The 72,089-nt window shown below is 36.1% G+C and overlaps 4 protein-coding genes and 1 pseudogene across 5 annotated transcripts; 1 reads left to right on the top strand and 4 right to left on the bottom strand.

The window, feature by feature from the left end:
* Positions 1-15,791: 15,791 nt before the first annotated feature.
* Positions 15,792-18,299, bottom strand: LOC143616204 (cyclic dof factor 1-like). The gene is made up of 2 exons (XM_077089100.1): positions 18,056-18,299; positions 15,792-17,314 (listed from the first exon to the last, which is right to left on the bottom strand). Exons 1-2 carry the CDS (start codon positions 18,284-18,286, stop codon positions 16,211-16,213), a joined length of 1,335 nt encoding a protein of 444 aa, XP_076945215.1. The 5' UTR covers positions 18,287-18,299; the 3' UTR covers positions 15,792-16,210.
* Positions 18,300-22,845: 4,546 nt separating this feature from the next.
* LOC143616206 (granule-bound starch synthase 2, chloroplastic/amyloplastic-like) lies at positions 22,846-25,829 on the bottom strand. Its single transcript, XM_077089102.1, has 7 exons — positions 25,513-25,829; positions 24,881-25,382; positions 24,704-24,768; positions 24,500-24,577; positions 24,298-24,408; positions 23,974-24,192; positions 22,846-23,897 (listed from the first exon to the last, which is right to left on the bottom strand). The coding sequence occupies exons 1-7, from the start codon at positions 25,753-25,755 to the stop codon at positions 22,941-22,943; spliced, it is 2,175 nt and encodes a 724-aa protein (XP_076945217.1). The 5' UTR covers positions 25,756-25,829; the 3' UTR covers positions 22,846-22,940.
* Positions 25,830-30,678: 4,849 nt separating this feature from the next.
* LOC143616207 (pleiotropic drug resistance protein 2-like) lies at positions 30,679-37,456 on the top strand (annotated as a pseudogene). The gene is made up of 18 exons (XR_013150619.1): positions 30,679-31,033; positions 31,114-31,234; positions 31,321-31,409; positions 32,522-32,897; positions 32,980-33,070; positions 33,157-34,056; positions 34,140-34,300; positions 34,385-34,488; positions 34,598-34,752; positions 34,844-35,016; positions 35,117-35,449; positions 35,560-35,850; positions 35,926-36,009; positions 36,091-36,224; positions 36,301-36,528; positions 36,600-36,771; positions 36,853-37,107; positions 37,187-37,456. The product of XR_013150619.1 is annotated as a pleiotropic drug resistance protein 2-like (transcript).
* A 1,616-nt stretch (positions 37,457-39,072) lies between these two features.
* On the bottom strand, positions 39,073-42,689 carry LOC143616201 (2-dehydro-3-deoxyphosphooctonate aldolase 1-like). Its single transcript, XM_077089098.1, has 14 exons — positions 42,641-42,689; positions 41,480-41,577; positions 41,047-41,143; positions 40,895-40,960; positions 40,754-40,813; positions 40,544-40,618; positions 40,394-40,478; positions 40,219-40,277; positions 40,086-40,130; positions 39,914-40,012; positions 39,776-39,823; positions 39,639-39,686; positions 39,425-39,526; positions 39,073-39,275 (listed from the first exon to the last, which is right to left on the bottom strand). Exons 1-13 carry the CDS (start codon positions 42,674-42,676, stop codon positions 39,470-39,472), a joined length of 873 nt encoding a protein of 290 aa, XP_076945213.1. The 5' UTR covers positions 42,677-42,689; the 3' UTR covers positions 39,073-39,275; positions 39,425-39,469.
* Positions 42,690-45,358: 2,669 nt separating this feature from the next.
* LOC143616205 (gibberellin-regulated protein 6-like) lies at positions 45,359-46,518 on the bottom strand. Its single transcript, XM_077089101.1, has 3 exons — positions 46,391-46,518; positions 46,042-46,099; positions 45,359-45,749 (listed from the first exon to the last, which is right to left on the bottom strand). Exons 1-3 carry the CDS (start codon positions 46,451-46,453, stop codon positions 45,568-45,570), a joined length of 303 nt encoding a protein of 100 aa, XP_076945216.1. The 5' UTR covers positions 46,454-46,518; the 3' UTR covers positions 45,359-45,567.
* Between the last annotated feature and the right edge of the window lie 25,571 nt (positions 46,519-72,089).

The following is a 72,089-nucleotide window of genomic DNA, read 5'->3' as shown; positions in this document are numbered from 1 at the left end:
GGATGAAACAGGACAAAAGAGTGATGTTTGGATCGTGTTAGGGTTTTATAGAAAAGGAAGTTGTTATGGCCAAGAACTCGTTTTATCAGTATATCGAGCATAACGGGGTGTAAGAAAGTGGTTAGAATGGTTAGACATGAATATTAGATTCGAATCGAGTTCCTGATAAACTCTATTTGTTTGGAGATAAAACGAATCAAATCGAATTGAAACGAATCAAATCGATTGAAACTCAATTTGATTAGAATGAAAACTCGATTCGATTAGAATGAAAACTCGATTAGAATGAATCTCGATTCGTTTGAAGATGCATTTTTATGATAAATTTTTAATGTAGCCTTATTAATGAATATAATTTTTTTAATGAAGATAGGGGCTACCGCCCCTAGAACCCTACTGCCCCCGGACCTCCGTTAGCTAGGGGTTTCACTAACATAGAAGTATGATATGGTTATAGGTAGTTAATTGATACTTATAATTATTACAAAGTTAGTCGTGCACAGTTAAGGAGGGGTATTACAGTTAACTCAGAGAGGAACATGAAACATGTGAGCTTCTAGCCCCATTTCCTTGTTTTGTTTTCAGGGTTGTGTGCGTACTCGATTTGATTAGTTAATACACTTACCTTAAATGGTAAACGTATGATACGTTAAATTTTTTATGAATGATAAGAAAAGTGTGTGTGTCTATATATATACATATATATATATATATATATAGGAGATTAGATTCATTTCAGAAGTATTTTTAGCGCGAGAAGTGTGAGAAGTGATTAGAACCAATCATATTTTTTCTTTTTATTTTTTAATTGTTTATTATAAGGGCATGTTAGTCAAGTAAACAATTTTCTTTTTATGGTAACTTTATTACTATTAGTAAGTTACAAAACAAAATATTATAACTTCAACTTTGTTTGTATATTAATCCATGGTTACTTTATTTTATTGATCAGATGATACATATATCTTACATGAATTTTTAATAAATATTATTAAATCACCGTGTATTTCAATACTAAGTACGTAGGTTTTTGGATTTGTATAGAAAAAAATAAGATATTCTATAATTTTCAATTAATTCCCATATTTACAATATCATAGTACAGTGAAGGAACTACACAATACTAAAAAACAATATTTTACACACACTAACACACAAATCCTTTTTTTTAATACACATACAAATAATTATTCCTTGATCGTCCAAACTATCATTCTGAACTAAAAACCTACATAATTTGTGATCTTTTCATTTTCATGTTTACGTCTGATAGCCGAATCTTGGTCTCGAACATTGTCTTTGCAGTAAAAATTCCGCATCATATTAGTTACATATTGTAGCCAAATTTTAACTTCAACCAAATTGGTGTTATGTATCCATATCATTTGCCCTCGAATGTCCAACGACCCTTAGGTAATTCATGAAAAAGTCCGCATGCACAATGTAAAGTAGATTTGAGACTGTTGACGTGCAAATTATTACATAGCTTCGTATCTTCAACATACAACATACTTCTCAAATAAATAATATAATACATAAAGATCGACTTCTAAAAATAAACCTATAGATATATCGAAATACCACGGTAACATGCTAATATTTAAATGGACAACTAAAACTAAAAAATCATTAACAATTGATATAACTTATATATAGTTTAGAAAAAATACACACATAATAACATGGTAAACAACTTACACAACTAAAACATACCTCTTGTTAAAAACTCCCAGTCTACACAGTTTCAAAATAATAACTACACAGTTGGTAAGCACATACACAAATAAACCATGATTCGCATTAAGAACTACCAATCCTACAAAGGATAAAAAAACCTCTAAATATCTATTAAACTACCACAAAAAAATGCAAAAAACAAAAATATATAAATGTTATATGGTAAAACCTAATATTCCAGACTATTATGTAATGCATAATGTTCATAAGTGTTTTTGATTATGGTACTTAGTTTATATTAAACAACACAACATGTTTACACACACCTGAGATTGAAGGATAACATTTTACCTACATAGACTAGTGGTTACCTTACAATTACAATTTCCATTTCAATCATGTATATTACATTTACATTTTTATTACCTACACATACGAGCAACATAGTTTGCATTACATTAAATACATTTGATTTACTTAAGATTTTTACCTACATACACCATTGTTGCCCTACATAGACTACACTTTACATTAGAATATTACATAGTGTTTGCCTACACATATTTTTTACTTACACAGACTAGTATGTCCACACAAAGATCACGGTTTGAGAATATAATACAATCTACACTTAACATATAGACGTAAGCATACACATAGTTATGTTTTATCAACTAAACACTACTAAAATTTGTTATACCAATAAACTTTTCAGAATAATTTATACTAATTAAACATGCAACATTACATTCACACTTTATTATACCTACACAAACGACCGACACAGTTTACATCACATTATCTACATTAGATTTACTTAATATTTTTACCTACATAGATTGTTGTTACCATACACAGACTACAATATAAATTAGAATTTCACAATGTTTACCTACACATATCTGTTTTTACTCACACAGACTAGTATTTTCATGCAAAGATCACACTTTTGTCGATATATATAATACCATCTGCACTTATCAAACGTATGAACGTACGCATACACATAGTTATATCTTAAACACTACTAAAATTTGTTATATCAATAAACTTCTTAGAATAATTTATACTAAACATGCTACATTACGTTTACATTTTTATTATCTACACATACAACCAACACAATTTGCATGTAAATTGTTTACATTAGATTTGCTTTATATTTTTACCTACATAGACTATTGCTGTCCTACACATACTACAGTTTAAATTAGAATTACATATTGTTTACATACACATATATGTTTTTAGTTACATAGACTAGTGTTTACATACAATGATCACACTTTTAAGAATATAATACCACCTACACTTATCAAACATATGAATGAACACATACACATAGTTATATTTTATCACCGAAACACTACTAAAATTTGTTATATCAATAAACTTCTCAGAAGAATATATACTAAACATACTACATTACATTTACATTTTTATTATCTACACATATGAGCAACACAATTTACATTATACATGACATAAAAACACTATAATACATAGTTTACATTCCCTAATGCACAGGAGTATTTGCAGACCTACACAAATCATACACAAATATAATAAACAGTGTAGTCAGCAATATATAGTTTATACAACTTGTATATGAATCTTATTTGGGGAACTAGCGTTGTGTAGGCATCACTTATTATAGTGTAGGGAACAACAAAATAGTGTGGATAACGGAATGAATATTGCTCATAATCTTCTTTAAAAAAAAAAGAAATAGACAGAATCAAACTGATACACAAAAAACCCTATCCCCCCCTCTAATGTATAAACTATTAGAATGAAAATTATGAAAAACAAAACATGAATGTAGGTATCTTTCAGAGAATTTCAATCAAAATAATTGACTAACCTTTATGTCGTAACTTTCAAAGACGAAAACCTAATATAAAATCCAATGTCGTTTAGAAAGAAAACAATATGAAAAGCAAAGAATTTGATTCACGTATCCTTGTGTAGAAACAATTTCCAAGTGAACGAAGATTTCAAAAATCAGAATCTGCGTATGAAGATTTTAATAGTTCTATCTTAAGAGAAAAATAAGGCATAATAAGGGGATTGGATTTGATGATTTACATACGTTTAAATTTATTAGGACTAATCAAAAGACAAAAGTAGCCTTTTTACTTAAAACCTGGTATTTTTGTACATTAGTAATTACAAGATTGCCATCATTAGTTTTAGCCGTTGATTACACATCATCAATGAACCAGATTTACTTCTCGCACTTCTCGCTATAATTTTACTTCTCGCATAATCCATCCCCTATATATATATATATATAGAGAGAGAGAGAGAGAGAGAAGTATGTATAGTTGTATGGTTGTATGGAAAGAAGAGACTAGACCCTACTAATATCTGAGATAGAAAAGAAGGGATCATGCCCTACTAATATCTAAGATAGAAAAGAAGACACCAGACCCCTATTAATATCTGAGATAGAATGACCCAGACCATACTAATGTCTAAGATAGAAGGGACCTGACCCTACTAATATATGAGATTGTAGAGATAGTTATACATGTAGTATGAAAGAATGTATGTATGAAAGAATAAATGTATGAAAGATATGTAACATATGTCTTCGGGTATGTGTATATAAGTATGCGGATGTGAGTTATGTTGCCTGATTAACTAGAACTAATTTAGTGTAGCTGACTTTTAGTATGCACACGGGTGAGTAGAATGAAACAGCTGGCTTGAGGAGGGACACATGATATGGAAATAAAGAAGTTGAAATATGAAGAATGAGAGATTTTGTTATGTTGAATTTAATGACATGATTGTGTTTATAAGAAAATCCAACACCAAAGTAGGGCACCCCGGTTCAGGGCCTTACATGATGGCTGAGATTTAAAATAGTGTGTTTCCTCGTTAATGATATATGCCCATAGGCATGTCAGATCTAGAGCGTCAAGTTTAATTTATAAAGTTAACATCTTAATCTCAGGATTGTTCACTCACATATTAAAGATAGTTTCAAACGCTATTAAAAAAATCTATATATTTTTGTAGTTAATTAATTACTTTAATAATGTATTCCAACATACTTATAACTCCCAAATAAATTAAAATTTTTAAGAACTTCACAACTAACAATTACCCCCCCCCCCCCCCCACCCCAATGAACTTTGAGGAAAGAAATTGTATGGGATTCATTATTCACAAATAAATGAGATGTTATAACTCAGTTCAAAAGTTATATATATATATACTAGTTTTTATCCCCCGTATTACGGGGGTTGTTTTATATTATTTGTTCTAATACTTATTTATTTTTTGCCTTTATATTTTTTTATTGTATAAAAGTTAATAATATACTTATGGTTTATGGTTTGATGATAAATTGTTTGACAAATAAATGAGATGTTATAACCCGATTTAAAAACTATATGGTTTTAATGAGACCCAAAACCGTCATAATTGAATAAAAAACTCATAAAACCTAAATAAAAAGAATAAGGAAGACTTTTTGGAGTTTTCTAGAATATGAAAGCGAGAACTCCTTTGTTTTTTCTTTTTTTCTTTATTTGACCTACTTTAGCCGGACGAAAGGAAACTTTCACGTCAGGGGAAGGGGGGGGAGGGATCCTATCCCAATTTTTATTTTGCTAGGCCCATATATTAAAAAACCCACTTTTTTACGATTACGGAGTTTATTTGAATATGAAATTCAACCCTGGAAATACAGGATCTCTATTTTTTTTACTACCCGGAGCTTCGATACATTTCGAAATCATCTTTTACTATAAAATTGGTTTTTTAATTATAAATAATATTTATGAAAATTAATAATATACATATGGTTTGATGAGACCCAAGACCCGTTTATTTTTTAACTATCAAATTGGTTTTTTAATTTAAATAATATATATATATATATATCTTTTTTAAAATAAATAAGATATTAATTTTTAGTATATCCTATTTTATAGGATTTTTACATCAATAATTTGGTGAGAATAATTTTTAATTTAATGAGATGTTATAACCCGTTTAAGTAATATCTGGGTTTGGTAAGACCCATACCAATGAATTCGAGTCAAATGCATGAGAAGCCTTCATTTAAAAATCAAGCAAATCTGGTGACTCCAAAAAAAGGGGGAGCGACCACATCGCGACACCTAAGATTTTTTGGTTTTCGTTTATATATATTATAGATATATATATATATATCTTTTTTTAAATAAATCATATATTAATTTTTAGTATATCCATACTTTATAAGATTTTTATATCAAATATTTGATAAATTAGTTTTTAATTTAATGAGATGTTATAACCCGTTTAAGAAATATCTAGGTTTGATAAGACCCATACCCGTGAATTCGGATCAAATGCATGACAAGCCTCCATTTAAAATTTAAACAAATTTGGTGACTTTAAAAAAAGAGGAAATGATCAAATCGCGACACGTATAATTTTTATATTTTCGTTTATATATATTAAAGATATTAAGAAGTAACTTGGTTAGTTATGTTTTTTGGAATTTTGCTATTAACATTTAATTTTGTCATATATTTCTCTTTTTTCGTCTCCTACACAGCTATACTTGTCTCATATTGTCTTTTTGTCATCATATAACATTGTAAGGCTATGGACGATAAAATGAGACGTTTTGTGTCATGTGACGTCCAGTAAGTAAATGATAAGTTTTTATTTTAGGGATGTTATGGTGTTATAGCCTAATACACACACGCGCACATATATATACCACACACAACACAATATAATAATAATATTCTTCAAAGCGATCTCCGGCGACAAAAAACCCTCCCCACCTCTTATCGTCTGGGGGACGGTGTTGACCCACAAAATCGCCCCAATTTGTGGGCATTTGTCGCCCAACGGCTGCCCTAAGTGGGTGGGGTGTTCCGAGTAATTGAAGTAGAAAATATTATTTACTTATTTAATTGAGAACGAGAGAGAAATTGTATTTTATTTTAACTTAATTTTGAATTCGAAGATAGGTGAAGGGATGTGAATGATCTAAGTCATGTTAACACTTTATATGCTATCAATTTTATAATTTTATAATAAAAATAACGAACAGTACCTATACCGAACCACGTACTTGCCGTCACGTACCTATCGCAACGCATGGAAGCTTTCAAATATTAATGAATTTAGCCTGCTCCACCGCAATGTCCGAGTAGAAATATTTTTCTATTACAAAAACAAGATGCTCATAATTAGTGTTTTCACATATCATGTTTTAGAAAACAAATGTAGTTTACGTCCTTCGTGTTTTCATAAGGTTCATGTCTTCATTAGTCAATTTTGTGTTATTCTAACACATATTACTACCATACAACATTTTGAACTAACACTACCTCATAAGAGTTACTACTCGTATAAACATTATGATTCATAGTTTAGTTTTCTTTTATTGATCTCAACCAATTCCTATAGACATATGTCTTTATCAATCATTTTCTTGTTTATGTGTTAGCCTAACGCATCACACTACCCATATAAATGTATGATTTGAAAGAACATCACCTCATACGACCCGTACAAACGTTATAACCCTTAATTAACTTTTCTATTATTGATCTCAGCCGATATTTATAGGAGTATGCCGAAAATGATTATCATACACTCATACATTTGAGCTTATAAAAATGTGATGAAACTATTGAATATTTTAACACTAAAAGTAAAAAATTATAAGAACAACAAAATTATGTGCACTAATCAACTTCATATATATGACATGACTAAACAGCTTTCAATTATTTCTTTCAACAAATCAGAACTAATACAAGTTTGATCTGTTTTTTAATTCATAGCTGAAAAACAAACAACATGAAACGGTAACATATGTTCTATACTCCATTACTTAGATTCCGCTCCAAAGCAGTCATACAACGATAGTCGAACATTTTTAGTAGCAAGTGGAGGAGGTAGCAACAGTCATTGAGTTCTCGTTATTTCCGGTAATTGCCAAGCTAAGGCTCAGATTGTTGGATTTTATGGACGTTTCGGGTCAAGTCAACGTGACCGACCCGAACGTGATCCGGATAGAGTTACACCGGGGGTAACGAGATAATGGCCTAATTAAAGGTTAATTAGGCCCGGCACATAAAATAATTATATAGACACGGTTATGGACTGGACTTTGTTTGGTTGGGCTCAAGCCCAAGATGATTAATTGTTAAACCCTAAATTAATTATCTATAAATACATACCCTTTATCTATTTATAGAAACTAATAAAATATCACAAAACCCTAGCTGCCACTTGATTCCGGCGCTGAAATCCGGCCACCCGATTTTCCGGCGAGCTATTCCGGCCGCCGTGGACATCACCCAGCCACCCTCGCACCTCCCATCTGCAACTACAAACATCACCGCAGCCCCCCCACGAGCTACAGTGATGTTTAAACTCTAGACCCGATTTTCCGGTGAGCTGTATCATCTTCTCCGGCGAGTTCTTCTCTCCGGCGAACTAGGTTTGTTTTTGTTTTGGTTGCTGCTGGGGTCGTGTTGATAAGGGAATCATCTAGTGATTGTTGCCGTCCATTACTGCTGCTCTTATACACACCGGAAACCGCCGACGCCGCTGCCCACAGCCGCCGCTGCTCACAGCCACCGTCGCCGCCGGACTTCCATTTGGGTGATTGTTCTTGTGTCATCATCTAGTGTTCTCGTTTTCTCCTTGGTGTCTTCCCGGTTCTAGTTAACCGAGGTATATCGATAACCCACTATGGTTGTTTATTATTTGCTAATTGTACTCGTATCGTATGTAATCGGATCCGGGTTCGGGTTTCGGTTTATGGTTCGTTTTAACTCGTTTATATCCGCTGCGTTTTTGATGTTCGTTTACATATACATATTAATATGGATTAAAATTAGTCAAAACGACACTTAATATATAAAACGGGTTTAAATAGTTTAAACCGTTTTTGTCTCGGACCACCGTTGAAACCCATCACAGATCAAGAGCAGGACCCACCGCAGATGTATCTCCAACTCCATTATCACCACCTGCAATATTCCAAAAATGTCTAGCATATGTACTTAAAAACTTTTGATGACGTAAATGACGATTGTAATACTATAACACGGTCATGCTATATCTACACCGTCCCAATGTGACTTCACGCCAACGGTCGTCCACAAAACACTCAGAATGTCGTTTGACCAAAAAAGCCAAAATCTAAAAAAGAATACCAGTTACTTAGAACGACCATCCAAACCATAGATGGTCAAACTTGGAAAACTTAAATACCTCTATCTGAGAGGCCGTTTGAAACGATGTGGGACCAGACATCAAATGGTGTGTATAGCTGACCTCTTATAATATATAACCAAAAGAAAGTGAAACCCTAAGGATTTCATGACTGAATTACCAACAGAAGGATCAATGATCATCGGGCCCGCATTCTCCACACATGATTTATTAAGAGGATGATTTGCAGATATGAGCGCATAATAGTCCGGTAAGTTTCGAGCTATCTTAACTCGCCACTCATTTATCGCATGATTGCCCACCCACGTCGCAATTTCCAACCATCGGTTGTCGATTGATGCATCTTGATCAGGCTTCAACAACTTAAGCCACCTTAATCTGCAACTGTTGCCTATATATTTGTACACACACATTAATAATTAAGCTGTTAACTGATTAGAAAATGACTTATATATAAAGAATGAACGTTTACCGCTTCCGTTTGGGAATTCTGCTGCTATTGTTCTCCATACAAGTTTCTCCCTGCGACTAGCAACCGCATCAACTAGCTGATAGTCCTCCGATAAAGTCCAGCGGAGGCGCAACGCACTTCGCCGCTTTTGTTTGCAGTCACATTCTTTTGGGCTTTTACAGTCCTCAGAGTCATCATCAGAAATAATAACCACTTCCTGACTGTACATATGTTATAAAAATATCATGGCCATTTTAAACATTTGAAAGTACAAACAATTTGTAGCATTTTTCCATACCTTATTGATTTTTCTTTATCATCAGGAACATGACTTGCTTGAGCACTGTAAGAAAGAAATTGTAAGCTTAATTCATCAGTTAAATAAGTAAATAAATAAATAAAATGAACTTGCTTAGAGAGAGGTTTGAATCACCTTTGAGGAAAGAAGTGAAGTACTCCATTGTGGTTGTTTACGATTTGCCACGAATCTATTTATAGCAAAATTAACCATGTTGAAACATGAGGCGGGATAGGGTGGAACATGCATGTTCCACATGAAAGACCTCATGTCAAAGATAATAGATATGTCACATGTAAAGAGCAGCTGATGATACTCACATGAGACACACACTGTGGAAGTCACAAGGTAAGAACAATACGGCTGCGAATTGATGTCGCGTATCAATTTATCAGGTGTATCCATAGTGATTTTGACGCTTCAGTCCCGAACCATTAAGAGTAAAACTCACCACACCACTGTGGCATGTGGGAAAACCCCTGTTAGTTAGGTTTCGAACATGATAATTAAAAGTTCAGTACTATTGTGGCCAAAAAAAATAAAATTATTAAAAATGAAAACTTAACTCATATCTTTTTTAAAATTTAAATATAATGGTAAAACGTTTAAAAATATGTAAAAAAGTTAATTCGTTTTTTTTTTCAATACGTAGAAACTTAAATATATTTAAACTTATTTTTTTTAATTATATATAACTTACAATCATTAAAACTTAATTTTGAATCTTTGTAATGATTATTTTTGTTTACCTTTAAAATATTCAAAATTATAAGAGTATGTTTTAAAACATAACTTTTATATATATATATATATATATATATATATATATGTTTAAGAACATAAAATTAAAACTGTTAAGGGTTTGGATCAAATACAAATGAAATTAACATGCTATTTGTGAGAAACAAGTAGAGTAATTATATATGTAAGTTATGATGTAATTACATAATTACTCTACTTGTGTATATAAATACTCTACTTGATTCTCACAATTAGCACGTTAATTTTATATTACGTTAACTTTCCTCGATTGTTAAGCTTAAATTTTTAGTTTTAAGAACATAAATATTAAAAGGTAGACGCTTGTGTTTGAAAACTTAAACTTTAGATAACATTTAAAACTTAATTTTGTAAAAAATATCTAAAAGCTTGACAATATAAAAACGTATGTTTTAAAAACTAAAAATTATTAAAACTTCACTTTTTTCGAAAGTATTCTCGAAAGTTAAAGTTAAGAAAAGTTATTTTTTTTTTCTATTCTTTATGAATATTTATTTGTAAAAATTTGTGCCAAACGAAGAAGTAGGCCTTTTGGGAAAAAACAAGTTAAATATTTTCTTTGGTTGCAACTGGCATTTGGTTTCATGTGAACGATGCTTAAGATTTGATATCTTGTAGTCTCAGGTTCGAAACCTGACGATCAAGGTGGCGTTTTCAAAGTAGTAGGTTTCCTTGTTAATAGCGTACGTTCATGGGCGTGTCAAGTCTGAAACGTATATAAAAATTTGATCAAATATATAAAAAAAATTCCATTGCTTTTCCTTGGTGAGTGGAAACTTGTATGGTGTTTATTATTTAGTTTCTTTACAAATCAATATAAAGAGACTTAAAATTTTATAACGAACGACGTATTTCCGTCATCTATTGAAACTATTATGCTATAAACTCTTTAGTGTTTTGTTTTCTTTTAACAACAAATTTCCACATTGCTGAGCATTTGTAAAGATTTGAATCCGTAACCTCACATTTGTAAGAAGGAATTAATGTCATACCAATAGACCATGAGTTACAAGCTCTTTAGTTAATTACATATCATACATGAAACCTTGAATGTAACATACAGATTTAAAGCAAGTAACATTTTATTAAACACTTAAAACAACTTAAATTAAAATGGTTTAATCTTGTTTTTCCCATCAAATTAACAGGGATGTTGAAGCTCGAATCAGTCTCGAGTTGACGGAGAAGGGAGAGGTTGAGTAAATCCAGATCTGTCGTTTTTGTTTGGCCCCGCATCATCATAATCCAACTCCATGATCTTCTTATATTCCTATACAGAGAATTTAAAAGAACTGAAAAACTGTATATGTGAAAATTATATGTACAGATAAAGATATCATAACATTCAGACCAAGACTGGCTCATGACTAACAAATAAATTTTAAAATAAATAATAAATATACATGCAGTTATGAAATTACAAACAAGAAATAATTAACTACAAAGTACAAACTTTAACAGGAGCAATTTCTAGAAAAAAAGATTAATAAAAATATAAAATAAACCTGAAAAGGATGAGAAGCAAAATGATGAATCTCCTTTGAAGATCTCATGATCAATTCCCTACATGATCCTATAATAATCAGATGATTAATTTAAGAATTGAAAACTAAAAACAAAACCAATTTGAGGGCGGGTTTTAAATACCAGTTTGGAAGAACATAAACACGAGAGCCACAACAATGAGCAAAGACAACAATCGAGCCATTTTTCAAGTTGTTCTTCGATTGGTGTTAAAGTTGATCATTGGTATTTATAAACCGAATCAGCCATGAAAAGCGGTGGTGAGCTAGCGTTGACATATAGAGACAATCTAGGATCAGGTTGGTTGCTTCCATGAACTGAAATTAGTAAACTAATGCATGATCCATCAACTTTAAGATCCAAACGTGAGAGTAGCTTTTATTTGAATCATCACACCTTTAAAATTAATGTAAGAAAAAGATAATAATAATAAGTTTCTTTTAATTTGTACGATTTGTCGATTGTATAAAACTACATTATCTCAAACTACCATGTCTTCTTTTCTAGCATTTTCACAAAACCGATGATTGATTTGTATAAAATATAACTACAAGCCCATAACTAAGGCTCTTCGAATTTTTTGAATTTGTAAGTGTTTCATGTAACAAGTATTTGTACGTACTCGCATACTTTTCAAAAGTTGTTCTACATACAAGCGCAGTTTACGCACTATAAGCGGTCCTAAGGGAAATCTTAGCAATGACAAACTCAAAAAAAGTTAAACCCGCGTTGGTTTTTTGATACTTGAATGTCTCTTTAACTTCTCGACCGAGTTTTAGTTTTGGTAGGCTCGGTTCAAACGAATAATGAAGTTTTTAAGACCTTCACTTTTGAGTGCATAATGAATGAAATGAACCCCCGGATGAGGAGCAAATCTCCCCTCCCTTTTACTAAACGATGGGGAGCCCCTAGTAGTTTACCGGACAAATTGAGTTGTCGTGACGAGACCTTTCTTAGTGGAAGATCGGAATTTTCTTCATCACGAGACTGATCGGATCAGACACCCGAGAGACCTCCACAATTGAGTAAGTAAGAGGACAACAAGCAAAGAGTTATGCTTTCATTTCTTTGTTGAGATTGAAATAAAGTTCTTTAAAAAGGGGGTAGGTATAATGAACGCAGGCCAAAGTCAAGAAAAGGACTTCCTTACTTTTAGTCTTAATTACTAGTAGTTTGAAGCGAAACCGGTTTTTGTTTTTTTGCACTCGGTTCCTTCGTCTTAAGTAAAGTGAAGTTTACTTTTTTTATTCGGAACTCTTAGTCGAGCTGATGCCGAGATCTTTTTTTGTAAACGAGTTATGTAAGTTGTTAAAATCATGAGGTAAAATACAGTTTTGAAGTCATAAAAAGGTAATACCTAAAACATTTATATATGGATTTTCTTAAGTAAGGTGGTTAAAATGTATCAAAGTTTCTCTAATATAAGGTGGTGAGAGAAATTGTTATTTTAAGGGTATAAAATAAAGAGGTTTGGTTAGGGGGGGGGGGGGGGGGGGGCGGGGGTGTTCACTGGAGTCTTGAACTTTGGCGTGCATGTTGATTGTGCGAGTGAGTAATTGCAAACAAACAATAGAACCGAATGTGGGTGAAGGGAGTGATGCTCTAAGCTAAGCACAGAGTTATCATCGCCTTCATCGAGGTCTCTTCGTGCATAAGGTGTAAGCACAAAGAGTGTATTGTATCAACCTGAGAGAGGAGATGCTTTAACGTTTTGATGAGAGCTCCTATTTATATTTTAATGTACATGCTAGTGGAGACCTATCATTTAACTACGTGACGAAGTCAGATTAGGCGGACCCTTGATGATTGTCAAAGTGGAGATCGTGGGTATCGTTTTGTGCGGGTCCCACCTCTTCGTGCTATTGTTCCTTGCACGGGTCTACATTGGTGGTTATGCGGATACCGTGTGCATAGCTGTCACTACCATGTTGTTGTGTCTCACTTAGTTTACTTGCAGGTGTCCTGCCTTGTACCCTTGGTCGCACATTCTTTTTGGACGTATTAGTCTAGGGGATGCGCCTAGCCGGAGTTTTGAACTTTGGCGTGCATGTTGATTGTGCGAGTGAGTAATTGCAAACAAACAATAGAACCGAATGTGGGTGAAGGGAGTGATGCTCTAAGCTAAGCACAGAGTTATCATCGCCTTCATCGAGGTCTCTTCGTGCATAAGGTGTAAGCACAAAGAGTGTATTGTATCAACCTGAGAGAGGAGATGCTTTAACGTTTTGATGAGAGCTCCTATTTATATTTTAATGTACATGCTAGTGGAGACCTATCATTTAACTACGTGACGAAGTCAGATTAGGCGGACCCTTGATGATTGTCAAAGTGGAGATCGTGGGTATCGTTTTGTGCGGGTCCCACCTCTTCGTGCTATTGTTCCTTGCACGGGTCTACATTGGTGGTTATGCGGATACCGTGTGCATAGCTGTCACTACCATGTTGTTGTGTCTCACTTAGTTTACTTGCAGGTGTCCTGCCTTGTACCCTTGGTCGCACATTCTTTTTGGACGTATTAGTCTAGGGGATGCGCCTAGCCGGAGTTTTCCCCTATTGTCCTTTTTCTCCTATGATACTTGGTTCGGGACCGGATTTGGCCCAGGTTTGATACCATACCTCATCACCCTTAATTATTAACGGATTCTCCGACAGTAGTGACTAGTGGGTTCCCATCAAACTAACAAAAAAATGGATTGTTGGCGGGAACTCGCTACTAGTGAAAAATTCAATTTCCCTTGTTAACTACCGACTAAAATTGTCTGTCGCAAATGAGCAGTGGGTGATACTCATTTGTTTAGTGTTTGATTCTGCCGTTCGATCTCACAAGAGCCAAGAAAGAAGAAGCTATAAATGTGAGATTACCAAGGAAACATATATTTGTTATCGTCTAAAAGCTCTCACGGGGTAATCACAAGTATGGAAGGCTGATGTCAAGTATATATTAGAAAAGGTAACATTTTATTAGAACATAAGAAATGTTTTTCTCCAACCAAAACACACGTTAGTACCATGTTCGTAACCTAATTAAGACCACAGAAACTCAGAAAGGGCATGAATCTTCTTCGTATTCGTAGGAACTGAAGTAATAAAGATTAAAATCTAGTAAATCCAGAATTTTTTTTTACTAAGTTTTAAAGATATATAGCTAAACAGTTATCACAATGAAACCATGATGGAAAACGAGTATATCGATAAACTACATTTGTCGAATTTGACAAGAAAACCTTATTAGAAAAACTAAATGTTTTACCAATTGCCCAACCGATCCTAATAAAATGTAGACATGAGTATAGTATGCCATTTTTTATGTCATTGCACTAATCACGAATACTCTCAACTGTATCTGGTCTTAGGGCAAAAAAAGAAATAAAGAAAACCAAGGCCATCCGAGTATTTGGTTGTGCTATCTATGTATCAACAAAACTACCACGACACACCAAAACGGGGATCACAAAGAGACTAGGTATTCACATTGGTTTTAACTTACAATCTATCGACGAGAGATGTATTTATAGCACGGTTTACCAGATGTCAGTTTAATGATAAAGTATCCTTCATGGCACATATGTATCTAAAAGTTATATTTACACGACCCAAACATATCAATTACTTTTGACAAGTCACACCCTATACCATCAATTGTTTTTAAAGCATTGCATATATTTATGTCAAAAACTAACTCCAACCTTCATACCTTCATAGGTGACATAAGAGAAACCCCTTAAAGATTATACTAACTTGTTTTAAAAACAGCACCTAAAGCTCATCTAGGAGCGAGGCGCAAGCCCATTACAGGAGGCGCATGCAAAAACAGCTTGAGATACAGGCATTAGATGCACACCTGCTATATATACATTGAGATTTCATGAATAGAATGTTAAATAAGACAAAAATAAATAAATTGTATGCATACCTAACGCCTCATACACGTGATATGGTGTGCCTTACGCTTTTTAAAACCAAGCAAGCAAATCAAAACCTATAACGACCAGGAATTGAAATTCATTCCATTTCTAGCATAAGATTAACGATTAACGTTTGTGAATTTTGTTATCTAAACTTATTTAACTACACATAAGCACTATGTTCTACCTTGTTCACTATTCCACATATATCATATAAATATGTACAACATACACAAAAATACTATAAAATTCAAAATACACACACACTGTCTTTTGAACAATGGATGGAATCAAGTTACCTTTCTTCCCATTCCTATTTGCATGTCACTGAAGCACATCTCCATGCAACACATACCCATTGCCACAAACTCATGAGCTCTCCTGGAAATTAAGGGACCGAGATAACGCTGCAGGGTTAGCTTGAAGTGCAGGAGACGCCTCTTTCATGTGCTCTTTATCTTCACCTTTAGACTGAAACGCCTTAAACATACCACCCCCATTCCCACCAACCGCTCTGTCTTGTTTTATCCCCAAGGTCGCCCATATCGAGCTTTTAGCAGCTTCATCTGGATCATCAATCCGCAACGTCTTCGGAACCCAAAGGTTCTTTTCGGTTTCATCTTCTTTTGTCATCTCCTCTTCTCCGTTCTCAGCCCGTGAATGTTTCCCCAAAGTCGGGGAAATGGGGCCAGAAGCTGACGCGGTGTAGGTAGACGGAGGGAGAGGATGGTAATTTGCCGGAGCGGGAACCCACTGCAAATTCCACGGGCCTGGGCCCGGCCCAGGCATAGCACAACCCCAATACGGTGCTGCAGGGTACATTGGCATAGGATAGCCCGGTGGAAAGAAAGCCGGGCCCATTTGTGGTGTCCACGGGTACGGCCATAGTGCACCAGGATAACAGGGCACCTGAGGTGACAGCCCGTTATTTGTGTTGTCATCACTACTTGAATTACCCAGGATTGTTAATTCTTCTGGCTTATGGAAACTATCCTGTCTCATTGTTTTATCTGCAATTTTCAAACCGGAAGCGATGGACTCACACAGAGGTGCGTCTGAACCGAATGTAAGGACCATGCCGTTCGGTTTAAGGACTGTGTGGTTCAGATCACCAGGGAGAGTTTCTGTAATAGTTATTTGACGGTACTGAGAGGATGAAGTTTTATTCTTACGGCGTCCTGCACCCACAGGAACATTCCTCATCGTCCCGCCAGCGGTCCAGTATCTCTGACAGTTCTTGCAGAAGTGACGCGGTTGATTAACGTTATAATTGTTGTAGTAACAGAATTTGGTGTCCATGCTGTTACAACGAGGACACGGAAGTATTTTGTCTGGTTTCTTTAAGGTCTTCTGCTGTTCACTTTGTTCGTCTTCTGATCTTGATGCTTCAGCCGAAGGTGTTTTCGAGTTTTCGTTTTCAGAAACTGCTGAATTGGTTCTGTCCTCTTCTTTATTAATGGATTTCTCTTCAGCCTGGTCCTTCATTCACCACAAGATTGAATTAGAATCTAACTTTTGATTAACCAAAACAATATAATCAATAAACATTGAATATAACGAAATTAACGAGACAAATCAATCAAACTCAATCAATATGATGATAAATTGATCCAAGAGTTTTTTTTTTTTTTGTTCAGTTTTATAATTTTTGTTCTTGTAAAGAAAATAAAATGATCCAATTACAACAGAGAGGCAGGTAAGCATACAACAAGCTATGCCGCCACCCCTTTTGAATGACAAATCCGATCCTACTAAAAACAAAGCTATCGTTCTTCAGCGTCAATGAGTTACTGTGCACGACCCACGACCCACTGAACCCTTTTCAGAAACGTAGCAGCATCGGGGGCAAGAGACCCAGATGCATCAAAAGCAAACGAAAAACAGCTCGATAGTGGAAAACATAGCCGAAAGGGCCTAAACTTAAAAATAGCATAACTCAGGCTACAAGCGGAATTAAGAGGCCCATAAGCATTCAACGAAAAGGTCTTGACAAGCCGAATCATGCGTTTTGTTCAGTTTTATAATTTTTGTTCTTAATAAACAATCCTCTTTATAAATGACTCTAATTTATATTCAATCATAGTTAAACCCTAACAAGTTATTTTTGTTGAAAGTCAAAATCATCAAACAATTTGTAAAACTAAGATCCATTAATAACATATTAATAAAACCGTACAAAATGTCAAAAACATAACAAAATGAATAATCAATTACCTTATTATTATTATTCGCATCTGAATCACGTTCTTCCTTATTTCCTTTAGATTCATCCTCAGACGACGAAGAAGAAGTAGACGAAGACAGCTGGTGTTCCACCTTAACGTCGTCAACTCCGCCGTCATCATTAGATTGAGCACCATGAATAACAACAACTGCGTCAGTCAAAATCTCCGATTCCGGCAGCTGAATGGTCTTACCAAAGAGCTTAATAGCAGGGTCAGACATTTGGCAGTTGGATTGGATTAACTCAGAGGTCGGGTGTTTGGGTTATGATCGTACAGAAGAGCCACGTTAGCAAAAGAAGAAGAAATGAGAGCCACAAGTTGTGTATGTGGCTGCTGATATCTTCTCTCTCTTCCTTCTTTTTGATACTCAGGTTTTCTGTTTTCTATTGCTGACTCAGCTTCTTTACTTTCTTTCCCCTCCTCTTCTCTCTTATTTCATTTTAGGATCGGTCATTCCGTTTGTCATGTTATTAATCCGTTGATCGGATTGGCTGTTAAAACTCACTCAATGCAAATACGTAAGATAATTAGTCTTAAATGATTTACTAAAATCATTTTTAAGTAATCTTAACACTGACGATTTATAAATACGAGCATCTTAAACGATTACAATATATAAGAGCATATTCATTCTCATCCAACCCCCTATTTTATGTGAGGCGTGTTTTTATAATTTAGATAGTGATTTAGGGTGTTGCGAGTGAATAATTTTTATATTTTAGAAAACACGGTGATTTTTCAGCATATTTGAAAAGCTATTGTTCATCCCATATAATTTTTTAATATAATTTTGAAAGTGGTTGTAAGTAAAAGAAAGAAAAATGGTAATGATAAATATATCAAAAAATATTATTTAATTGAAAAGAATAAAGTAAATGTAGTGTGTTTTAGTGTAATTTTAGATTTAAGGATATGAAATAGAATGTGAATGCTCTAACTCCATATTGGTAAACTTTTAATGGCATGTGTAGTTAGAAATGTTTTAGGGCATCATAGCCAAGCCACATTGGAGATGAGCAACAACCCACCCAAACGTCATGCTCGGAAACACACATCCACCTTACACGCCTCCATGCTCCCTTTCGTAGCGATGTAGCTTCGGCCAAATGCCTCCCACGGCTCAAAAGTGAGCCACGATGGTGTTCCTCCACGCGTTGGATGATTCTAACTACAAATGCTCTATGGATTTATAAAACCATACCGGGCGTTTAAAATATTTTTCTTTTTTCTGTATTCTTAATTTCTCATATAAACACTGAATTATAGCCATGTCGATGTTATAATAAATGTTCACAGTAAGTAGAAATATAATATCTTTTTATAATAGAAAGGGGTAACATGTCAATAAGCTAAAGTTAAGGGGGTAAAAGTAAGCACAATCGTTTTCATAAAAACTTTCTTGTTCCACCACCCACCCACCCACCCACCTTTGCTTTTCAATAAAGTAAGCGCACTTTTTATCTCCTTACAAATATTAACTATTTTTTTATGTTGCTGCCCTTGTTCTTTTTCCTTTTTCCAAATTTTACCCCGCCTTTTTATTTTGTATTTTTCTATGGTTTTAATATTTGTGGATGAAATTGCAAGTTTGCTTCACCATGAAGCCTTTTCTTCCACCTGTTCATCACTAGGGGTTTAAACTCGTCAAAGTCAACCTACATCTCTACTCATTAATCTATAACTTATAAGAGCTTAAATTCAACTATTAATAACTTTTGAAAACTCAAATTTAAGCTTAACTTGTTTAACCTATAGTATATGTATAGTGGGCGACAAGTTAGTGGTTTTTCGGGCGACAAAGGGGTTATAACACCGCCCCTCCCACCCTAGGCGATAAGTGTGTGTGTGTGGGGGGGGGGGGGCGATATAAATTTGTCGTTGGTGTGGGTTTGAAAAAAATTAAAAAGGGAGCGACAACACCACTACACGTTTAAAATGAAAATCGTCCATCTACTGATCCATCCCCCCCCAACCTCTCTTTCTATACACAGCCTAAAAGTTCAAGCTCAAATTTGACTTGTTTTGTGTTCTATATTTAAAGCTCAAGTTCAATTTATTTATTATTTATTATTATTTTTTATTTTTATTGTAGCTTCACATATATTAAAATAACTGTCATTTAAATGTAACTATAAAAATTAAACAAAATGATATAAATAATATAAACGTTTAGGCTCATAATTAACTCGAGTTTGATAAGTGAAACACAAACTTTTTTAATTCAACGATTTTATTGTTATGTTAGGCTATGTGTATTGGAGGGGCTACAAATTAGGGCGTTTTGCGCCGTGTGGCGCCCAGTCAGCAAGATGTGAGAATTTGTTTTGGGGTGTAATGATGTAGGGGCTACAAATAGTAATATATATATATATGTGTGTGTGTGTGTGTGTATAACACACACATATGCATACATGCCGGCCCCACACACACAATTCGTCCTTCTTCCAGGCGACAAAAGGCTCTCGCCCCCGCCCCAATTCACCCTAAAATCGGCCGGGGGGGGGGGGGTGTTCTAGCCCCTCGTCGCCCCTTATCGCCCTCAAATGACGCCCAATACGTTTGGCCTTATAGTTCATATAACTTCAACTCAATTCGAAAAGTGGATCTCAAACTAATCATGTATACAAACTTTACAGTTTGCAAACTCACAAGTCACATCAACATACGTGTTGAAATGGGTAATGTTTCCTAACCATGTCAAGCTTTTAAACATGATAATATAACATATCAAATCGGTTTAAATATGTACTCGCTAATTATTTTTCAATGCATTATTATATTGTTGATGGGGTCTATATGGTGGGCTCAAAGTTGTTGGTAAAGTTAGGGGCGTTTTGGCAATATACAAGAACTTGTTGGAGGATGTTTGTAAATCAAAACTAGGGGCAGTGAGATCTATGATCTATCTTTATACGGATTTGAAATCTAGAAAAAGTTGCAGGATGCCACGCATATTTGCCTTTCTTGGTCTCCCATAAAAGTACCTTTTGTACTTTGTAGTAATACTTTCCCAATAATCCGTACGATATCTGCTTGAGACTCCATATGCCCATTTTAGCAATCTGTATGTCTGCCTAAAACCGGAATCAATTTGTGTTGTTCAAAGCTGGCTCGAATCTCGGCTCATGTTTTCAAATGTGAAGCTCGATTAAACTGATCCGGGTGACCTAGAGAAATTTAAATAATATGTTAATAAGTAGTCACCCAACCGATTACAATCAGAATGCTCTAAGCTTTTTTCTTCTTAAACATCGTAATTTTCTTGCATGTACCTATAACTATAATAGTATAAATGTGTTAATAGATCGACTGAATATACGTTTTAAAATAAAAGACAAGTATTATAAATATACTAAACAGATATTTAGTTTTTATGATTTTCTAAAAAAAAAAGATATTTAGTTTTTATAAGAGTTGACTAAAATTTTGACAAACGCAAGTATGATGCTAGTGTCTTGTGTTTTTAAAGCTGGTTCGAATCACGGTTCATGTTTTCAAGTGTAAAGCTCAGTTAAACGGATTTGGGTCAAGGCCTAAAGAAATTTAATACGTTAAAACTTAAAAGTATTCATCTAACCGATTATAATATTTTGACAAACACAAATATGATGCTAGTGTCTTTTTCTTAAACACAATAATTTTCTCGCATGTACCTATAATAGTACAAATGTGTTATAGATGAACATTTTAATTTATTTTTTTAAAGCATTTTAAATATAGTAGATCGTTATAGTTATTTGGTTTTTACGTTGAAAAAAAGGATATTTAATTTTTATAAGAAGAGTTGACTAAAATTTTGGCAAATACAAGTATGACCGTATGATACTAGTTGTCTAGTTTATTAAAATAAAATTGATATTGATTTTTGTGAAAAACAAAAACGAATCGCTAGAAGGAGGGCTCCGACCTTGTGGTTAACAGCCACACGCTCCAACCAACTGACCTATTCCAGCTTGTTTGATTTTAATAAGGATTTATTTTATATTAACACGTATATTTAATTACTAGTATTTTTTATGTTCAATTAAAAAAAGGACTATTGGTTTTTATTGGTCCCAAGTATTTCATTTTTGCCGGCGCTGGTCCCAACTATCACTTTAACTGCCAACGGTCCCAACTTTCACACATGTGTCTGCCACCAGTCCACGACTAACCGAGTACTAACTCCGTTATGTTTTAGCTGACGTGTCCATCCTACGTGTTAAAAAACGTTGACGTGGCTGCCTGCGTGTATATTAATAACAAAAACCCGTCTCCTCCTGTATATTAATAACAAAAAACCCTAAACCCAAATCGATATCTCCAATCGATCGACGATCGCCGCAGCTGCTGCATCGCCGTCGAAATCGCCGCAGCCGGAATCGCCGTCATTACCTCCGCCTCTTGATTCGGTGGAAACTGCTGCAACGGCATCGCCGGAATCGGAGCCGATTCAACTCCGGGAAGCGATAGACTCAAAGACGTCGGCGGATCGTTCGCCGGAGATGAAACAGAAACAATGTCCACCGGCGGAGGAACGACAGCGAACGGGCGAGCAATCGGACGGTAGACATGCACACTCGAATCACTAGTGTCGGATCCCGTCGGACTACCCGGTTTCAACAAAAAACCCGGAACGGTAGACATGTGTGAAAGTTGGGACCGTTGGCAGTTAAAGTGATAGTTGGGACCAGCGCCGGCAAAAATGAAATACTTGGGACCAATAAAAACCAATAGTCCTTAAAAAAATTATAAATAATTAAAGTACTAAACAATGAAATTCCATTTTCTGAGATGCTATTAAAAAGAACAAAAAATATTATTGAAAGCATTGTAATATCATGTTTTATAATAACTACAGTTTTGAAGCATAAAACTATAAAAGCCTCAAAACTTCACCATTGATATTTAGCAGTAACAAGAACTTCTTCATACTGATGAGCTGCATTATCCCAGCTCAAATCCTGCATCATCCCCCTTCTCTGAATCCCCTCCCAGCTCGGTTTATACTCCCGGTAAGTCAACAAACAATTCCCGAGTGCGTGAATCAGCTGCCCGCTCTCCGCTCGATGAAACGTCCAACCTAACCCCGACTCATTATACGGATCAAACGGTTGAACTGTATCTTTCAACCCACCCACCGCATGCACAACCGGCACGGTCCCGTAGGACATCGCATACAGCTGGTTAAGCCCACACGGCTCGAACTTTGATGGCATTAGCAACACATCAGCTCCAGCCGTTATCCGGTGAGCCATTTTGACCGAAAACCCGACCCACCCTCTGACTTTTTCACGGTACCGATTCTCCATTTCTCTTAACATTTGTTCAAGCTCGGGTTGACCCGTTCCCAACATAACCAGTTGCACATCTTGGTCAACCATCCAAGGAATCGCCTCGCATATCAAATCAACACCTTTTTGGTTATCAAGTCTTCCAATGAACCCAAGTAACGGGACGTCAGCCCGAACTGGAAAGCCCAGTTCTTTCTGAAGTGCCGCTTTGCATTGCGGTTTTCCGGTGTTAAGCGTCTCTAAACTGTAATTAGTGTAACCGTCTGAGGTTAAGTGGATATCTAACATGGGATTCCATTCTTTTTTATCAATTCCATTGACGATACCCTTTAATTTCCAATCACTTTCTTGAATTATCCCATGTAGACCATAACCTCCCTCGGTGGTCTTCAGCTCCCATGCGTAACCATGGCTTACTGTAACTATTTGGTACGCAGTCTTAATTCCCGCTGCGAAGATGTTGAAATGTTCACCCCCTACCGGATCATACATTCTGAAAAGATCCAAGTAGTGTGGCGGTAGATCCACATAAGCAAAATCATCCAACGGACCACGACCCTGAAACCGAGTTGAAAATAAGAAACGTGTAATCAAAACGTAACTGTGAATATGCGCTACTGGAACACGGACGAACCTGATGAGCAATGTTATGAATCACAAGGATGGATCTTGTGTATTCCATTAATCCATGTTCGTGATAATATGCTTTAAGGTAAACAGGCAATAAAGCAGCATGCCAATCATTTGCTATGAAAACCAAATTTCCGTCTCCGTAAGGGTGCCCCCCACAAGGAACATGCCATGGAACCTCAATAGCTGCTTTGCAAAATAAAACCATGCGGCGTAGAATATCCTGCAAAATTGAGCGCAAGATTAAAAATTTAAAATCATTTGTCTTTTTATTGCAGTTTAGGAGCTCATTAGTGGTTGTATGATTATGACAGAGAAATAATCTTACCGTGCGGTTTCCTGTATATATGTTACTGCCCAAGTTATGGAATATGTGATTTTCAATGAAAACATAATCAACACCGTCTATATAGGCTTGAAAGTAATGTGCCTCCATATCCTGAAATTTTACATCGTATTATTATTATTACCAATTCACAGCATTATAAACTAAACTGAAGACAGATGTGGGGGCTAAAAATGTAATATACCTGTCCGTTTACCATATACCTTTTCCTAATTCCGGTATCTTGTGGTTCAGCATAATTTTCATAACGAGGTGCCACCACCTTAATGTTTATGCAAGCAAAGATATAAACACATTGGTATATACTATTAGAATATTAGTAATTTAGGAAGATAGATTTGATTAATATGTAAAACACTAAAACAGTCTTGTAATAGAGAAAACTAACCATTACTCGGTGCCCACGCTTTGCCAAAGCCTTCGGTAAAGCCCCTGCCACGTCACCAAGTCCACCTATAAAGAGAATGTTTAATGCTTTTTAACAGTTCAACCTAACTTAATTTTATTTACTAGGAATGAATAAATACGATATTATTGAACTTAAAAGGGTATATAGATTTAGTACCTGTTTTAGACCAAGGAGCACATTCTGCAGCAACCAATATAACATTCATCACATTGGGCCCAGCTAAGGGAGGCGATTTCACATCCTCGTCTATTTTAACATCTGCATCATCTGTCACACGCTGCAAAAGTGATTCAACCGTATCTATCGAACTTGTGCGTGCAGTAGCAATTTCAGAAACAAAAGGCGGTAACTCATATGTTGTAGCTTTCTCCGAAACCGTCCCATGAATCTTGCTCTTGGAATCACCATCCAAATAACTTTTTAAAGGCAACTTTACATCATCATCATTATACTTATTATCCGACACAAGCAGGTCGTCCGGTAAAGATGATCCAACCGGCTCAACAATGCTGCTAGATGGATCATCATCCACGTCATCAGGAAGATTAGTTTCCGGTTCCAACACGAATCTTTCGTCCTCTTCGGAATCTAGTTCCTCTTTATCTGAACTAATTGTGGCATTGTTTATAGATGTAATTATTTCCCTTCTTTCAGCTATCTACATTTCAATAAAACATATACACATTTAATTACAATAACAAAATCATATCTTTAACATTTATTTCTCCAAAATCCCAAATATTATTAAGCATTAAATTGGGAATAACAATTAATAATTAATAAATAACCTGTTGAAGTAAGGCTCTTTGTTTGGCTAAAAGCGATTTAGATTTCTCAATTACAGCTTCAAGCGCCTCATCCGCATCGCCACCGGTTGCTTTAACTCTCCATACTCTAGTAATATTATTATTATTGATACATACTGGTCGATAGTTTGTGACCAAAGGGATTTTGGAAGGAAGGTGATTGTTGAAAAGAAGAGTGTTGGTGTCAGTAGCAGTGTAATCGTTGGCGAATGTGAAAGCAATCATGGTTGCCTACAAGGTGTTCGACGAAATGCGTGAGAGGTAGAAAAGAAGAAAATTGGTTAAACAGGAGTTGATCTGGTTAAAATGGGTGGTGGTGCCAAAAGACTGGACCACCGCTGGGATGGGATGTGTACAAAGAAGGGGGTTGGTACAAAGTTTTATTACTTTTTCAGAAATTAAAAATCATAACTTTTATGTTCTTTTTTAAGATTTAAAAACCAATAAAACATTTATTTATTTATATATTTTTATGAAAGAGCTAGCAGAAGCTAGACACTTCAAAATTAGAGCCACAAGTTGTGACGTTTTGAGGCTAAAACGCCCGGGCACAACCCCCCCCCCCCCCACTCACCCGGCTTTTTGGCGATAGCGTTTTGTACACGACGCGTGAATAACACAAATTTTAAAGCGTTGGATCGTTTTTAACGGTCTTGTGACCGTTTTTTAAAAAACAATTTTTTTTCTATATAATTACCTTCATCCCCAATTAAAACTTACCAATTTATAAACCTTTCTTTCTTGAATTCTATATTTCCCTCATCAAATTCTCTACAAAACCTAATATATGGATTCTCCCACTTCTATATACAACCAATTTTCGGGCCCGACCAACAAGCCGATGACGACGCGGAGGAAGAGGCGGTTACGAGTGCGATTGTGCTCACTACAACTTATATGAATTCTATTAGCTCTCCTCCACCCCGGTTTCGAAAAAAGCATATATCGAACGATACCGTATTTGCGCCAATGATCGTTTGATGACATATTACTTCAACGAATCGCCAAGATACAAGAACCAACGGACTTTTAGGCGTCGCTTTTGGATATCTAAAAACTTATTTATGCGCATTACCAAATATTTGGAGCGTGAATTTGATTACTTTAAGCAAAAACCGGACGGTTTTCGTTACGTTTGTTACGGAAAGAAACTAAACAAACCAAAAGGACCAATACAGTGCCGCAAAGTTGCCCAATCGGGACTTTGCGGCAGCAAACTTTTTGTTTGTATCATATAATAATTAGTTATTTTATAAATTGTTTTTAATTTATTACTAAATATATGAATATTAAAACTATATGGACCACATTATTTAAGAGAGCCCAATCGAAACCATCTACAACGTCTTACAAGGCGCATGCAAGCATGTATGGTTCACCCGGCATGTTTGGGAGTGTAGATTAATGTATGCATTGGGAATGGGCTAATTGTCCAACTGCATGACAAAGTCAATACACACGAGGTGACCAAAAGGGATCAACGGTAAGCCTTCAAGCGATTGTTTTATACGACATTTTGATTTGGTCGGCGTTATTTGGTGTTCCCGATTCCAGCAATGACATAACCGTCTTCGAACAGTCGCATGTGATGGAGAGTTACATCTCTAGTACCATTCTCGTCGCTTCGTTTTGGGCTAATGATAACTTCTACGATCATGGGTACTATCCGGGCGATGGAATGTATCCGGATGCGATTATCGTGAAAACATTTAGAGACCCGTTGGATGAAAAAAATTTTAAGAAAGTACAAAAGTATTCAAGAAAGGATATCGATAGGTGTTTTAGGGTTCTTCAACAACGCTAGCATTTTGTTTAAAATCCTTGTCGTCTATGGTTGTTAGAAAGACTGAAAAGTGCCATATATGCATGTATCATAATGCATAACATGATCATCGAAGACCAGGGAAGAGCAATATGTCTAAATTTCATACAGGACTCGGATCCACCACGAACTCCAACAAGTATGGAGCAAAGAGAAATACTTAACGCACTTACAGGGGATTTGGTCCAACATCTTTGGATGAATCGGCGTTTGCCAGGTGAAAATGAAAACCAAAACGAGGGCAACAATGAATACGAAGACGAGATAGATGATGAAGACGAAGACGCCACCGACGAGGGTGACGATGGAGACGACTAGTTTTTGTTTTTGTTTTTATTTTAATATAATATTTATTTAATAAATATATATTCTATTATTTGTATAAATAAAAAAAATTAAAAAAAGTGTAAAAATGATTGGACGCCACATAACGCAAAATATATAATTAACAATCTTAGAGAAGAAATATGTAAATGCCCCTGTTAAATTTAATTACTTGTTAATTGGAAAATAAACTAGGGGAAGAACCAAAAGACATGTTTGAGCCATTGAACAAGCAGAGGGTTTTAAATAGGGAACGTGATGAAAGCAGGGCCGTCTCAAAGAATTTAAATACCTCAGCCGAACAAAAATAAAAAAGTCCGTATACCTTAACAAAATTCTTTTATTCGCTAGCGTACATGGATTAAACTTTTATCGATTGGTTTATTATAAGCAGAAACCATTCTGAGCATGTACTTATCTCACAAACCATTGCTTATAACCTTATTTTTAACACCAAAAAACATATATATGTAATATGTATAGAAAAAGTTTGTGCCCCCGAACATTATGTGTCCCGGCCAATGATGCGCCTCGCACACCCTCCGAGCCTCCCCTGGATGGAAGCACCATCAAACATAATCGAGTGTAACAACCAATCACTTGTTAAAAGCCAAAGAAGAGTAGGCGAACCTCGAACATGCATAAGCAAGAGCGATCATAGATTAAGACCATCAAACACTTAGAACGTGTAGATATGTATATGCGTGCCTCCAATAAAAGTGCTTAAAGACATGCAACTCATGTACCTTGTTTAATTGTCTTCGATGTAATTAAGCCCACAAGCCAACCTATGAGGTGTCAACGTATCTCAACCATGCTTTTTACATAATAGTAACATAGTCATCATAGAGTTCCAACATAGTCACTAGTATCGCATTTGTGGTCAACAAATCGTGTTAATTTATGCATGTAGGGATGGCAAGGGTTCGGGCCGGGCATTGACAATCCCATGTCCATACCCATTGTAAAACCGTCCCCCAAACCCGTCGGGTATCGGGCATACCCGCGAATATCGGGTATGCCTGTTAGTTTGCTAAAAAAATTTCTTTGGTGTCTTCAAGTATATTTTTTTACCATTATCAATTTTTATACCTTTTATTCATATAACTATAAAATATGAACTGCATAGCTATAAGCATAACAATACATAAATAATATCATTTAATTTATACACACACGCTTTACGAATGAGTATCATTACAAAACTCATAATTTATTTAAGATATTTAAGGAACTATTAATAAGTAACGTTTTTTTTAGTGTAGATTTATATTTACGATTACAATTATGAAAATTAGTTTTTACACATATCTATTTTTTTACACATGCAAATTTGTTATTACATAAATTTTACGCATGCATGTGTAAACTTGTGATGTATATACGTAATCAATTTTTTTTAAATATGATAAAACAAGTCTCAAATATTGTTAATATACAAAAAAAATATTTGGTTGTTATGAGTTCTTAAAAGTTATTAACTTTTTTTGAGTTATGAAAACCAAACCTGTACTTCACAACCTACAATATATAAAAAACACAATATATAAAAAAACATTATTTTTGTATCTCTAAACCTATTAAAAAGAAGTATAGGCAAGGGTTAAGGATAAATTAAAACTAAAACAAAAAAATATTCCGGTATATGTTTCGCGTAAACGGGTATGTGGTTTCCCGGACAGCTGGACCATACACTTGAAAATTTTTAAATCCCAATCCCATACCCGGCCCATACCTAACGGGTTTCGGGTATACCCGTCCCATTTATATCGAGTTTCAGGTACGCCGTCGTGCTCGGACATTTCTGCCATCCCTATATATACGACATTGGGGCATCCTATTTGTTTCGGTCAAAAATTGGCAGAGCAACTTTTGATCAAATTAGTGCCTGAGGTGAAGTGCTTGTTGATAATAAAATCGAACACAATGATATGATTACGAGGGAAAAAACCGTTAATCCCAATAATCTTACGTCGGTCAAGAATTAACAACGTAATCTTTGGTCGAATTTCTTCGGTCAAAGATTAAGAACGTAATTTTTGGTCGGGTTCGTATATGATTATTGTAATCTCCGGCACAAAAAACCCCCGGACGGTGAAAACTATCACCGTCGACTTTATTAATAACGAAAATCGGTAATTACAAGTGGTGGAGCTGATAAGTGATCGAATGCTAAGTGTTACAGAGTATGCTAGTAGCTAGGTAAGTGAATGTGTGTGTTATGGTGATATTATCAGCTCGTTTATATAAGATAAGGTTACAACTGTTATCCCGAAATAACCGGAAACCCTAGACTAATTCTTCTTTAATCCGTTAGTTGCCCACGTTTGAATTTGACGAAGTCCAGATAATATCCGTTGCAGTCCACGTTCTTATTATCACATTTACCACGTGTTCTTATCTGCAAAACAAACAAGAACAATATAGGACAATTGAATTAGTCAACGTACCTTCCTCAGAATAGCAGAGTAAGTCGTTATCCCTAAGTGAGGCTCAAACAAAAAAATTTTGGGTCGCGCTACACATTAACTTTTCTTCTAGATTCTTCTGGAATAATAATCAATTCAAAATCTTGAGTTATTCTTTCCATTTAATTATGATATATCAAGTATAGAATATTTTAATTTGTATCCTCTCGTTTAATTATAAAAGGAAGTTGACTATTGCCTAAAATAAAAAACAATAATAAAAAACCCACGTGCACAAGTCTTTGACTCGATAAAGTGAAAGGAATGTTCTATTTCCATAAGTACAATTCAACTGAAAGATACGTGAGATAAACACAAAAAAAGAAAATAAATGAAGTTTTAAATACAATTAAAATTTGATTCCAAATGAATGTGCTATAAATGAACTGTCTTATCTCTCAAGCAAGACCCACAAAAACCTAGACGCATAGTACTATTGACGTACGTTTCATTTGCTTCAAGACCCTCAGGTTGTTTTTTTTACTTGAATGATTAGTCATACGATACATATTACACACATAATATATATAGTTGTCTGTATATTTGATCATCGAACTTTATTTGATTTCTAGATTTGTTGATAGTCGAAATGGAGGGCGGAGATGATCCGATGAGGAGTTTGTCATCAGTGAGTATTGAAGATGAGATCAGGAGGGAGGATGATGAACAAGAACTTAAATGGGCAGCATTTGAAAAGCTTCCTACATATGATAGGTTGAAGAAAGGCATGTTGAAGCAGATTCTCGACAACGGACAAGTCGTTCACAAGGAAATCGATATTACTAGTCTTAGTCCTCGAGATAAAAAGCAGCTGCTCGATAACGTGCTTTAAGGTTATAGAACAAGATAATGAAAGGTTTCTTATTAGAGTCAGAGAAAGAACTGCTAGGTGATCATCATTTTATGGATTCGATCTTGGATTAATAATTTAATTTTATTTACTAATACGTGTTGTGTTGTGTTAAATAGAGTCGGGATTGAGATTCCAAAGATCGAAGTGCGCTACAAGAATTTGACAATGGAAGGTGATGTTCATGTTGGCTCAAGGGCTCTTCCTACTTTGCTAAATGTTACCCTAAACGCTATAGAGGTTTGATAATTCTAAAGTTTATATAGATTTCATAGTATAGAAGACACGTTATAATTAATTAAGCGTTTTTCTACCGATTTAATTAGGGACTTGCTCGATTCATCCGGCTTGTTCCATCTAAAAAGAGAGCTATCAAGATTTTGCATGATGCTAGTGGGATTGTGAGGCCATCAAGGTATATATGCTTTGTGTCATTTTCACTTATATATAGGGTTAGACATCATGTGTTAGTTTTCACAATTGGGCGAACTAAAAACCTATAGCATGTGGAAATGGCCAACTTCCACCTTGAATGCATAGTTGCATACTACTTGATCAGTCATTTTATTCAAGGTTTTTAGCGTAGTTATCAAACGTGTTAGGCGCACAGGCTTTTCCGAAGGCCTAGGCGTAAAAAAATCTGTGGGCATTGAAACAAAAAGCACGTACGCTTAAATAAAAATATTGAAAAAAATGCATCTTCTAATACTTATAATTAAAAAACATGAGAATCGGTCACTGTTATAACTTCAATGTTTTGAGTCCATTCAAGAAGTGCTTAACACTGTCAGTGTATTCATATTGCCAGTCTTAACTCTTTGATCTAGTTTATTTTAGACATCATGATCATTTGCCACAACAGCTTACAACTCAATATATCAGATTCAGACTTTTAGCTGCTAAGTAATAAGAAGTTCGGAACTAGCTATAAATTATTATTATATAAATGACCAAAACGTGATATCATAAAAATATGTTACTTCAATTCAGATAACATTAAAACAAATAACTCAAGTTAATTAGTTCATAATTAAAATTAAAAAAACCATAAAAACAAAGCATCTTCATCATAGTTAAAGAAGTACTTAACAACATAATGTAAACAACATTTTAAAAACCAATAAACATACAGTGTTCTTGCTTGGTGATATGCATAACCAACTGTCTTTCATTATAAAGTGAGAGATTGGAGTTAACTATGTCAATCCAATGAATTTTAGGTAAGTTGTTTAAATGGGTTAAGTGATGATAAATCAAAGAAAATTAGATAAAATCAAGCAAAAAAAATCAAGAAAATAATAAAGTGCCGATTTTTCTCCTAAAAATGTGCTTTAAGTCAAGGGAGGCGGTGCACCACCGACTCGCTCTAAAAACGCCTAGGAGCCAGGTCACAACGCTTTTAATAACTATGGTTTTTAGGACGGAATGTGACCCAGGAACACTGTGTATGGACTATGGACAGGCTGACGATTAAACTGGTAGCCCCGTATAATTAGTAGGAACACTGTAAAAACTTTTCTTTTTCAGGTTAACACTACTTCTTGGGCCACCTGGTTCCGGGAAGACTACACTGTTGAAAGCGTTTGGTGGAGTACTAGATTCAGATCTAAAGGTCTCTGGTGAAGTTACTTATTGTGGTCATGATATGTCAGAGTTCATTCCTCAAAGAACAGCTGTTTACATCAGCCAACATGATGTCCACTATGGTGAGATGACTGTTAGAGAGACCTTTGACTTTGCTGGCCGGTGCCTAGGTGTAGGAACCAGGTATGACCTCCTTGCAGAACTTTCACGACGTGAGAAACTCGCAGGGATAAAACCGGACCCAGAAATTGATGCTTTCATGAAAGCCATAGCGGTCGCTGGTCAAGAATCTAGTTTGGTTACAGACTATGTTCTTAAGGTTTTTTTATCTTGGTTTTTTATTTAAGGTTTTGTTTTACTTTCTAAAGTTAAATTGGATAAATGCAAATGTAAACATGCAGATTCTCGGGTTAGATATATGTGCTGATACCTTGGTCGGTGACGAAATGACAAGAGGAATATCCAGTGGACAGAAAAGGCATCTTACTACTGGTATTGTTTGTGTTCGTTTGAGTGTAAATGTAACGTGTCAAAATAGATTCGGTTATTAATAATTCTTTTCATTTATGCAACATCAGGAGAATTGCCAGTCGGGTCTGCAAAAGTGTTCTTCATGGATGAAATTTAAACTGGTTTGGACAGTTCAACTACTTTCCAAATAGTCAAATACATGAAACAAGGTGCTCGTATCATGGATTTAACGATGATCATCTCACTTCTTCAACCCACACCCGAAACATTCGAGTTATTTGACGATGTCATACTCCTCTCTGAGGGTCAAATTGTCTACCAGGGCCCACGTGAAGATATTCTCGCCTTCTTCGAAAGTGCAGGGTTTAAATGTCAGAGAGAAAAGGAGTTGCTGACTTTCTGCAAGAAGTCACTTCAAAGAAAGACCAACAACAATACTGGTTTAATAATAACGAACCATACCGTTACATCTCGGTCTCTGAATTTGGTCAACTATTCACACAGTTTCATGTTGGTCAACGCCTCTTTAACGATCTTTCTGTTCCATATGAAAAAATTAATGTTCATCCTGCTGCATTAGTCAAAGAAAAGTATGGTATATCACATTTGGAGCTGCTCAAAGCAAACATGGCCCGCGAGTGGTTAATGATGAAACGGAACAGCTTCTTATACATATTCAAGACCATGAAGATAACTATTATGTCGGTTATAACTTTCACAGTTTTCTTTCGAACTGAAATGAAAGTTGGCCGAATTGAAGATGGTGGGAAGTATTTCGGTGCTTTATTTTTCAGTCTCGTCAATATGATGTTTAACGGGACCGCTGAACTTGGACTCACGGTTAAGACGTTGCCGGTGTTTTTCAGACAGAGAGATTCATTTTTTTCCCCTGCATGGGGTTTTGCAATTCCCATGTGCATCATGAAGATTCCGATATTGATCATGGAGTCATTGATATGGATAATCTTAACCTACTATACGGTTGGATTTTCTCCTTCCGCTAGTAGGCAAGTACCTTATACTTAACTATGTAAGGATGTTAAATGGATTTGACTCCTAACATGTGTCTTTATTTCTAAAATCATATTAGGTTGTTCAAGCAACTTTTGGCATATACTGGCGTACATCAGATGGCTTTGTCTCTTTTTCGTTTAATTGCTGCACTTGGAAGAACACAGGTTGTAGCAAGTGTTCTTGGTTCATTTTCATTGCTACTAGTTTTTGTACTAGGTGGATTTATAGTTGCCAAAGGTTTGTAATCTTTATAATAACTCTCTGTAGCAAGTATATTTAAATTTGATTGAGCTTGTTTGTAACATATCTTGTTTCTTGCAGATGCCATTAAGCCATGGATGATATGGGGTTATTACATATCTCCCATGATGTATGCACAAAACGCCATCGCGATCAATGAGTTTTTAGATGATAGATGGAATACTGTAAGCTCAAATAATCCTCATTACTCACAAATTCCACAAATTCCATGTTTTAGCTTATCTCAAGTTTAATTTATTATTATTATTATTATTATTATTATTATTTTTGCAGCCAAACCCTGATACACGGATCAATGAACCGACAGTAGGAAAGGTTCTTTTGAAGTCTCGGGGAATGTTCACATCCGAGTATATGTTTTGGGTTTGTGTTGCGGTGCTTTTCGGGTTTTCACTTTTGTTTAATCTTCTATTTGTGTTACCTAAATCGTAAGATTACGAAATCTTAAAAACTTTTTGTGTTATTTTTATAATCTGCTGCACAATAGTATCTTAGTTTCTGTTTTGATCCAAACTCCAGCTTTCAAAGATTCTAAGACGGTTGTTCCGATAGAAGATGAACATAATCAGAAGCACACACAAACAGAAACAGAAATGACAAGACCTAAAAGCAAAAAGAAAGGAATGGTGCTTCCGTTTCAACCGTTATCACTAGCATTTGATCATGTCAATTACTACGTAGATATGCCAGCTGTAAGTCCCAAATCCCAATTCTACCGACATTAGGAACTTAGTTTTCTTGAATAATATGTGAAAGAATAGAATAAAAGAATTGCATATTGTTAATTATCAGGAAATGAAAGTCCAAGGAGTCGAAGACAATCGTTTACAACTGCTGCAAGATGTCAGTGGTGCCTTCAGGCCCGGTGTCCTAACAGCACTGGTCGGTGTAAGTGGGGCGGGAAAGACGACACTAATGGATGTTTTAGCTGGAAGAAAGACCGGTGGATACATTGATGGAAATGTCAGTATTTCGGGCTACCCTAAAAATCAAGAGACTTTTGCACGCGTAAGCGGATATTGTGAACAAAACGATATTCATTCTCCGTATGTCACTGTGTTTGAGTCGCTTGTGTACTCTGCATGGCTGCGTCTTTCTTCAGACATAACCTCAGAAGCACGCCATGTAAGATTTTCAGTTTCTAGTCAATTTGGTTTTTATTTCATTTTAACGGGTCAAATGACGCCTACTTGCCCATCTTGCTACCTTTAACTACACACCGTTTTCGGGTTTAGATGTTTGTGGAGGAAGTCATGGATTTGGTTGAATTGAGCCCGTTAAGGAATGCATTGGTGGGCCTTCTAGGAGTACATGGGCTCTCGACGGAACAAAGAAAAAGACTCACAATAGCAGTAGAACTTGTCGCCAATCCGTCAATTATCTTCATGGACGAGCCCACATCAGGACTTGATGCAAGAGCTGCTGCTATTGTCATGCGTGCAGTCAGAAACACGGTAGATACAGGTCGGACCGTTGTTTGCACAATTCACCAACCAAATATCGAGATCTTTGAAGCTTTTGATGAGGTAAGTTATCTTAAATACAAGTACTAAATTCCCACCCATTAAACTAACTTCAAAGTTTACTATTTACATTCGCAGTTATTGCTGATGAAGAGAGGCGGAAAGGTCACGTACACTGGACCTTCAGGAGACCGCTCTCACATGCTTATACAATATTTCCAAGTGAGTCATTACTATATCCTTATTAGTGCTCCCACTAAAACAATACAAAAGGCTAACATGAATAATATGAATTTTTTTCAGTCTATTCCAGGGGTTAAAAGAATAGAAGAAGGTCAAAATCCGGCCACGTGGATGCTTGATGTTACTTCTTCAGCAGTCGAAGCTCAACTCGGTGTTGATTTCGCAGAGATCTATGCCAACTCGGATCTACATAGGTATGTTTCCATAAGGTTCATTTTCTTTATGATTTAGATTTTATTAAGACCCTTGGTTTTGTGTTCTTTGTAACAGGAGGAACGAGGAGCTCATTACCGAACTAAGTGCACCATCACAAGGGTCCCAGGATCTTTACTTCCCGACGAAATACTCTCAATCGTTGTGGACACATTTCTTAGCTTGCTTATGGAAACAACATCGGTTATACTGGAGGAATCCACAGTATAATCTTGCAAGGTTCTTCATGACAGCAGTGGTCGGCGTTCTATTTGGAGTGATATTTTGGGATAAAGGCCAAAAAGTGTAAGAACCTCGCTAACACTGGTACACAACGTTCATCGTTGGATTGTAATTCTAAAAGCTTTTTTTATCAGGGACCGCCAACAAGATGTAATGAATCTGATGGGAGCCATGTATGCTGGTGTTATGCTTCTTGGCGGAATAAGTACATCAGCTGTCCAGACTGTGGTGTCTGTAGAAAGAACGGTTTTCTACCGAGAGAAAGCTGCTGGCATGTATTCTGCAGTACCTTATGCATTCGCGCAGGTATGCTAAAACTATTGAACTTTTTTTTAAGAATAAAGGAGTTGGAAAGAAAATGAAAGTGGATCATTATGTTGTGTGCAGGTGGCGATTGAGGTGGCTTATGTCGCCATTCAAACGTTCATATACAGTCTTTTAGTGTATTCGATGATTGGGTTCCACTGGTCTGGTGCCAGTTTCTTCTGGTTCTACTTCTTCGTATACACGTGCTTTCTCTATTTCACATTATATGGTATGATGCTGGTAGCTCTCACGCCGAACTACCAGATTGCAGCCATTTCGATGTCGTTCTTCCTTGGATTCTGGAACTTGTTTTCCGGCTTTGTGATTCCTAGAACGGTACGCTACACTTCACAGCATATAATTACTGATTCTTGAATGAAGTATGATATATAACAGAACTGTATGTAACTTGCAGCAAATCCCAATCTGGTGGAGGTGGTATTACTGGGGTTCACCGGTAGCATGGACTGTCTACTGCCTGATAGCCTCTCAGCTAGGACAAATTGAGAGATTGGTGGAGATTCCAGGCCAGAGTTCGGTGACAGTGAAGAAGTTTATCAAATATTTTTTAGGCTTCGAGTATGATTTTCTGCCTTATGTTGCCTTGGCCCATGTTGGTTGGGTGCTCCTTTTCGGCCTCGTCTTTGTCTGTGGCATCAAGTTTTTCAACTTCCAGCGGAGATAGAAGTTAAAACTTCGAATGCATTTGGAGAATGGATTTCATAAACATATATTCTATCATTTGATGTATGCACAAATTCAAAATGTGCTTTCTCTGACATATCAAACTTATATATATATATATATATATATCTGCATATGCCCATATCTATATACACAGGCATGTTTAGATCTTAATGGATATTATGACTTGACTGTTGAGGGTGGACCTGAGGTTTCGGCCTTGGCTCTTCAACGGGCTGTTGGCAAATCCACGACAGGCTTAGAAGCATAAAACGCACATCGGTCATCAAGAACATTGTCAACTTGGGTACCCTTGGATCTTGCATTGTTACTAGGAAATTAAGCTTAAGGTGGAGATTTTTGGTAGAAACAATAGTAATACAAGATAATAATAATAATAATAATAATAATAATAATAATAATAATAATAATATAACCTATTGAGAAATTTAGTTTATGAAACTCCCAACTAATGTATTAAGCAATATATCTTGTATATATTTTGAAAATCAACAAAAGATAATAACTAGAGTTGAGTAGAGGTGCACAAATCGGGTTTTTTCTAATACCCGGGTTCGGGTATGAACCGGTTTCGGGTATGATCGGGTATTGGGAAATCGGGTATTGAGAGAAATCGGGTAGGGTATTGAGGAGAAAAACTCAACCCTATGTACCCGGGTAGGGTATAATCGGGTTCGGGTATTGGAATCGGGTACGACCGGGTATTAATACCCTGTTTTGAATTTGTAAATTATTTATTCATTTTTAAATTTATTTATAATTTAAATTTGCTTTGTAATTTATAAAAATAATTAAACTATATTACAAAAACCATAAATCCACTTAAGTACAAATTCTTTACTTAATAATATGCATTTAAAAAAAAACTTAAACATAAAAGTTGTGAAGTAAACATAAAAATATACTATAAAAAGTCATGTATTATTTCGGGTATTAGAAAATTGTTATCGGGTATAACCGGGTATGGGTATGAGGTATGACCGGTTTCGGGTATTTACGGGTATAAATCGGGTACGGTTCCGGGTACGGGTATTGAGCTCAAAAAGCATACCCTATCCATACCCTACGGGTAGGGTCGGTTCCGGTTTCGGGTATAGAATACCTGGGTATAAAAAAACCGGTTCCGGGTACGGGTTTTTTGTGCACCTCTAGAGTTGAGCACTTAGATTTGCAGAATGGGCCAAGTTGAGTTAGGCTATTGCATAGCATGTTTGTTATGCGGTAAAGTTGCAACTAGAATGGGCCAAGTTGAGTTGACTAGGTTTTTGCAGCTTGCTTTAGTGTTCATGTGAGAGGATAAGAATAATTTGATTATTTGGCAGGAGGGTTCTATGATTCCTTGCTTTAAGATCTAACATGTCATATTTGATAGCTGTATCTTGCTCCAAGGGTATGTTTTGAAATTTAAATTTGTCATCGTGTTGCAAATTATCCTCGCCATAGTATCATGTGGGTTCCTACTAATACTATAATATGTTCAATTTTTGTATGGGATGCTAACTATGTTTTAACATTCATCTCAACTTTGTATCTGTAGATTTTAATAATTATTAACATATACTAAAAACATTGATGAAACATGGCCCTAACATACGAATGTCTTAATATTCAAACTGTTTTAACATCTTTTAAGATAACCGCCCCTAAAATGAAAGGAAACAAATAACTAATATTTGGATATTGATACACGCCATGAATCCAACAATAAAGTATTTCTCAAACAATACACTCTAAGACATCAACTAACAGATTACGATGCTGTGATCTTTCACATGTTTAGGCGCATCCCAAGATCCTGCCTGAAAGCAATCACCATGTAAGTGATGTGTAATCATAGTAAAATAACCCATAACATGTTTATTAAACATTTAGACCTATGCAATGGCAGCATACAAACTTAATAATAAACATCTTTTGTGCAAAAAATCGAGATCTTTAAGTCATGTACCTTTCTGCTTGATCACGCATGGAAAACCAGCCGGCATATGAGGTTTTACTCACGAAATGGAGTGAGATCGATTTTGTATTGCTTCTTCCCCTTAGTAACCCTCTGTAGAAATAAGAAACAAAACTTAAAAATTAAAATGATGCTCTAATAATTGTACAACTAATGTGTGTACCAATAGGTGTAAGCTTTGAAAAACATATCCGTAAGAACTTACAGCAATTGCCATTAGCTCTTCTAGCAGCTCCTCAAAATGGCGTAGAGGCTGTTTTCAAGAGCATTATATCAAAGTCAAAACAATGTTGAATAAAATAATATTAGTATTTTGACTATATTCAATGTCATGTAACTTACCCATTGTGTTGGACCATCAACTGGAGCATTTAACGGATCATCATGCACCTGATTACATAAATAAGCTTTTATAAGCAATAATTCTACAAAAATAAAGTAATAAAGATGTCCAATAAAACATATTTTTTTATTACATACCTCCATGAAAAGCCCGTCCACTCCAACAGCAACTGCTGTCCTTGCAATGCAAGGTATTAATTCCCGAAGACCTCCACTTGCAACACCACCACCTTCCAGCTGTTTAAAAAAATTAGCTAGAAGAAATATAAAGAAGATGCATCACAGATGTAATATATGTATGCATCTGCACCTTTTTCCCAGCAGGTTGCTGTAATGCATGTGTGACATCTGCTACCTGCATTGTAGAAATAGAAGTTAATATGTATAAAAATATTATTGTACTTAACCTGATGATGATAATATATGATTGTTATTGTACTTACAACAGGGCAATTAGCTTCTCGCAACCACTCGAAGTTGCGTGGATCAACAATTAAATCATCTGCATCATAGACAATATAAATAATACAATTAAGAATGCAGAAGGAAGACAAACATTTAAAAATCAAATCCATTATCAACTGTAGGTCAGAAATTTTAAAAACATTATAAGCTTACTGTATCCAAACATGGTCCCTCTCTCACAAACCATAACATTTTGATTTCCAGCCAATCTAACCTTTTCTGCAGAGTTGGTCATGACCTGCAAAGTCAACAGGTCAGAAATTTATCCACGGCCAATGAAGTCAGCTAAATCTGATGACTTACTGATGGAGCACAGAACTGGCCTTTCTTTATGTTTACAATTTTTCCAGTCTTGGCAGCTGCAACTAGGAGATCAGTCTGCCAGAAAAAATAAATAGATTAAATGTGTTGATCTCTGGAAAAAATGATTAAGGGGAAAAAGAAAAAAAAATAAGAAAACCTAAAATTAGACTAGATGAATTTCTTGATGATAATAAGTTGGATCAATCGTACCTGTCGGCACAGAAAAGCTGGAATTTGAATTATATCTGCAACCCTACCGACTGCTTCACACTGATAAAATGAAATAGCTATATTAAGTTATGCATGTTCTTATAATTGCAAATTAACCCTTCTCCAGATCAATATGATTACCTGGTCAGATTCATGTACATCGGTCACTATGGGCAGGTCATATGTTGTTTTCACTTTTTCAAGGATCTGCAATTGACCAACAAGTCAACTCAATACAGTTTAACAAGACGTATGTTGTTTTCACCATAAGAAAATTTAGGAAATTAAATTACCTTCAAACCCTCGGCTAATCCAGGCCCTCGAAAGGATTTTGATGAAGTTCTGTTAGCTTTGTCAAAGCTAGACTTGAAAACTAATGGCAATCCGAGTCTGCAAAAGCACAAGCAAGAGATGCGTTATATCAATTGGAGGACCTACACCTTTGGTGAAATTTTTTTTAAAGGCATATATATGTTAAAATCCCGATCGACCCCTACAAAATGGTAACACCGACCCTCTTCCGACCCCTATGAATTTTTTCCCTGGGTCCGCCACTTTATTTATATGAAGAACAAAACTCGAGAGAAATAAATCAAATAATTAAAGTATGAAACGACTGCATCCAGATGTGCAGTAGTTTATTTAAAAAGGGAAAATATGAACATCCACAAGATTTGTGTAATGTTGGACAAATGTATATGCTTATTTACATATAAATGAACGTACTTTGAAGTGACAGCCTTAATTTGTTTGGCCATATGCAAAATATGTTCCTCGGATTCAATCACATTGGGACCAGCCAACACAAAGAACGGCTGTGCGTCCTGTTACAAGTTTGACAGCAGGAGAGAAATAAGTTATCTATTGAAATTAGAAACATATGGTAACTAATCACTAACGTGAAACTTATGTCCAGTTCATAGTAAGAAAAGTACAGAGTAACAATGTTCAATAACTTACCAAAATATTTTAGCATGTATTCATTAAGCATAGGGCTGTCATATCGAACCGAACAGAACCGGACGAGACCTTGTTCGTGTTCGTCCGTTAAGTTTTTATCGGACAAACGGATGGTTTATGAACACTTTATCGAACGAATTTTCATGTCCGTGTTCGTTCGTTAAGGAATTGAGCTTGTTTTGTTCCTTCGGGTTCGTTCATTAATTTTGTAAACGGACACTAGCACAAACGAACGTGTCCGGGCACTAAAGGATACTAACAAACACAAATAAGCAAAAACAAACATTTATTAATTTGAGAATGATAATCACTAAATCAACACAAAATCGCCCAGAAATCCTGAATTACACCACATAATATCCAAAAAAGCTTAACACAAACATAATTATATTAAAACAGCAATAGTAAAAGGCAAATAAATAAATAAAATATACATAGTATAAAATCCTAATAAACGAACATATATATGTACACAAACGTAACCGCGCGTACGTAAATGAACGAATGTAAACAGACAAGAACGAACGTTAACGAAGGAACCTAAACAGACACATTACCGGACACAACTGAACGAATTTGGCCTACTTTAGTGTTCGTTCGCTAAGCTTACCATATGATACCCTATGTTCATGTTCATTCATTAATTAAACGGACAGAAATAATTGAACTTCCGACTGAATGGTTCACGAACGGTTCGTTTACAGCTCTATTTAAGCATAACTTTGGGAGCCCTAGTTTTTATTCTTACGAATGATGACATAAATTTTTACTTTACTAAGTGAGTGTAGAACATAACACAACACTTCCCTAGGGTTTGATGTCTAATTATTATATAGAACTTGCAGAATCCATACAACAGTAGCAATTTACAGATAAGAACAATGTACATAATTCCGTTAATGAGGAGTTATACAACAGAATGCATACCTTAAGCTGGTTGTATAGTGCGGTTGATGAGTTCATATTTGAACTAAATCTGAAAATTAAAAATAATCAGTGATGTTGTAAAAGAAAAATGAGAAAGTAAAGTAAATCTGAGATGTGAACAAGATCAGACTGCAATGCGACTATACATATGATTGACCTGGACTCGTTTCTGGATTGAACAACAGAGATCGGTGAAACTAATAATAATAATAATCACTGTCGGTGGAGTCGAGCCGGGTGGCTTCGAATTGACGCTTGTGTTTTTGCACGGATGGATGGATGAGAATATTGTGACGTGGTTATGCTTTTGTTACTTCTTTTGAAGATTAAGGGGGTGTTTTGACATTCCTTATTTTACCTATTTTACGTAATTAATTTATCCATTATAATATCAAACATTGCTTAAATTTTTTTTAAAAGTTAGTAAGTCATAAGTTTCTTAAAATAAGCAATCTCAAACATCCTCTAAATACATAAAATATCAAATAGATAGATGAGTATAGTTCAAAAGAAAATAAGAATAAACATTTACACGAGTTAAATATATGAAATACACAATTGTATGATCTTAAGTAAAACAAACCTACTCGAACATATGTCAAACAAAACCGCAATCAAGATAATTGAACAATAACTAAATCTTGAAATCGTGATACCACATGTCATTCCTTTTCGATTAGTCAACATACATGTGTTAAACGAAGATTTAGCTAGCTTCGAGGTTAAGCAACGAGTTGTCGGCCTGTAAGTGGCGGTCTGTCGCTCTTTTATTTTGTTAGCAGCCCGCCGGCTATTCTAGTTTGATGGGGGTTTAATTTCACCAATTTGCAATTTGGTCCTTGCTCTTTTAGATTTTGACATAAATGAACGAATCTTTTTGAGGTTTTACAGGGTGGGCTAGAGTGGTGGGGGTTAACGATGATTGTTGGTAATTAACCAAATCGGGGGCAAAATGGTAACTTAACTGACTAAGGGATGCAAAATGTATTGAAAATTTAGGGTCAAGGGCTCAAGGGGTCAAATATTCATAATAGAGTTGCAAGCTAATTTTGTCATTTCACCACAAGGACGTAAAAAATACTTTATTCGTTTTTCTAAACATTTAAGATGTGGTCTATTTTATAAGATTATAAATTTAACACATCATACCCTTAATTGTATTGATTTGGGTTGAAAGTGTGTGTGCATTATGTTAAATCATCTTAATGTCTGTTGGTTTTGAAATGTTTATATGACATAGGACTTCAAAAGACATTTGGGATGCCATTGATGAATTGATGATTAATGTGTCTCGATATCATCAAATCAGGCTATGATCTTGAAAACAACCTTCCATAATTTTAAAATGATAACCAAATCACAAGCTTTTGATAAAAAAAAATGAGCAGTTTTAGTAAGATTTATAATATGTATACCTTTACATTTTGTAGATATAAGACGCCATTTCAGAATTCCACTGCCTAGTTATACCATGGCCCAAATGAACTATTGCTTCCATCATCTCTTTGATGTTTCAATTTCTTCTTACCATTTCTCCCTATGCCCCCCCCCCCCCCCCCCCTTCTTGATAAATAAGTGAAGTACGTACACTAAAATAAATAATTGTCTCGATCTTCTACCATAGATTGGTGTAGATACACAATGCTTACTATGTGTGAGGCTTCATTTATTTACGATAAATAACAAAGAAAAATGCATTTCATGTAGGGATGAGCAAAATCGGTACTGCTACCGATACCGAAATCGGTACCGATTTGGTACTGTCGGTGCCGAATTGGTACCAAAGTTTTAAGTTTCGGGATCGGTACGTACCGGTATTTCCCGATTTTTTACCCTCGGTACCGAACCGAATATTTCGGTACCGGTCCCGTACCATCCCATGCTCATCGCTAATTCCATGTATAAGATATGTGGTAGAAATAACGTAAATGTGACTTGTTGAGTTGATGTTTGAAACAAGTTGTATAATTTGAGCTTGAACAATGAAAGTTGATTAGTTATAAAATGGACGAAACACGATCGATTCCGATTTGAGTTTTATTAGTTGCAAAAACTCTCGATAAACATGTTTACTCAGCCACACAAACATAAAGATAAAATGTTTCAATGATTAATCTTAGGCATTTTTGTGCAAAGCCACGCCAAATGCTCTTATTCTTAACTACAATAAAGTAGGGGGAGTGGATACACAAATCTCATGTTCTAAAATTTATACATGTACCGTGTGTGAAAATATCTGACAATCTATAAAAGTCCTTTAATGTCATAACAACTACAACTACAACTACAACTACGGTTGCATATAGCTTTGCATAACTGTTTTTTTTTTCAAATGTGGGAGACCACGCGTACGACAAATATATTATTTGTTTTACTTAATATATTGAATACTAACACCTTCACACTTTTGATAAGATGAAGATTACTACTACTACTACTACAGCAAACATTGTAGCTACCTCAAAGTATCAAATAGCCCGTCTTTATCAAGATACATTTTTGTCTACCTTATAATTTCATATTTATAACTAAATTTAACCATGTTTTTTCAACAATATTGGTTTATTTAAAATCAAATATTTTTTATACTACTATCTGGTACAGATTAGAATTTGATAGCAAAATTATGTAATAATTCACGACAAGAAATAAGTAAATATATTTATAACAGAATGAAACTATATTAATAATTGTGAAATACATGGGGGCCCAGTCACATGTGAAATGCAATAGTAGCATCCAATGGATTGCGGCACACTAACAAACAATAATAATCCGTTAGTCCATTTTCACTAGTACAACAATTAATATTGAAGATCGAAAAGGAAGTAGAACACACATAGTAGATCCATACAGCAACATTACTCCAGTAATTAGGACACAGGATACCGATGTTAATTATGTAAATATCGAAGAACTCGATCGCTCTACGGGCATTTAGGACCGCCTTCCTTTGTCTTCCAGTTGTTGTAGCATGGACAAACTTGCTTATTTCCGTAAAAACCAGGGGGGACACACAAGCATTTCGCGCAGCACTTTTGGCAGAAGAACATGCATGGCTTGTGGTACTGAGTCTTGCTGCATCTCCTTACGCATTGGCCAGGGCACTCTGTAATTCGTTCATTTCGCACAAATTAATACACAATTGCAACGATTAATGTTCAAATTTCAAAAACAGTAGATGGTAATGTTATGATCTTAAGATTTATGAATGTAGTGATGTAGCTTGTGTCTTGTTGTTGTCCGTTTGTCTTATGTCTTGACATAAACACTACCATTTTTTTGTTTGAAAAAAAAAAGTATACGGTTGCAACAATTAATGTTGAAATTTCAAAAATCGCAATTGCGTTAGTGGCGGATTAAAGAGAAATCTGAACGTTAGATCATATCGAGAAACTTACGAGAGCTTGTTAGACTTCCAGGTCCAAATCCTCCGCGATGTCCTCCATTGGCAGAAACCTAGTTCAACGAAATGAATTGAATAATGTGGGGTGAGATCCGGTATAAATAAAATTATAATACTAAATGTACAAATAATCAAAGTAATTATTGTTACTCAAGTTTTGTACTACAGTAATTACACAACAAAAAAGTAAGTAAAGTAGTAGTAGTAGTAATAATAATAATAATTAGTCTAGTCTAGTTATTTTTGTATGTCCCATGTTAAAAGTTGTTTGTATTGATCATAACAGTGTTATAAACATTGATCAAACATTTGAACGGTTGGCAGACGAAATAGACAAGACTTACGGTGGCTTGAAGCATGGAAATGGCGATGAGAGCCAAGAGGAAGACAGCGAAGAACTTAGCCATGGTGGTTGGGTTGTGAGAGATGGTTAATTAGTTTGATTTGATGGAAGAAAGATGGTGTTTGTTGCAGCTATTTATAGATGGAGTAGTGATATCGTTTTGGTAGCCTGCATGCTGGTCCACATTTAAACTGTAGGCGTACGGGTTAGGGAACAGTTAATTTGGATCACGGGTTTCAATTTGGTCCGACACAAGCCTAGTGGCCACATTCCTGCTAAACAATAATATTAATTGATTATCTATTAAAAATATAGTATTCTATTTTATATGTAAACTTATGTTTAAGAATAAATATATATTTTGGGGATAATGACCAAAATGACTCTTTTTATCAAACATTTCTTAAATAACCCATTCAATCAAAAATACTCAAAATGATCGATCCAACATATTAGAATCGACATTCGACAAATCAAATCTGATGCCCTTTTGTTTTTTAACAAACCATATCTAGATATGTATACACTTAAACGGTCGCCACAAATCTATTCCGCCAGACTTCATATCTATTCTTTCGGGCCTCATATCTTTTCTTTCGGGCTTCATATTTATTATGTCGAGACCGACGAAATAATATTACATACGAAAATAAGGCCCCACGGAATAGATACGGAAGCCCGACAGAATAGATTTGAAGCCCAACATAATAGATATGAAGCCCGGCGGAATAGATTTATGGCCGACCTGATATGTGTATACGTGTCTAGATGTGGTTGGTTTAAAAACTGGATGGTATCGAATAGATTTGTCGGATGTCAGTTCTACTATATTGGATCCGATAGTAGAAAGCATGCATTATAAGTATTTTTTGTTTAAGTTAGTCAAAAATGTTATCGGTAAAAAAAGGTCATTTTGGTCATTATCTTATTATTAAACTGTAAGGCCCCGTTGCCGGTAGCCCTACTTTGGTGTTGGATTTACTCATAAACGCAGTTCTAAAATCAGAGTTAATTAAAAACTTACGCGAAACATAAAACTTTCATAAACATCACATATAAATTCATAAACATGTCTTAAAACGTTCTTCTTGTCTTTCAAAATCAAAGCATAACTTATAAAACATGGCAGGTATTCAGATGCCAGACTTTTATTCTTCTGCCATGTGTCCCACTCACGCCAGCTGTCGCATCCTACTCACCTGCGTGCATACTAAAAGTCAGCTACGCTGAGTGAGTTCTAGTTAATCATACATCATACAATACATTCATTTACCTTCAATCATACATCCGAAGATACATGATAATTACTATACTAATTTACTTATATATCATACTTTCATACATACGTACATACTTTATTACTTTTATACTTTATATTTACTGTCCATTCTATCTCAGATAATATTAGGGTATGATCCCTTCATTTTCTATCTCATATATTATTAGGGTCTGATCCCTCTTTCCTTTGTCTATCTTAGATATTATTACTGATCCCTTTCTTGTCTATCTCAGATATTATTAGGGTCTGATCCCTTTTTTTTACTTCTCTATCTCAGATATTATTACGGTCTGATCCCGTCTTCTCTATCTCAGATATTATTAGGGTCTGATCCCTCTTTCTTCTTCTTCGTTCATACTATCTGTACATACTCATACATATACTTTCTTTAATCATTATTACATACTCACGTATCGTACATATAATTATATCATACACATTCATCTTTCATATACATATCTCCCTTGTCAACACGTGCAATATTCGAAGATCGTTCACGTATCGACAAGCTTTCATTCACAAACATAACATAATATCTATCACATAAATCATACATGGCATACACTTACCATTTAAGGTAAGTGTATTAACTATCACATCGAGTATGCACACAGCCCCGAAAACGTAACAAGGAAAAGGGGGCTAGAAACTCACCTGTATCCGGTTTCTTTCTCCGTTTATCGTGATTCCTCTCTTTAACCGTGCTCTGCTAACTGTATATAGGTTTCACGTATCAATACTCGTCTAATCTAGTCTACGGTCTAGCATTAGTTTTCTTTTACTTGGTCGTTAAGCGAACTTAAACAGTTAAGCGAACTTAAGTATTTACGCGAACTTAACTTAAGTGAACATATTAGTGGGCGAACTTAGCTGATGGCGAACTTAACAATGGCGAAATTAACTTGGCGAAGTTAAGCGTTAAGCGAACTTAGCTTACAGCGAAGTTGCCTACTGCGAAGTTGCTTACAGCGAAGTTTCTTAATGCGAAGTTATCCAGCGACGGCCACTGGTTTGGCTTTAACCCCACTAATCGGCTATGTTTCAATGTATAAACCTTTTAACCATCCTCGTAAACATTCCCATGGTCAAATTCGGATAAGACTTGACCCGGATAAGTGTAAAGTTTGGACCTTTAAGCTAAAACGTTCAAAACTAGATCTTAGGGTTCCATTTTAAACGAGCCGTTTATGTTCATTAGGTTCGTTTTATCATCAAGCGCGCTACTTTCCGTTCCACCCAGACCCGATCCACTATTATTTCACGTTTCAATACTAAACGTTTATAAAACGTTAACTTTAAGATTGGAACATACCTTTATACGTTCGATTGGTCGCGTTTCGCTTGGTTATCTTGTATCTAGCTTGTATATGAGAGATTTATTGCTATTCGATGTTCGTTGGCGTTTCATCCTCTTCCTCTCTCTCTCGGCCGTAAATAATAATAAGGAAGTGTGTGTTTTTGAGTGTGTAGATATTTATGAAAGATGGAAATGATGGTTAGGGTTTTAGGATGGTTTAAGGGGTATTTATATCCCTTAAAGCCTATGGACCTAAGGCCCATTATGTGACATCTGCCCTGATCCGACCCGACCCAGGTACCCGTTTCCCTTATCCGATCTCTTTCTTTTATGATTTAATATTTATTTATACTTATATTTTACTTTTAATAATAATATATAATTTCCTTCCCGCCTCTTTCTCTCTCTTTCTTTCCGCCGTCCCCTCCCTCTTCCCTCTCTCATTCCGCCTTCTTTTCGCCGTCCCGCCCTTAAGCCTTGTTTCCCTCAACTCTATGCTTGTCCTTTGGTTCTTTCCGCCTAAGGATGTCTGCAGCTCCACGCGCCAGACTCCTTACATGGAAGCCTGCGTGAAGACATCTTGTTCCTGCGATGCGTGAAGAGAACTCTTCTCGCAGCGCGCTAAGAATGCATGTTCTTCCCGCAATGCGCTAAGAATGTATGTTCTTCCCGCGATGCGCTTAGAATTCTAGTTCACACAGCACGCTAAGGATGTGATTCTTCCCGCAGTGCGCTAAGGATTGTTGTGCCAGCCTTCGCGCTCGCGCACTCAGCCTTCTCGCGCTTAACCCTTGTATCTTCTGTTTAAATCTAGCCGTTTGCTTTTGTGTTGTCTTATCTTTTGAGCCGTTGACCTAACCTATCTAATGTCTGAATAGTTACTTTCGGCGCAGCATGCGTACCAACCCCCATTGGTTGGTAGAAAAAGTGACTGACATTATCTTTTGAGATCTGCTTTTGCCATGCTTGACCAGTACCTTTATCTGATCCGCCCATGCTTTTTACTGTTTCCCTGACAGCTTTATCTTGCCCCCTGCAGCTGCCATATCTTTTGATATCTTTACTTTTCAGAACTTTTTACCGTTGATATCTTTTCTTTTACTTTTTGAGATCTTTTCCCCTTTTTCTAGGGTTTGTGTCTCCTAGGGTTTTCCTATATATAATAATAATATTTTCATAACACATCACACACAAACACTTAATCTCTCCTGTTCTCTTGCTCCTTGCTCTCTCTGTCGTCTTCCTCTCTGCCTCCGTCTTCCTCCCTGTTCTGCCCTGCTTTTCCGGTAATATATATATATTATATATAATAATTTACTTATTTAATTATGCTAACTTATAATCAAGACTTAAAACAAATCATTAAAACAATAATCTTAATTATAGGTTAACTTGTGCTTGTTTAAAGTTGGTTCTTGCTTTACCTTACACCGCACCGATTATCAAGTGAGTTATCTCGTATCTAATCCCTTTTTATTTTAAATGCTTTGGGATGTTCATGTGTTCATACAAAACTTGAGTCTTAAACTGTTTATGAACTTTAGTCGCGCAGTATCCCATGTGTTGAGGACGTAGACTTGGCTGTTTATTTGTATGTGTGGATCATTAACCGTCTTGTCGGTCTATTCCGCAGTTTTCATGGTACCATTAGATGAACACGGGAGAACATTCGTTTATGATTTTCTCTTTTGTTTACACATGCACAGTTAGTCTTGTTTGTGAGCTCAATTGTGAGCACTGGCAGTCTTGTCTCTTAGAGTTGGTCCCGATCAGATTACACCCTTGTTGAAAACCAGACATACACATGTTGCGCGCAGATTTATTGTTATCTATGTATTGTATTAAACTTGATTCCTCACCAACACGCAAGTGTTTGACGTTTATTTTAACACATGTTCAGGTTTGCAGTAGCTGTTTTGGAGCTTGTGGACACATAGGACGTTTTTACTTTTGGACCTAGATTAAAATGTATCAAGACAAGTTAATGTTGTTTGAATGTTATAATTTAAAATATATTGATTTATGTTTGATTTATGTTCTATATTTTCCCCGCTGCGCGTGCGCGATAAAATGTGTATTAATAAATATTGACACCAATAGTGTCGCGAGTAATGAAGCAATATGTGGCGCCCCGATGTATAATCCGCCTTTGGTCGGGGTGTTACAGATTGGTATCAGAGCTCGTTGACTTTAGGATAGGTGGTTAGACGTAACGGCCTAGAATACCTAAGAGTCCCTTCTCGCGCATGAGAGAAATCTCATGTTTGCGCGCTTATTGTTAATTACTCGTTATTTATGAATATGCTCGCACTTGCGCAGTATATGATTTTATGTTTTATTTCGCGATATTTCGATTTTTGTTGAATTTCGATTTTTATTGATTTTTCTTACATATTCGTTTGTTGGGATTGAAAATCCGAAAAGTCATGGTGATACACGAATAGTTGATTTTCAATTTCCATTTGCGATTATGTTCTGAGGTTGGAGACTTGAAAAGTCATGGTGATACATGAATTGTCAACCTCCAATACTCATTTTCTTGTATATTTTATATTGAGGATTGAAAAGTCATGGTGATACATGAATCGTCAATCTCCAATACTCGTTTGCTCGTATATTTTAAATTGGGAATTCGGAAAGTCATGGTGATACATGAATTGTCGATTCTTGATTCGAATTTGTTACCTTTATTAAGTCTGCATTTAGGATCATTTATTTTACTTTAACTTTTGATAGTATCTAACTCTGCGAAACCAAGCTTTATAAAGTTAAACTTTGCGATAAAAACCAAGATATTAACTAAAATTTAAAACTTTTATAGAATGCCTCCGCTATCTCGCCGATTTCAGAGAAGAGAAGCCTCGCGCATGCGTAGACAGCAACGTTCCCAGGAAATGGCCGCCGCAATAGCCCAAGCTTTGAGCCAAAACAATGCTAATACATCCAGTTATAACATTAAGTCCTTTAATGCGGGTAACCCTCCGAAGTTCACAGGTCTTGAAGGAGCCACCGTGATGCTCCAATGGCTTGAGAAGATTGAAAACACTTTCCTCCATACCCAATGCCCCTCAGACAGACGAACCCTATATGCTTCCAGTGTCCTGGAATCCAGAGCGCTTACATGGTGGAATGGAGTAGCTCATGCGCGTGGCGCAGAGGCTGCTTCTAGCATGACATGGGAGGAATTCAAGGAAATTCTTACGCGAGAATTCTGCCCTCCCAACGAAGTTAAGCGCCTGGAGGAAGAATTTTGGAATCTTAAGCAGTACAGCGGAGAAGCGCGCGAATACGCGACGCGCTTCCACGAGCTAAGCTTACTGGTCCCTCACCTTGTTACCCCTTCACGCCGAGCAATCGAGAAATTCCTTGGGGGTCTCCCCATGGAAATTCAAGATTCTGTATGGGCCAGAAACCCAGTTACCCTCTCTGACGCCATCGAGTTGGCCGCTGTGCTTAGCGACAACCATGTCAGAGCAGGAACCCTGTTCCTGCGGGGGACTGAGAAGACCAAACTCACCAAGACTGCCCCTGAACCAACAGAAACCAAACCAGAACCCTCAAACCGTAACAACCTCAAGCGCAGGCGCAAGGCCTATGCGCTTACCAACCCGCCCATTGTCCAGCAACCCGCTTACCAACCTCCAGTTTACGCGCCTAACCCACTATCAGCCTACCCAACTCCTCCTGTAGTCCACAACTATGCCTTAACCAACCCAGCACTCCCTGCCCCACCAACTAAGAAACCTTACACAGGAAACCATCCCTTTTGCCCAACCTGTAGATTTCACCACCCAACCCAAACCCCGTGTCGACTTTGTAACCGATGTGGCCGTACTGGTCACACTGCTGAAAACTGTAGAATCCTTCCCGCAAATCCAATTGCGCCAACACCACCAGTCTACCCGCAGAACCCACAATCAATCTACCAAAACCCACGACCCAGATCGTGCTTTAACTGCGGTGATCCCAGTCATTTCCGGAACGCGTGCCCGAGACTGCAAGTGCAAATCACACAAGCGAATCCGGTGAACCAGATTTCGAACCAAGTGACGCGCGGACGAGCTTTTAACATAACCGCGCACCAAGCGCAAGCGAATAATGACGTAGTTAATGGTACATTTTTGCTTAACGAATTTTATGCTTCTGTACTTTTTGATACTGGCGCCGATCGAAGTTTTATTTCTCGCGCCTTCGAGCAGAAGCTTGCGCGACCGCGCAACGATTTAAAAGAAGATTTTTCAGTTGAATTGGCTAACGGTGAAACTGTTTTAATTAACTCGGTGATTAAAGATTGTACGCTTAACCTTAACGAAAACGATTTTCTGATTGACCTCATCCCTATGCCTCTTGGAAGCTTTGATGTTATCATTGGTATGGACTGGCTCTCGCATAATCGCGCCGAAGTTATTTGCGCCAAGAAATTGATTCGCCTACCTCGAGAAAATGGTGATCTTTACATTTACGGCGAAAAACCCTCCCGCGGTCTTAAACTTATGTCTTGCGCCGAAGCCCAAAGACTCATGCGGAAGAAGTGTGTTGCATTCTTAGCCCATGTGGTTAAACCTGCTGAAGAAAAGAAGCTTCGCGGTATCCCTGTTGTGCGTGATTTCCCTGAAGTTTTTCCTGATGATCTTCCTGGTATCCCTCCCGCTCGTGAAGTCGAGTTCCGTATTGATCTTGTCCCTGGTGCTTCCCCCGTAGCTAAATCTCCTTACCGTCTTGCACCCGCTGAGATGCAAGAATTGGCCAGCCAACTCCAAGAGTTGACTGCTAAAGGATTCATTCGCCCTAGCTCTTCGCCCTGGGGTGCTCCGGTGTTGTTCGTTAAAAAGAAAGATGGATCGTTTCGCATGTGTATTGATTACCGCGAGTTGAACAAACTCACCATTAAAAACCGGTATCCCTTACCACGTATTGACGACCTTTTTGATCAACTCCAAGGTGCCTCTTGTTTCTCGAAGATCGATCTCCGTTCTGGTTATCATCAGTTGCGTATCCGCGATGAAGATGTTCCGAAGACTGCTTTTCGAACTCGTTATGGCCATTTTGAATTCTTGGTCATGTCCTCCGGTCTAACCAACGCACCCGCCGTTTTCATGGATCTTATGAATCGGGTGTGTAGGCCTTTCTTGGATAAATTCGTGATCGTGTTTATCGATGATGTTCTGGTGTATTCTAAGACCAAGGCCGAGCATGAGCAACATCTTCGGTTGGTGTTGCAGAAGCTTAGAACTGAGCAACTCTATGCTAAGCTTTCCAAGTGTGAATTTTGGTCTGATGAAGTACAGTTTCTTGGTCATGTTGTAAACAAAATGGGTATTCATGTCGACCCATCCAAGATTGAAGCAATCAAGAACTGGATTACGCCATCCTCTCCTTCTGAGATCCGTTCCTTTCTGGGCTTAGCTGGTTATTACCGGCGTTTCATTTCGAACTTCTCAAAGATCGCTTTGCCTTTAACAGCTCTTACGCACAAAGGTAAACCATATATTTGGGGCTCGAAGCAAGAAGAAGCCTTTCTAACGCTCAAGCGTTTGTTGTGTGAAGCTCCTGTTCTTGCGCTACCTGAGGGTAATGATGATTTTGTCGTGTATTGCGATGCATCCAACCAAGGTCTCGGTTGTGTTCTTATGCAACGAGGCAAGGTTATCGCTTACGCATCAAGGCAACTTAAGGTTCATGAAAAGAATTATACAACTCACGACCTCGAGCTTGGTGCAGTTGTTTTTGCCTTGAAGATCTGGAGACACTACCTTTATAGTACTAAGTGCATCCTCTACACTGACCATAAAAGCCTTCAGCATATCTTTGATCAAAAGGAACTTAACATGAGGCAACGCCGATGGAACGAACTCATCAGCGATTACGATTGTGAGATCCGGTATCATCCTGGTAAGGCTAATGTGGTAGCCGATGCGCTCAGCCGAAAACCCTGCCAACTTAACTGTATCTTGCCGCGCACCCAGCTTCACTTCGCGCCGATTCAAAGCAACCTTGAATCGCGTATTCGTGACGCGCAGCGCGCATCCATCAGTAATGGTAACCTTCGCGCCGAGTTAGCGTGTGGCGCGGAAGCACTCTTTGTCCCTAATCTGAGTGGAATTCTCTGCTATCTCAGTCGCATCTGGATCCCTTGTGATGAGAATCTTCGCGCTGATATCCTGAGTGAAGCGCACAAATCTCGGTATTCTATTCATCCCGGCGCTGATAAGATGTACAAGGATTTGCGCATAACTTATTGGTGGCCCGGTATGAAAAAGGATATTGCTGTGTTCGTAGCTAAGTGCCTGACTTGTTCTAAAGTTAAAGCTGAACACCAACGTCCATCTGGTTTGCTCGAACAACCAGAAATTCCTACGTGGAAATGGGAAGGTATAGCGATGGACTTTATTACCAAGTTACCTTTGACAGCAAGCAAACATGATAGCATTTGGGTAATAGTGGATCGATTGACTAAATCTGCTCACTTTCTGCCCATTCGTGAAAACTACCGTGTTGAGCAACTCGCGCAGCTTTATGTCAAGGAAATTGTCTGCCGCCATGGTACTCCTTTGAGCATCATATCCGATCGCGATGGCCGTTTTATATCTCGCTTTTGGAAATCTCTCCAATCTGCGCTAGGAACTCGCTTGGACATGAGTACGGCATATCATCCTCAGACTGACGGTCAGTCTGAGCGAACTATTCAAACTCTTGAGGATATGCTCCGATCTTGTGTTCTTGATTTTGGAGGTAATTGGGATTCGCACCTGCCTTTGATCGAGTTCTCTTATAATAACAGCTATCATTCCAGTATTGGTATGGCCCCATTTGAAGCACTTTACGGTCGTAAGTGCCGCTCCCCGATTTGTTGGAGCGAAGTGGGTGAAACTCAAATCACAGGACCCGAACTTGTTCAAGAGACAACTGATAAAATCGCCAAGATCCGTGATCATCTGCTGACTGCCAGGAGCCGACAGAAGAGTTACGCAGATCGTAGGCGAAAGCCTCTCGAATTTCAAGTTGGTGATCTTGTTCTCCTCAAAGTGTCGCCCTGGAAAGGTGTTGTCCGCTTTGGGAAGAAGGGTAAGCTTGCTCCTCGTTATGTTGGTCCATTCAAGATTCTCGCGCGTGTGGGAAAAGTTGCCTACAGACTTGACCTGCCGTCCGCGCTCAGTAATGTGCATCCAACGTTCCATGTATCCAATCTCAAGAAGTGTTTAGCTGACGAGAACCTTCACATTTCACTCGATGAAGTTCAAGTTGATGAATCTATGCATTTCGTTGAGAAGCCTGTTGAGATTATGGATCGCGAGGTTAAGCAAACCAAGCGCAGTCGTATCCCTATCGTGAAAGTTCGTTGGGAGTCCAAGCGCGGAGCCGAGTTTACATGGGAAAGGGAAGATCAAATGAAGATCAAGTACCCGCACCTGTTCTCTGCGCAACCTACTTCGAGATAAATTTCGGGACGAAATTTCTTAAAGTAGGGGAGACTGTGACATCTGCCCTGATCCGACCCGACCCAGGTACCCGTTTCCCTTATCCGATCTCTTTCTTTTATGATTTAATATTTATTTATACTTATATTTTACTTTTAATAATAATATATAATTTCCTTCCCGCCTCTTTCTCTCTCTTTCTTTCCGCCGTCCCCTCCCTCTTCCCTCTCTCATTCCGCCTTCTTTTCGCCGTCCCGCCCTTAAGCCTTGTTTCCCTCAACTCTATGCTTGTCCTTTGGTTCTTTCCGCCTAAGGATGTCTGCAGCTCCACGCGCCAGACTCCTTACATGGAAGCCTGCGTGAAGACATCTTGTTCCTGCGATGCGTGAAGAGAACTCTTCTCGCAGCGCGCTAAGAATGCATGTTCTTCCCGCAATGCGCTAAGAATGTATGTTCTTCCCGCGATGCGCTTAGAATTCTAGTTCACACAGCACGCTAAGGATGTGATTCTTCCCGCAGTGCGCTAAGGATTGTTGTGCCAGCCTTCGCGCTCGCGCACTCAGCCTTCTCGCGCTTAACCCTTGTATCTTCTGTTTAAATCTAGCCGTTTGCTTTTGTGTTGTCTTATCTTTTGAGCCGTTGACCTAACCTATCTAATGTCTGAATAGTTACTTTCGGCGCAGCATGCGTACCAACCCCCATTGGTTGGTAGAAAAAGTGACTGACATTATCTTTTGAGATCTGCTTTTGCCATGCTTGACCAGTACCTTTATCTGATCCGCCCATGCTTTTTACTGTTTCCCTGACAGCTTTATCTTGCCCCCTGCAGCTGCCATATCTTTTGATATCTTTACTTTTCAGAACTTTTTACCGTTGATATCTTTTCTTTTACTTTTTGAGATCTTTTCCCCTTTTTCTAGGGTTTGTGTCTCCTAGGGTTTTCCTATATATAATAATAATATTTTCATAACACATCACACACAAACACTTAATCTCTCCTGTTCTCTTGCTCCTTGCTCTCTCTGCCGTCTTCCTCTCTGCCTCCGTCTTCCTCCCTGTTCTGCCCTGCTTTTCCGGTAATATATATATATTATATATAATAATTTACTTATTTAATTATGCTAACTTATAATCAAGACTTAAAACAAATCATTAAAACAATAATCTTAATTATAGGTTAACTTGTGCTTGTTTAAAGTTGGTTCTTGCTTTACCTTACACCGCACCGATTATCAAGTGAGTTATCTCGTATCTAATCCCTTTTTATTTTAAATGCTTTGGGATGTTCATGTGTTCATACAAAACTTGAGTCTTAAACTGTTTATGAACTTTAGTCGCGCAGTATCCCATGTGTTGAGGACGTAGACTTGGCTGTTTATTTGTATGTGTGGATCATTAACCGTCTTGTCGGTCTATTCCGCAGTTTTCATGGTACCATTAGATGAACACGGGAGAACATTCGTTTATGATTTTCTCTTTTGTTTACACATGCACAGTTAGTCTTGTTTGTGAGCTCAATTGTGAGCACTGGCAGTCTTGTCTCTTAGAGTTGGTCCCGATCAGATTACACCCTTGTTGAAAACCAGACATACACATGTTGCGCGCAGATTTATTGTTATCTATGTATTGTATTAAACTTGATTCCTCACCAACACGCAAGTGTTTGACGTTTATTTTAACACATGTTCAGGTTTGCAGTAGCTGTTTTGGAGCTTGTGGACACATAGGACGTTTTTACTTTTGGACCTAGATTAAAATGTATCAAGACAAGTTAATGTTGTTTGAATGTTATAATTTAAAATATATTGATTTATGTTTGATTTATGTTTGATTTATGTTCTATATTTTCCCCGCTGCGCGTGCGCGATAAAATGTGTATTAATAAATATTGACACCAATAGTGTCGCGAGTAATGAAGCAATATGTGGCGCCCCGATGTATAATCCGCCTTTGGTCGGGGTGTTACACATTACCCTTAAATCCATCTTAATTAATCCAAGTCCATGACACTTTCTATATTTAATATCAATTAAATATTAACACACGATAATTAAAACACGACTTTCTTTATTTATTATTAGAATATTTAGGATGTTAAATAAACCTTAAATATATAAATGTTGAGCCAATAATATTATTTTTTTCTTGAGATAAGGAACCAAATTCATATTTAAGACATTTTTTTAAGACATGTACCAGGCTTGAATTAATGTGATTTTCTAGACCGAACCATATAGTCGTTAGATGGTTTGTATGTAACACATGCTTAACTTGTATAATTTTGTTATTCATTAATCATAATTATTAGTAGTTTTGATGTGTAATTTTATAATGGCATGTTAAAATCATTACAACTATGCGTACAAGTTTGACGTACCGGTATAACGGCTCCGATGCATACATTTCATTATGGCACGTTGAAACAATTACATTATTGTGTTATGTTTTATAAACTTGATGCGCTATTCTAGTGGTTTTGATGCATATGTTTTATTATTAGTGTGTAAAATCAAAGCCCTATTGAATAATATAAGAGTAAGGTGCACATACTACGATCTAAAACAAAACAATCATAAAAATGATATAAAGGTAATGCTACCTTTTGTAACATTTTAAACGAATCTCACATTGTTCTGTTATGTCTACAGAAAAGATGTGAGACCATAAGTAATGTCTGTTTCAACTACCATCAACGCGCTTTGAATGCACATATGACTTTTTGATAAGTTTCCACTCGACCAACACAAAACAAATTTCTAAACTTCTAAAAAGCAAATCGGCTAATAATGATCGTTACGAGAGGAAATATACTACATTTTTCATACGATTCCGGCTTCTTAGGCTGAGGGGTGTGGGGGGCTCTAACGGGGGCGCGAGTGGGGGCTCCAGCCAATAATATTGTGACGTGTGGCAGAGAGAGAAACTGGATAAGATGGGTGTTGGAGCCCCCGCTGGAGCCCCTGGCCCTGGTGTGGAGGGGCTCCAGCAGGGGCTCCAGCGGATTTTTTTTTATTTTTTTATAAATATATTCAAAAAACGTATTATTAAAAAAACTCATAAATTATTAAAAAAAACACACATTAAAAAAAAAACACATTAATATCTAAAAATAAAATAAAAATTAAAGTACTAAAAAAACATTATTCTTATTCTTCGGCTTGGTCTTCTTCGATCAACCTCTTTCGGATACGTTCCTTTTGCTTTTCCATCAGCATTTGATCGACCGGATTTAGGTTACTGAAGTCTCTTGTAAGGAAGTCCAAATCTCTCATTCGACTTTTTTCCTTTTTGTCATTAGAGACCACCTCCATGGTTTTGTTGAATTTATTGAGGGATTCAACAAGATCGACGATGTTTACGGCTCCCCCCTCAGCCGGTTTTTTCCCCTTGGTGTCCCGTCCCAATGGCCGCCTCCTCGGCGGTGAAGACGTTTCCTCCCCCGCAATGTTTAGGTCGAATCCAACGCGGCAATCCGACCCGGCAGAAGTGCTATACGCTCCAGACGAACTAGTTTTAGTCCGTTTCGGCCCTACTTCCGCATCATGGTCCGGTGCCACAAGCTCAACCCACTTGGAACACCTTTTCAACCTCTCCCACAACTTTAAATCGTCCCACGTCTTCACCGTCCCATACCTCCGCAAACACTCCTGCCTCCACTCTTCGACAGTGAAATTGTAAACCGCCAAATCATCACTGCCACTTGGTCTCATACGACCGGCGTTCCTGTTGAAAAGATTAGTAAACAAGCCGACAAATTTTCTGATTTCGGACCACCGACCCGAAATCATATCGGCGTTTCGCTCTGTACTCCCAACGAGCGTATAGAACGTCTCCCTAACCTTTGTCCAAAAAACCTTGCTTTTTTGGTAGTCGGCTGCAAAATGAATAATTAAATTAGATTTCCAGTTAACTTTTTTATTTAACTTTTTTATTAAAAATCATTTTTAAAAACGTTAAAACAATTACCGCAACGCCGATCCTCAGAAATGACTATCCAAGCCCGACACAAGGCTTCCTTCTCATCCGATGACCACGGAGAGGTTTTCCGTTTCATCCTCGGAGTCGAAGCCGGTCCCGGCCCGTCCGTTGCAAGTTGTTTTTTCCGGTGGACGCGTCTTCTTGCTCCCGTAGCATCACCGTGTGATTCTTGTGTCTCTGGAACAACAAAGTTAGGAGACGGTTGTATGTTGGATAGTTGAAAGCCGGATGTTTCTTGCGGCCCCGTATAAAACATCGATTGGTCTGGTGACGACCATAAATCGTCGTAACTATAATCTGAATCTAGGTTTGGGTACCAATTTCCAGACATTTTTGGGTATTATATAGGAGTTTGGGATATTATATATGAGTTTGGAGATTGAAGTTGTGTTTGATATGGTTGAAATGGGTTGATTTAGGGGTATTATATAGGAGTTTTTAAAGGTTTTTTTTAAAAAAAAACAGAGCTCAACGGCTCTTTTGGGCGGGCCCACCAGCTTTTCCTCTCTCTTCTCCCGCGACCACACTCACGCCTGCCTGGATTTCCGCACTCGCGCCCGGCTCGGGCCCCGGTGGTGTGGGGTTAGCGCCTGGGGGCGCGAGCGGAGGGGCTCACGCGCCCAGGCTAGCGCCCCACACCCCTCAGCCTTACATAAAGAAACTCCTTGTATTTAATCTTTCATATGTTTATACGTTTTTATTAGAGTGAAAATGTGTATAAATTGGAAATTAGTAGGTTCATGTAATTGATTTCTTTTACCAACTGCTGATTTTTTTTTTTTTTTTTTAAAAACTAAATCCCACCTTTTGCTTTCACAAAATCAACAGAAAAAGATTCGAGTTAGGTGATGACAGCGTGAAATGCAACTAGGATTAAGATGGGACATTAGCAAATGAAATAACGACGTGTTTTATAGCATCCTATTTTAAGGCTTACATACATTTTAACTTTGAAGATAATGTCTCCAAGGAAATTAAACGGTGTGTGTAATTACGCATTTATCAACAAGAAACCAGGCAATCAGGCATACCCCATGTGATCTTGCACATGCCCTATCACTTTTGCATCCTTGCACTTTTTACCTTTAATAACTAAATATCATGTACACTTTTAGGCTAGGCTAAAACATACCAATATATTAATTCAAACAAAATTAACTATTTAATTTACTTATTTTTAGAATTGTTTCTAATATACACTTATTAACAACATATATACATTCACTAGGTTTTATCACCCGTATTACGGGAGTTATTTTATATTATTTGTTTTTAATATTTATTTATTTTTTGAATTTTTATTTTTTTTATTTTATGAAAGTTAATAATATACTTATGTTTTGATGATAAATTGTTCCATAAATAAATGAGATGTTATAACCTGGTTTAAAAACCATATGGGGTTGATTAGACCCAAGACCCGTTTATTTTTTTTACCAATAAAATTGTTTTTTAATTATAGATAATATATATATTTTTTAAAATAAATCCGATATTAATTTTTAGTATATCCCTACTTTATAGAATTTTTATATCAAATATTTAAGGAGATTAGTTTTAATTTAATGAGATATTATAACCCGTTTAAGAAATATCTGGGTTTGATGAGACCCATACCCATGAATTCGGGTCAATTGCATGAGAAGCCTCCATTTAAAAATCAAGCAAATATAGTGACTCCAAAAAAAGTGGAATCGACCACGTCGCGACATGTAGGATTTTTATGTTTTCGTTTTTATATATTATAGATCTTACAAGATATAAATTATCGATCTCTTACATAGAAGGGAAGAACATTACCTCCACAGTATCCCTTGGGGACAACTAATTTACTTAATTGGATGATAACCAATTTAGATTAATCAGTGTCTATGATGATAACCAATGTTGATCAACCGGCAATTGATCATCAGACACCAATAGTCACAAACTCATAAACTAAGTTGATCATCACACGGTGATGAGTCGAAGTTGAACATCAAAAGTTGATTATTATTATTATTATTATTTCTCTCTCCTTTATATTTTTTTAAAGAGGTTCACAAACTACAATTATTGAATCCATCAATTAACTCATTGTAAGAGTCGAACCCTCAATCCCTTGATATATAGGGGGATTCCAATATCGCCAGGCCAAAGCCATTAGGTGTTGATTATTAAAATACGTTAGAATTTTAAAAACAATTATTCATGATCATGTATGAGTGCATGAGTTGATCGGATTGCATGATCTTGTATGTGCATAGTCTAACTGTTTTCCTTATAAAAAATGAGAAAGGGTTAATTGTTGTTAATGCTGTTACATGGTGGTGTCATAGACGGTTAATTAGTTTTTCATGAAAATGAGCTGAATTAGTATAAGCACAAGTGTACGACAGTGGTCTTGGTACCTCACAAAGTTGCAATCAAATTCACATACAAACACATTTTACAGATTTTGTGTTCTTGTACAAAGTTTTATGATACATTCTTTTAAGTAATTTCTTATGCCAGATTGTAGATATAATTATGTGATACCAATGTACATAAAAACATTCCAATATGATTAACATTTAACATGTTTGATCGAAAACAGTTGGTATTGAATGTATGTACAAGTTGAGTCTTTAATAATTGAGTAAAGATCTGGGATATATTTTAATATTTAAATATAAGAGTGGATGAATGTTGTAAATATTATTAAGACTGACTGGTGTCGTCCAATATTGCATGTTATATGCATGTGCACCACCAGTTGTTGGACCCGATCAGCACATGACCCCTTTATTATTAGTGTCATTCTCAGGGCCCACCCACATAACACTGTTATTAAGTTATTAAGACCATCCTCAGGGGGAGGGGGGGGGGGCTTCGAAGCCCCTCCACCGTGGCACTGACAAGCACCGAGGGCATCGAAGCCCCACTCCAAAGATGCCCCGCTATGGTAAGGGCGCCCATATACATATATACATATGTATGTATGTGTATGTGAGAGATAGAGAGAGAGGGCCCCACCATCAAAGCCCCTTCCGCGCCCACGTTGCAACCACCTTGAGCATCGGCGCCCCACCACCAAGGGCGCCCATTGGTGGTGTTCCGCGCCTAAAGGCGCCCGCCACATCACCTGACCACGCCCCATAGCGGGTGGTCTAAGAGCACCAAGAACACCGGACCTACACAAACCGTTATATCAGTGTCACATTATATTTTTCAAACTTTTCTCTAAAATCCTTCACTTTCTTTCACAACACCAAATATTCACAAGACCATTACAATATTATTAAAATTATATATATAATATGTATGTATATATGTGACGTGAGAGAGGGGGTCCACCTTTCCCGTCTGCTTACAAGTTTGTAGGTACAAACTTCACCAACAAACTTCCTTCACAATGCTACCTCATTCTTTTTGCTTGTCCTTGACTTGCCACCTAGATCCGGACCTTGATTCTTACACCACGTTATAGATTCTCAGACTGCAGTGTATTATCTCATCCATTATACCCAAGTTTACATGTTCTTCCATTCTACATTTCTACCCATTGACACTTAAGTTCTTGAATCTCAAATTAAAAAAAAAACAAGCTTATTGGATATGCTTTCTATTAAAAAAAAAGAGTTGTGTTTACATTGAAAAAAATAAGGCAAACGGGCAACAAGTCGCACCGCTAGCCCTTTTTAAGTAACAAAACTAGCCTTTTAGAACGGATTAGAGTTTTGTTCATATCTATGACATTATGACAAGATGGACTGAGCAAGAGGCTAAAGAATAACTTCAAACAAGAAGAAAGCTAAAACACAACTTTTAAAAGTGAGGACCGATGGGAGTCTCAAAGCAATTAATTTAATCGATTCTTTAAAAAAAGTACAAATAATTGGAGTTTGGACTTTGGAATTTGAAGAAATGAATGTTGAAATTTGTTATGTGAACTACAATTTGAAGATGTGAACTACAATTTGAAGATGCATTTGATTGGCAAACTAATCATGCTTGGTTTGTCTTTGTAAATGGCTAAAAAGAATGCAGTAATGGTGATGGCGACGGTATTGGTGGGTATGTGATCTCCCAATTATGTTTGCTAGATTGTTTCGCTGTTAAAAAAAAAAGAAAGTTAAAGTTTAAATTACTTTACTTCAAGGAGTTTTATCCAATTCAAACTTTTTTACATTCTCCAACCAAAAATGTTAACCTGGCATGTAATCTTAAACAACCTCGAACCCGAACCCGAGCCCGAACCCGAACCAAACCCAACCCCCAACTTGTATGGACTTATGTGACACTTTATTTAAACTTTGAATCCCAAATTACAAAACACAAAACAAATAATATTGACTCCTATTTATTGAAACAAGGAATATTATTGACTCCTATTTCTAAACAAACTCTAATTTGAACTAAAAAAGATAGATAAAAATACTTCAATTTCAAATACGATAAATCAACACACTCAAATTCAAACACCATCCAGTCCAGCATGCTTCCGGCCCATTCCCCGCTGGCCCAATCTTGGATTCGCTTATCAGCCCATTCGGTATCTTTTACAAAAATCTTAACTTTAATTCAAATTCTTGTTCTACGAACCAAACCACCGGAAAAAAAAATCACATCTCAGTTTCTTTAAAAATAAATTGTAAAAGAAATTGGAATGTGAAGGATTTGAAATTTAAAGAAATTATCAAATAATTTGAAATTTAACTAATTAATTTGGACAACAAAACAATCATAAGTAAACTGAAACTTTTATTACACACCCCACATACACCATATACAGATATGATCCACTCTTAATAGACTTGCCCCATAACCCAACCTCGGGCCTCTACCACCTATCCCACCACATTGTTTCCGTCCCACACCATTCCTATAGCCACTGCTACCATATATGTCACACTCTCCATCAATCCACCACCGCCCCATCCAAATTGTGGTCAGATGGTGGCTACAACGTGGCATGTGGTGGCGATGGGTTGTCAGGATGGACGTTAGTCATGCATGGCGGTGGCAGGGTCACGACGGGTTGGTAGGGTTGGACTTGCATGCCTTAGTAAAAGCCCAGGATAGAACCACAACTAAGTTGCATGCCTTAACAATATATTAAAAAGGTATGAAATAACTTAACCCTAAAGGAAGAGCATATCAAAGATGGGGTCAAGTTATTCTACAAAGAGTAATAAAAATGAGAATTGTGAGAAGCCATAAATAATTGACATGTGTCAAGTGAGGACCAAAGGAAAAAGGGTATAAAAGTAATTGCATAAATATTCTCTTTCCACATGCAAAGCACATGTTAATACCCCATCATTTTAGAACGTTTATAACTTTTTCATATGATATTTTTTTTAAAAAAATCATCATAGTAACAATCGTTTTTTTATCTTTAATATGAGTATGATTTTTGTTATATAAAACTTAAAACAAAAATAATGTCATTGTGTCTTTTCGCACACCATTGTGTCTTTTCGCTTATCATTGTGTCTTTTTTCGTCATTGTGTCTTTTCGCTTATAATTGTGTCTTTTTTCGTCATTGTGTCTTTTCGCACACCACTGTGTCTTTTCGCTTATCAGTGTGTCTTTTTTCGTCATTGTGTCTTTACGCACACCATTGTGTCTTTTCGCTTATAATTGTGTCTTTTTTCGTCATTGTGTCTTTTCGCACACCATTGTGTCTTTTCGCTTCTTATTGTGTCTTTTTTCGTCATTGTGTCTTTTCGCTTATCATTGTGTCTTTTCGCTTATCATTGTGTCTTTTACGTCATTATGTCTTTTCGTACACCATTGTGTCTTTTCGCTAATAATTGTGTCTTTTTTCGTCATTATGTCTTTTCGCACACCATTGTGTCTTTTCGCACACCATTGTGTATTTTCGCTTATCATTGTGTCTTTTCGCACACCATTGTGTCTTTTTCGCTTATTATTGTGTCTTTTTTCGTCATTGTGTTTTTTCGTCATTGTGTCTTTCAACTCATCATTATGTTTTTTTAAATACTAATAACACCATTGTGTAATAATAATATGTAAAAATAATGATAAAATAACAACAAATTATCTAATACATAAAACACAATGATTAATACATGTTAAACAATAACTTGAAACATAAAACACAATGGTGAATACGTATAACACAATGACCTAAAACGTAAGACACAATGGTGAATACGTATAACACAATGGCCTAAAACGTAAGATACAATGGTGAATATATATACCACAATGACTTGAAACGTAAAAAACAATGGAAACAACATATTACACAATGAACAACAAAAAAACCCATTAATTTTTTTATTTTTGTATAACAATATGATACTCATATTAAAAATTAAAAAACGTTTATTATTATGGTGAATTTTTTTAAAAAAATAATGTTGTATGAAAAAATTATGGACATTTTAAAATGATGGGGGAATTGGCATGTGCTTTGCATGTGGAGAGAGAAAGTCAACAAATGTGAGTTATTACCTTCATGCCCTTTCCATCAACTTTTATTTATTAAATTAATCTCAGCTATTCAAATATAAGATCAATGGACTGGATTCCTTCTCATCCTTTTCATTTTTGTTGTCTTTTGTATTTTAACTTTACCTATCAAAGATGTGCAATCAGAGATTCAGAGGAGTAAAACTGTTTTCTCATTATGTGAAAAATCGAACACAACCCAAGGATTAAATACAAGAAGGAAAAAAGAGTTGTTCTGGAACTAGAATACTCAATAACAAGGAAAGGATTACCAAAGAAAATAATATAATATCCCCAATTGTATTATAAATAAAACATATACTTTACTCCCTCTTAAGTTGGAGCGTGAAGGTCACGAACACCCAACTTGTTAAGTAGTGACTGAAGTTGTTCTCCCAAGGCCTTGGTAAGTAAATCTGCCAATTGTTTTTTTCGAAAAAAGTTAAGAGGATGAATTTCTCCTGACTCAATCCGTTCACGTAGAAAATAACAGTCCATCTCAGTATGCTTCGTTCTTTCATGAAACACATGGTTGTTTGCAGTATTACACGCAACTTGATTGTCACAAAATAAAGTTGTCGAGCTTGCTAAACAACATAAAGTTCTTTCAACAACCATCTCATCCTTAATATTTCACTAATTGTAGATGCCATAGTCCTATATTCGGTCTCAGCAGAAGACTTGGACACAACATATTGTTTTTTCGATTTCCACGAGACAAGAGCTCCACCAAAGAGTAGAAGGTAACCTATTATAGACCTTCTGGTGAAAGGAAAACCTAACCAATTTGAGTCACAGTAACATATTAGATAAGTCTCCCATCCTTTGGAAGTAAAATTCCTTGACCCCACGTTGATTTTAAATAACGTAACAAACGATGCGCTGCCTCCAAGTGTGCTTCTCATGGATCCGAAACAAACCGCCTTAAAATGTTTATCGAGTAATCATGTAGCTTGTAAATAAAGAAGGCGCCCTACCAGGCAACGATATTGACCAACACAAACACGTTTTCCACCACTATCTTTATCAAATTTAAGATTTTGTTCCATTGGAAAATTGCTAGGTCGGGAATTTTCCATGCCACCATCCTTTAAAATATCAAGAGTGTACTTTCTCTTACTCAAAACGATTCATTCTTTTGTTCGAGAAAATTTTATACCAAGAAATATTTCAAATTTCCAAGGTCCTTGACGCTAAACGTTATGTCCAAATATGTTTTGATTTCTTCAATCTTGTCTAAGTTATTCCTACATATATAAAAATAAACAAGCTGCAACGGTATATTCGAAATATTATGTTATGTTATACTACATAACATTACATTACATTACATTAATAATGAAATGCAATGTAATATAGTATAGCATGACATGACATGACATGACATGACATAACATAACATAATGCAACACCTCGGCTAAAGTGGAAACTCCCGAGTGTGACGTACAGATTGCTCAAAACACATGCGACACTATTTAGTGGCAATATTATCGTTAATTAATTTAAACAACAAGTACACAAGTTTGGAAATCAAATAAAGATATACAAAGAATACATATTAAAGCATCTTGTTCATTTGCTTGTATATCCTAAGTACTAATGTCTTCTTCTCGTATTATCTTCTAATATATGTGCCTGTATCATGTATACAAAATAAAGTCAACTAAATGAATAGTTGGTGAGTTCACACAAGTTTTGATATAAGTACATAAAAATCATACAATTCCATGAACAAGTGTAAATGAGCAAGTAAGGTCCTTTCCAGTTGGGATTGTGCACCAACGTACTCGGATAAGCGCAAGTAAGGTCATTTCCAGTTGGTAACAACCAACGTACTCGGATAATGAGACCCTTTTCCACTCATAACAACAATGTCTTGAATGCAAAGGGGGGCATATGATCATACTATCTTAAAGTAATCCATGTGCAAGTAATTTTGAGCAAGTAAGCAAGTAAACACACAAGTTCATGTAGCGAATTGTAGTTTGTAAATAATGGTTAAACAAAATTGAAATTTGTATAGGATATACGCTACCCCCAAAAGTAGTAAAAAGGTAAAATGGGGGTGTGAGAAACTCACCTTTAAGATTGAAGACAACTTGAAATAATAACCAAAAGCGAGTTAACAAACCGAAGCGGTCGAATCTCACGAAACTATAAGTAATAACGAAGATACAAAATTAAGGACTAGCTAACGGGATTGTAAAGTTTAAAGAATACTAAATTAAATGATTAATTAATAAGATAAAATCAAGGAAAAGATCAAAAAGGAAGATGAAATACAAAATCGGTTTTTGGACAGGAAACTGTTCTGTTTTTTTTAAGATATTTAAAATATCAAACAATTTTATTACAAATAAAGACTTTCTAGTATACTATATTAGCATGTTTTGAACAACTTTCATTTAGAAAAGTTTCACAAATTCGTAATCTAAATAGACCAAAACAGTCATGTAAATTAGAGGGTACGAATCTGCGCACTGTTTATAAAATATTGATTGCGAATTCATAAGAATGAATTAAAAAGCGTAAAAATAGTTTTTAGAACCGTATTTCAATGAAGTGTATCATAGAATCTGGTATTGCATTTTTTCAGTTTGTTATGAACAATATATGCCTCTTTATTTTACAACTATATCTAATGTCAAAACTGAAATATTGTTAGAAGCAATATTTTAACGATTTCGAAAAGGATTTTGATGAAATAAAATTATGACTTTTTTGGATATGATTATATAACATTTATGAGCATATATCATAAAAAATAAAAAATAAAGATTCAAAACAGATAAATAAAGATGTAAGAGCGTTTCAAGTGTGACCTTCGTGTAATCGATCATCTCCTTGTGTTCTTTGTCTCATCCACCCTATACACCATGGTGTATGGATTATGTGGATTCCTTGACATGATTGTGTTATGGTCATGTGACCATTTGATTAACTAGTATGAACAAGAATTAAAATAAATAAAAATAAGATGAAGAAGACTTGAATAATTAAAATTCTACATTTGAAATGGAAAAATAAAGAAATAATTCTCTTGAACTTTTCAAAGAGTGGTGTAAAAAATGAAAGAGGTGGGAGTGAGTTCTTATTTATACTAAAATGAGGATGTTACTCTCAAGAATATTTTAATGAAAAATTGATTAAGAGAGTGCTTTGGGGAATGAGATTTGACCAAAATTAAAATGATGTATGAAGATATTTTTTATCTTTTAAAAATAAATAACTTTAGGTAAAAAAACAAATGTGACATAACTAAATTAAAATGATATACTTTGGTTATGCATCAATAATGTTATTTATGTGATGTTTGAATAAGAAAAAATCATGAGTGTTATATATATATATATAAGTAATGATTAATATTATTAAATAATTTTATGAAAGAAAAACTATTACATACGAAATATGTAACATATGAGTATATGTATAATTAACCGAATCACATCAAAAATTTAAAATGAGTCAGGTTTTCGGGTTTAAAAATAACGAATGTTACAGGATTCACAACATTTAGAAATTTCGTCCCGAAATAAAAATAAAATAATAAAAGAAAACAACTAGTACATATAGTTGTTAAAAGTTTAAACATTTTTATATACACATTTAAATAAAAGAAATAACGTCGATCTTTTAATGTCCCAAAAACGCCACAAATGGGAAATATGATAAGGGCACTTATATAAAGGATGTACCAACGACGTATCCACCATGCCCTTATCATATTGCATTTGTCCCGTTTTTCTAAAATCATTCCAAGTTTCGAGTTATTGCACACAATTGTTCTTACTATGATTTACATGCGAGGACTTTGATAATTACGTGTGCACCCGTAATTACTTGGTTCGTCGCATGGTCCACATGGTTTGCCATATTGTGTGGTTTTGCAAGACATCAATGAAAGAGAACTCTTTAATGTACAAAAACATTATAATTCAAAATCACAGATTTGATAAATGAGCTATTGGGGGTTCAAAATAACAAAAATAAATAAATAAAACTTTCAAACTCAGTAATACCATTATAAATGTAAACATTGAGGTTCAAGAATAATAAAATCGATGAATAAGACTTTTGATTCTTGAAATAATACCATGAAAATAAGGAAAACTTAGGTTATCAGTAACAACACAGATAAAACATCAAAATTATGACCATCACAGTAATTAGTTGTAAATAACCGGGTCGAGAATAACATGGCAATTAACTGTTGCATTGTGCTAACTAAATATCAACAAGTAAATCGAAAATGCATTGGCATAAAATTGATAAATGAAATTTTAATATCGAAATATTAAAATAGTTTTAGTTCTTGGAGTCAAAACAACGTAAAACATCAATTTGAAACTTCTTTTAACAAATAGAAATTCCCCATAAAATATCGATTTTGAATAACAGCAAGATTAACTAAGTATATACTTGAAACTTCAAAATCAAAGTAAAACATTGGTCTCAAATTGATGAGACATCAAGAAAATAATTCGGTGAAATTTTGGACGAAAAAAGAAATGAAATATATATATTGTAAGGCCCCGTTACCGGTAGCCCTACTTTCGTGTTGGATTTACTCATAAACGCAGTTCTAAATATCAGAGTTAATTAAAACATTCGCGGAACATTAAAAACATTCAAACCATTACATTCCATAACCATAATTCTTGTCTTATCGAGCATTCATAGTTATTTAAAAACGAAACATAGTCTTTTAAAATAAAACGTCATAGCAAAATCTTCAGATGCCAGCTTCGTCCAACTCTGCCATGTGTCCTCCTCAAGCTACCTGCCTCATTCTACTCACCTGCGTGCATACTAAAAGTCAGCTACGCTGAGTGAGTTCTAGTTAATCACATAATCATACAATACCTTCTTACATTTCATACTTAACCGCTTAACTTTCTTTCATACACACATAAGTGCATATACTTTCATTCTTACCTTCATACTTTCTTTACATACATAATCATACATTTTAAAGAGCCTTTCGCCCTATAACCTCACAGATATTATAAGGTCTGGTCCCTGACATCACATATATTATAAGGGTCTGGTCCCTAACATCACAGATATTATAAGGGTCTGGTCCCTAACATCACAGATATTATTAGGGTCTGGTCCCTTTGTTTCGTGTAACTGTACCGTACCTGTTCATACATACTTTCCTTGACAATACGTGCAATCTCCGAAGAGCGTTCACGTATCATCATCATAACATACATACATTATGCATACATCATATATTCATACATACATCATATCTTTCATCATACTTATCAATCATATCTT

Source organism: Bidens hawaiensis, unplaced genomic scaffold (genome assembly GCF_021521415.1).
Source record: "Bidens hawaiensis isolate Kalapana, Puna unplaced genomic scaffold, B.hawaiensis_p1.1 tig00046167_1, whole genome shotgun sequence".
Classification (NCBI taxonomy): Eukaryota; Viridiplantae; Streptophyta; class Magnoliopsida; order Asterales; family Asteraceae; genus Bidens; species Bidens hawaiensis.
The sequence above is the reverse complement of the archived record's forward strand: the minus strand, read 5'-3'. Positions and strand labels throughout refer to the sequence as shown.

Coding starts and splice junctions, on each gene's coding strand:
- LOC143616205 (XM_077089101.1), bottom strand. CDS start 46,453: ATGGCTAAGTTCTTCGCTGTCTTCCTCTTGGCTCTCATCGCCATTTCC. Junction 46,100..46,390: donor TTTCCATGCTTCAAGCCACC/GTAAGTCTTGTC, acceptor TCGTTGAACTAG/GTTTCTGCCAATGGAGGACA. Junction 45,750..46,041: donor TGGAAGTCTAACAAGCTCTC/GTAAGTTTCTCG, acceptor AACGAATTACAG/AGTGCCCTGGCCAATGCGTA.
- LOC143616206 (XM_077089102.1), bottom strand. CDS start 25,755: ATGATTGCTTTCACATTCGCCAACGATTACACTGCTACTGACACCAAC. Junction 25,383..25,512: donor AAAGAGCCTTACTTCAACAG/GTTATTTATTAA, acceptor ATTGAAATGTAG/ATAGCTGAAAGAAGGGAAAT. Junction 24,193..24,297: donor TATATACAGGAAACCGCACG/GTAAGATTATTT, acceptor TCAATTTTGCAG/GATATTCTACGCCGCATGGT.
- LOC143616201 (XM_077089098.1), bottom strand. CDS start 42,676: ATGAACTCATCAACCGCACTATACAACCAGCTTAAG. Junction 40,814..40,894: donor ATGTACATGAATCTGACCAG/GTAATCATATTG, acceptor TCATTTTATCAG/TGTGAAGCAGTCGGTAGGGT. Junction 40,619..40,753: donor CAGCTTTTCTGTGCCGACAG/GTACGATTGATC, acceptor TTTTTCTGGCAG/ACTGATCTCCTAGTTGCAGC.
- LOC143616204 (XM_077089100.1), bottom strand. CDS start 18,286: ATGTCTGACCCTGCTATTAAGCTCTTTGGTAAGACCATTCAGCTGCCG. Junction 17,315..18,055: donor ATGCGAATAATAATAATAAG/GTAATTGATTAT, acceptor ATGAAGGACCAG/GCTGAAGAGAAATCCATTAA.